Source organism: Telmatherina bonti (assembly GCF_933228915.1).
Source record: "Telmatherina bonti genome assembly, chromosome: 19".
NCBI classification, from domain to species: domain Eukaryota; kingdom Metazoa; phylum Chordata; class Actinopteri; order Atheriniformes; family Telmatherinidae; genus Telmatherina; species Telmatherina bonti.
Genome location: NC_136617.1, coordinates 800993 through 873081, shown reverse-complemented (window position 1 = coordinate 873081; position 72089 = coordinate 800993). Strand labels below are relative to the sequence as shown.

Genomic DNA, 72089 nt, shown 5'->3' with positions numbered 1-72089 from the left:
TGAGTAACTGGAGACAGATTGGGAGTAACTGGAGACGGATTGGGAGTAACTGGAAGACAGATTGGGAGTAACTGGAGACAGATTGGGAGTAACTGGAAGACAGATTGGGAGTAACTGGAAGTCAGATTGGGAGTAAGTGGACGTCAGATTGGGAGTAACTGAAGACAGATTTGGAGTAACTGGAAGACAGATTGGGAGTAAGTGGAAGTCAGATTGGGAGTAACTGGAGACAGATTGGGAGTAACCGGAGACAGATTGGGAGTAACTGGAGAAAGACTGGGAGTAACTGGAAAAAAGATTGGGAGTAACTGAAGACAGATTGGGAGTAACTGGAGACAGTTTGGGAGTAACTGGAGACAGTTTGAGAGTAACTGGCAGACAGATTGGGAGTAACTGGATGACAGATTGGGAGTAACTGGATGACAGATTGGGAGTAACTGGAAGAAAGATTGGGAGTAACTGGAGACAGATTGGGAGTAACTGGAAGTCAGATAGGGAATAACTGGAAGTCAGATTGGAAGTAACTGGAGACAGATTAGGAGTAACTGGAAGACAGATTGGGAGTAAATGGAAGTCAGATTGAGAGTAACTTGAAGACAGATTCGGAGTAACCTAAAGTCAGATTGGGAATAACTGGAAGTCATATTGGGAGTAACTGGAGACAGATTGGGAGTAACTGGAGACGGATTGGGAGTAACTGGAAGACAGATTGGGAGTAACTGGAGACAGATTGGGAGTAACTGGAAGACAGATTGGGAGTAACTGGAAGACAGATTGGGAGTAACTGGAAGACAGGTTGGGAGTAACTGGAACTCAGATTGGGAGTAACTGGAACTCAGATTGGGAGTAACTGGAAGTCAGATTGGGAGTAAGTGGAAGTCAGATTGGAAGAAATATTGGGAGTAAGTGGACGTCAGATTGGGAGTAACTGAAGACAGATTGGGAGTAACTTGATGTCAGATTGGGAGCAACTGGAGACAGATAGGGTGTGACTGTAGACAGATTGGGAGTAACTGGAAGACAGATTGGGAGTAACTGGAAGACAGATTGGGAGTAACTGGAGACAGATTGGGAGTAAATGGAAGTCAGATTGAGAGTAACTTGAAGACAGATTCGGAGTAACCTAAAGTCAGATTGGGAATAACTGGAAGTCATATTGGCAGTAACTGGAGACAGATTGGGAGTAACTGGAAGTCAGATTGGGACTAAGTGGTAGTCAGATTGGAAGAAATATTGGGAGTAAGTGGAAGTCAGATTGGAAGACAGATTGGGAGTAACTGGATGAATGATTGGGAGTAACTGGAAGGCAGATTTTGAGTAACTGGAGACAGATTGGGAGTAACTGGAGACGGATTGGGAGTAACTGGAAGACAGATTGGGAGTAACTGGAAGACAGATTGGGAGTAATTGGAAGACAGATTGGGAGTAACTGGAGACAGATTGGGAGTAAATGGAAGTCAGATTGAGAGTAACTTGAAGACAGATTCGGAGTAACCTAAAGTCAGATTGGGAATAACTGGAAGTCATATTGGCAGTAACTGGAGACAGATTGGGAGTAACTGGAAGACAGATTGGGAGTAAGTGGACGTCAGATTGGGAGTAACTGGAACTCAGATTGGGAGTAACTGGAAGTCAGATTGGGAGTAACTGGAAGTCAGATTGGAAGAAATATTGGGAGTAAGTGGACGTCAGATTGGGAGTAACTGAAAACAGATTGGGAGTAACTTGATGTCAGATTGGGAGCAACTGGAGACAGATAGGGTGTGACTGTAGACAGATTGGGAGTAACTGGAAGACAGATTGGGAGTAACTGGAAGACAGATTGGGAGTAACTGGAAGTCAGATAGGGAATAACTGGAAGTCAGATTGGAAGTAACTGGAGACAGATTGGGAGTAACTGGAAGTCAGATTGGGAGTAAGTGGAAGTCAGATTGGAAGAAATATTGGGAGTAAGTGGACGTCAGATTGGGAGTAACTGAAGACAGATTGGGAGTAACTTGATGTCAGATTGGGAGCAACTGGAGACAGATAGGGTGTGAATGTAGACAGATTGGGAGTAAGTGGAAGTCAGATTGGGAGTAACCGGAGACAGATTGGGAGTAACTGGAGAAAGACTGGGAGTAACTGGAAAAAAGATTGGGAGTAACTGAAGACAGATTGGGAGTAACTGGAGACAGTTTGGGAGTAACTGGAGACAGTTTGGGAGTAACTGGAGACAGTTTGAGAGTAACTGGCAGACAGATTGGGAGTAACTGGATGACAGATTGGGAGTAACTGGAAGACAGATTGGGAGTAACTGGATGAATGATTGGGAGTAACTGGAAGGCAGATTTTGAGTAACTGGAGACAGATTGGGAGTAACTGGAGACGGATTGGGAGTAACTGGAAGACAGATTGGGAGTAACTGGAGACAGATTGGGAGTAACTGGAAGACCGATTGGGAGTAACTGGAAGACAGATTGGGAGTAACTGGATGAATGATTGGGAGTAACTGGAAGGCAGATTTTGAGTAACTGGAGACAGATTGGGAGTAACTGGAGACGGATTGGGAGTAACTGGAAGACAGATTGGGAGTAACTGGAGACAGATTGGGAGTAACTGGAAGACAGATTGGGAGTAACTGGAAGTCAGATTGGGAGTAAGTGGACGTCAGATTGGGAGTAACTGAAGACAGATTTGGAGTAACTGGAAGACAGATTGGGAGTAAGTGGAAGTCAGATTGGGAGTAACTGGAGACAGATTGGGAGTAACCGGAGACAGATTGGGAGTAACTGGAGAAAGACTGGGAGTAACTGGAAAAAAGATTGGGAGTAACTGAAGAAAGATTGGGAGTAACTGGAGACAGTTTGGGAGTAACTGGAGACAGTTTGAGAGTAACTGGCAGACAGATTGGGAGTAACTGGATGACAGATTGGGAGTAACTGGAGACAGATTGGGAGTAACTGGAAGAAAGATTGGGAGTAACTGGAAGTCAGATAGGGAATAACTGGGAGTCAGATTGGAAGTAACTGGAGACAGATTAGGAGTAACTGGAAGACAGATTGGGAGTAAATGGAAGTCAGATTGAGAGTAACTTGAAGACAGATTCGGAGTAACCTAAAGTCAGATTGGGAATAACTGGAAGTCATATTGGGAGTAACTGGAGACAGATTGGGAGTAACTGGAGACGGATTGGGAGTAACTGGAAGACAGATTGGGAGTAACTGGAGACAGATTGGGAGTAACTGGAAGTAACTGGAAGACAGATTGGGAGTAACTGGATGAATGATTGGGAGTAACTGGAAGGCAGATTTTGAGTAACTGGAGACAGATTGGGAGTAACTGGAGACGGATTGGGAGTAACTGGAAGACAGATTGGGAGTAACTGGAGACAGATTGGGAGTAACTGGAAGACAGATTGGGAGTAACTGGAAGTCAGATTGGGAGTAAGTGGACGTCAGATTGGGAGTAACTGAAGACAGATTTGGAGTAACTGGAAGACAGATTGGGAGTAAGTGGAAGTCAGATTGGGAGTAACTGGAGACAGATTGGGAGTAACCGGAGACAGATTGGGAGTAACTGGAGAAAGACTGGGAGTAACTGGAAAAAAGATTGGGAGTAACTGAAGACAGATTGGGAGTAACTGGAGACAGTTTGGGAGTAACTGGAGACAGTTTGAGAGTAACTGGCAGACAGATTGGGAGTAACTGGATGACAGATTGGGAGTAACTGGAAGACAGATTGGGAGTAACTGGATGAATGATTGGGAGTAACTGGAAGGCAGATTTTGAGTAACTGGAGACAGATTGGGAGTAACTGGAGACGGATTGGGAGTAACTGGAAGACAGATTGGGAGTAACTGGAGACAGATTGGGAGTAACTGGAGACAGATTGAGAGTAACTGGAAGAAAGATTGGGTGTAACTGGAGACAGATTGGGAGTAACTGGAAGTCAGATAGGGAATAACTGGAAGTCAGATTGGAAGTAACTGGAGACAGATTAGGAGTAACTGGAAGACAGATTGGGAGTAAATGGAAGTCAGATTGAGAGTAACTTGAAGACAGATTCGGAGTAACCTAAAGTCAGATTGGGAATAACTGGAAGTCATATTGGGAGTAACTGGAGACAGATTGGGAGTAACTGGAAGACAGATTGGGAGTAACTGGAACTCAGATTGGGAGTAACTGGAACTCAGATTGGGAGTAACTGGAAGTCAGATTGGGAGTAAGTGGAAGTCAGATTGGAAGAAATATTGGGAGTAAGTGGACGTCAGATTGGGAGTAACTGAAGACAGATTGGGAGTAACTTGATGTCAGATTGGGAGCAACTGGAGACAGATAGGGTGTGACTGTAGACAGATTGGGAGTAACTGGAAGACAGATTGGGAGTAACTGGAGACAGATTGGGAGTAAATGGAAGTCAGATTGAGAGTAACTTGAAGACAGATTCGGAGTAACCTAAAGTCAGATTGGGAATAACTGGAAGTCATATTGGCAGTAACTGGAGACAGATTGGGAGTAACTGGAAGACAGATTGGGAGTAACTTGATGTCAGATTGGGAGCAACTGGAGACAGATAGGGTGTGACTGTAGACAGATTGGGAGTAACTGGAAGACAGATTGGGAGTAACTGGAAGACAAATTGGGAGTAATTGGAAGACAGATTGGGAGTAACTGGAGACAGATTGGGAGTAAATGGAAGTCAGATTGAGAGTAACTTGAAGACAGATTCGGAGTAACCTAAAGTCAGATTGGGAATAACTGGAAGTCATATTGGCAGTAACTGGAGACAGATTGGGAGTAACTGGAAGTCAGATTGGGAGTAACTGGAAGTCAGATTGGAAGAAATATTGGGAGTAAGTGGAAGTCAGATTGGAAGAAATATTGGGAGTAAGTGGACGTCAGATTGGGAGTAACTGAAGACAGATTAGGAGTAACTTGATGTCAGATTGGGAGCAACTGGAGACAGATAGGGAGTAACTGGAGACAGATTGGGAGTAACTGGAAGACAGATTGGGAGTAACTGGAAGTCAGATTGGGAGTAAGTGGACGTCAGATTGGGAGTAACTGAAGACAGATTTGGAGTAACTGGAAGACAGATTGGGAGTAAGTGGAAGTCAGATTGGGAGTAACTGGAGACAGATTGGGAGTAACCGGAGACAGATTGGGAGTAACTGGAGAAAGACTGGGAGTAACTGGAAAAAAGATTGGGAGTAACTGAAGACAGATTGGGAGTAACTGGAGACAGTTTGGGAGTAACTGGAGACAGTTTGAGAGTAACTGGCAGACAGATTGGGAGTAACTGGATGACAGATTGGGAGTAACTGGAAGACAGATTGGGAGTAACTGGATGAATGATTGGGAGTAACTGGAAGGCAGATTTTGAGTAACTGGAGACAGATTGGGAGTAACTGGAGACGGATTGGGAGTAACTGGAAGACAGATTGGGAGTAACTGGAGACAGATTGGGAGTAACTGGAGACAGATTGGGAGTAACTGGAAGAAAGATTGGGTGTAACTGGAGACAGATTGGGAGTAACTGGAAGTCAGATAGGGAATAACTGGAAGTCAGATTGGAAGTAACTGGAGACAGATTAGGAGTAACTGGAAGACAGATTGGGAGTAAATGGAAGTCAGATTGAGAGTAACTTGAAGACAGATTCGGAGTAACCTAAAGTCAGATTGGGAATAACTGGAAGTCATATTGGGAGTAACTGGAGACAGATTGGGAGTAACTGGAAGACAGATTGGGAGTAACTGGAACTCAGATTGGGAGTAACTGGAACTCAGATTGGGAGTAACTGGAAGTCAGATTGGGAGTAAGTGGAAGTCAGATTGGAAGAAATATTGGGAGTAAGTGGACGTCAGATTGGGAGTAACTGAAGACAGATTGGGAGTAACTTGATGTCAGATTGGGAGCAACTGGAGACAGATAGGGTGTGACTGTAGACAGATTGGGAGTAACTGGAAGACAGATTGGGAGTAACTGGAGACAGATTGGGAGTAAATGGAAGTCAGATTGAGAGTAACTTGAAGACAGATTCGGAGTAACCTAAAGTCAGATTGGGAATAACTGGAAGTCATATTGGCAGTAACTGGAGACAGATTGGGAGTAACTGGAAGACAGATTGGGAGTAACTTGATGTCAGATTGGGAGCAACTGGAGACAGATAGGGTGTGACTGTAGACAGATTGGGAGTAACTGGAAGACAGATTGGGAGTAACTGGAAGACAAATTGGGAGTAATTGGAAGACAGATTGGGAGTAACTGGAGACAGATTGGGAGTAAATGGAAGTCAGATTGAGAGTAACTTGAAGACAGATTCGGAGTAACCTAAAGTCAGATTGGGAATAACTGGAAGTCATATTGCCAGTAACTGGAGACAGATTGGGAGTAACTGGAAGTCAGATTGGGAGTAACTGGAAGTCAGATTGGAAGAAATATTGGGAGTAAGTGGAAGTCAGATTGGAAGAAATATTGGGAGTAAGTGGACGTCAGATTGGGAGTAACTGAAGACAGATTAGGAGTAACTTGATGTCAGATTGGGAGCAACTGGAGACAGATAGGGTGTGACTGTAGACAGATTGGGAGTAACTGGAAGACAGATTGGGAGTAATTGGAAGACAGATTGGGAGTAACTGGAGACAGATTGGGAGTAAATGGAAGTCAGATTGAGAGTAACTTGAAGACAGATTCGGAGTAACCTAAAGTCAGATTGGGAATAACTGGAAGTCATATTGGCAGTAACTGGAGACAGATTGGGAGTAAGTGGACGTCAGATTGGGAGTAACTGGAACTCAGATTGGGAGTAACTGGAAGTCAGATTGGGAGTAACTGGAAGTCAGATTGGAAGAAATATTGGGAGTAAGTGGACGTCAGATTGGGAGTAACTGAAAACAGATTGGGAGTAACTTGATGTCAGATTGGGAGCAACTGGAGACAGATAGGGTGTGACTGTAGACAGATTGGGAGTAACTGGAAGACAGATTGGGAGTAACTGGAAGACAGATTGGGAGTAACTGGAAGTCAGATAGGGAATAACTGGAAGTCAGATTGGAAGTAACTGGAGACAGATTGGGAGTAACTGGAAGTCAGATTGGGAGTAAGTGGAAGTCAGTTTGGAAGAAATATTGGGAGTAAGTGGACGTCAGATTGGGAGTAACTGAAGACAGATTGGGAGTAACTTGATGTCAGATTGGGAGCAACTGGAGACAGATAGGGTGTGAATGTAGACAGATTGGGAGTAAGTGGAAGTCAGATTGGGAGTAACCGGAGACAGATTGGGAGTAACTGGAGAAAGACTGGGAGTAACTGGAAAAAAGATTGGGAGTAACTGAAGACAGATTGGGAGTAACTGGAGACAGTTTGGGAGTAACTGGAGACAGTTTGAGAGTAACTGGCAGACAGATTGGGAGTAACTGGATGACAGATTGGGAGTAACTGGAAGACAGATTGGGAGTAACTGGATGAATGATTGGGAGTAACTGGAAGGCAGATTTTGAGTAACTGGAGACAGATTGGGAGTAACTGGAGACGGATTGGGAGTAACTGGAAGACAGATTGGGAGTAACTGGAGACAGATTGGGAGTAACTGGAAGACAGATTGGGAGTAACTGGAGACAGATTGGGAGTAACTGGAACACAGATTGGGAGTAACTGGAAGTCAGATTGGGAGTAAGTGGACGTCAGATTGGGAGTAACTGAAGACAGATTTGGAGTAACTGGAAGACAGATTGGGAGTAAGTGGAAGTCAGATTGGGAGTAACTGGAGACAGATTGGGAGTAACCGGAGACAGATTGGGAGTAACTGGAGAAAGACTGGGAGTAACTGGAAAAAAGATTGGGAGTAACTGAAGACAGATTGGGAGTAACTGGAGACAGTTTGGGAGTAACTGGAGACAGTTTGAGAGTAACTGGCAGACAGATTGGGTGTAACTGGATGACAGATTGGGAGTAACTGGAAGACAGATTGGGAGTAACTGGATGAATGATTGGGAGTAACTGGAAGGCAGATTTTGAGTAACTGGAGACATATTGGGAGTAACTGGAGACGGATTGGGAGTAACTGGAAGACAGATTGGGAGTAACTGGAGACAGATTGGGAGTAACTGGAGACAGATTGGGAGTAACTGGAAGAAAGATTGGGAGTAACTGGAGACAGATTGGGAGTAACTGGAAGTCAGATAGGGAATAACTGGAAGTCAGATTGGAAGTAACTGGAGACAGATTAGGAGTAACTGGAAGACAGATTGGGAGTAAATGGAAGTCAGATTGAGAGTAACTTGAAGACAGATTCGGAGTAACCTAAAGTCAGATTGGGAATAACTGGAAGTCATATTGGGAGTAACTGGAGACAGATTGGGAGTAACTGGAAGACAGATTGGGAGTAACTGGAACTCAGATTGGGAGTAACTGGAACTCAGATTGGGAGTAACTGGAAGTCAGATTGGGAGTAAGTGGAAGTCAGATTGGAAGAAATATTGGGAGTAAGTGGACGTCAGATTGGGAGTAACTGAAGACAGATTGGGAGTAACTTGATGTCAGATTGGGAGCAACTGGAGACAGATAGGGTGTGACTGTAGACAGATTGGGAGTAACTGGAAGACAGATTGGGAGTAACTGGAAGACAGATTGGGAGTAACTGGAGACAGATTGGGAGTAAATGGAAGTCAGATTGAGAGTAACTTGAAGACAGATTCGGAGTAACCTAAAGTCAGATTGGGAATAACTGGAAGTCATATTGGCAGTAACTGGAGACAGATTGGGAGTAACTGGAAGTCAGATTGGGAGTAACTGGAAGTCAGATTGGAAGAAATATTGGGAGTAAGTGGAAGTCAGATTGGAAGAAATATTGGGAGTAAGTGGACGTCAGATTGGGAATAACTGAAGACAGATTAGTAGTAACTTGATGTCAGATTGGGAGCAACTGGAGACAGATAGGGTGTGACTGTAGACAGATTGGGAGTAACTGGAAGACAGATTGGGAGTAATTGGAAGACAGATTGGGAGTAACTGGAGACAGATTGGGAGTAAATGGAAGTCAGATTGAGAGTAACTTGAAGACAGATTCGGAGTAACCTAAAGTCAGATTGGGAATAACTGGAAGTCATATTGGCAGTAACTGGAGACAGATTGGGAGTAACTGGAAGACAGATTGGGAGTAAGTGGACGTCAGATTGGGAGTAACTGGAACTCAGATTGGGAGTAACTGGAAGTCAGATTGGGAGTAACTGGAAGTCAGATTGGAAGAAATATTGGGAGTAAGTGGACGTCAGATTGGGAGTAACTGAAAACAGATTGGGAGTAACTTGATGTCAGATTGGGAGCAACTGGAGACAGATAGGGTGTGACTGTAGACAGATTGGGAGTAACTGGAAGACAGATTGGGAGTAACTGGAAGACAGATTGGGAGTAACTGGAGACAGATTGGGAGTAAATGGAAGTCAGATTGAGAGTAACTTGAAGACAGATTCGGAGTAACCTAAAGTCAGATTGGGAATAACTGGAAGTCATATTGGGAGTAACTGGAGACAGATTGGGAGTAAGTGGACGTCAGATTGGGAGTAACTGGAACTCAGATTGGGAGTAACTGGAAGTCAGATTGGGAGTAACTGGAAGTCAGATTGGAAGAAATATTGGGAGTAAGTGGACGTCAGATTGGGAGTAACTGAAAACAGATTGGGAGTAACTTGATGTCAGATTGGGAGCAACTGGAGACAGATAGGGTGTGACTGTAGACAGATTGGGAGTAACTGGAAGACAGATTGGGAGTAACTGGAAGACAGATTGGGAGTAACTGGAAGTCAGATAGGGAATAACTGGAAGTCAGATTGGAAGTAACTGGAGACAGATTGGGAGTAACTGGAAGTCAGATTGGGAGTAAGTGGAAGTCAGTTTGGAAGAAATATTGGGAGTAAGTGGACGTCAGATTGGGAGTAACTGAAGACAGATTGGGAGTAACTTGATGTCAGATTGGGAGCAACTGGAGACAGATAGGGTGTGAATGTAGACAGATTGGGAGTAAGTGGAAGTCAGATTGGGAGTAACCGGAGACAGATTGGGAGTAACTGGAGAAAGACTGGGAGTAACTGGAAAAAAGATTGGGAGTAACTGAAGACAGATTGGGAGTAACTGGAGACAGTTTGGGAGTAACTGGAGACAGTTTGAGAGTAACTGGCAGACAGATTGGGAGTAACTGGATGACAGATTGGGAGTAACTGGAAGACAGATTGGGAGTAACTGGATGAATGATTGGGAGTAACTGGAAGGCAGATTTTGAGTAACTGGAGACAGATTGGGAGTAACTGGAGACGGATTGGGAGTAACTGGAAGACAGATTGGGAGTAACTGGAGACAGATTGGGAGTAACTGGAAGACAGATTGGGAGTAACTGGAGACAGATTGGGAGTAACTGGAACACAGATTGGGAGTAACTGGAAGTCAGATTGAGAGTAAGTGGACGTCAGATTGGGAGTAACTGAAGACAGATTTGGAGTAACTGGAAGACAGATTGGGAGTAAGTGGAAGTAAGATTGGGAGTAACTGGAGACAGATTGGGAGTAACCGGAGACAGATTGGGAGTAACTGGAGAAAGACTGGGAGTAACTGGAAAAAAGATTGGGAGTAACTGAAGACAGATTGGGAGTAACTGGAGACAGTTTGGGAGTAACTGGAGACAGTTTGAGAGTAACTGGCAGACAGATTGCGTGTAACTGGATGACAGATTGGGAGTAACTGGAAGACAGATTGGGAGTAACTGGATGAATGATTGGGAGTAACTGGAAGGCAGATTTTGAGTAACTGGAGACATATTGGGAGTAACTGGAGACGGATTGGGAGTAACTGGAAGACAGATTGGGAGTAACTGGAGACAGATTGGGAGTAACTGGAGACAGATTGGGAGTAACTGGAAGAAAGATTGGGAGTAACTGGAGACAGATTGGGAGTAACTGGAAGTCAGATAGGGAATAACTGGAAGTCAGATTGGAAGTAACTGGAGACAGATTAGGAGTAACTGGAAGACAGATTGGGAGTAAATGGAAGTCAGATTGAGAGTAACTTGAAGACAGATTCGGAGTAACCTAAAGTCAGATTGGGAATAACTGGAAGTCATATTGGGAGTAACTGGAGACAGATTGGGAGTAACTGGAAGACAGATTGGGAGTAACTGGAACTCAGATTGGGAGTAACTGGAACTCAGATTGGGAGTAACTGGAAGTCAGATTGGGAGTAAGTGGAAGTCAGATTGGAAGAAATATTGGGAGTAAGTGGACGTCAGATTGGGAGTAACTGAAGACAGATTGGGAGTAACTTGATGTCAGATTGGGAGCAACTGGAGACAGATAGGGTGTGACTGTAGACAGATTGGGAGTAACTGGAAGACAGATTGGGAGTAACTGGAAGACAGATTGGGAGTAACTGGAGACAGATTGGGAGTAAATGGAAGTCAGATTGAGAGTAACTTGAAGACAGATTCGGAGTAACCTAAAGTCAGATTGGGAATAACTGGAAGTCATATTGGCAGTAACTGGAGACAGATTGGGAGTAACTGGAAGTCAGATTGGGAGTAACTGGAAGTCAGATTGGAAGAAATATTGGGAGTAAGTGGAAGTCAGATTGGAAGAAATATTGGGAGTAAGTGGACGTCAGATTGGGAATAACTGAAGACAGATTAGTAGTAACTTGATGTCAGATTGGGAGCAACTGGAGACAGATAGGGTGTGACTGTAGACAGATTGGGAGTAACTGGAAGACAGATTGGGAGTAATTGGAAGACAGATTGGGAGTAACTGGAGACAGATTGGGAGTAAATGGAAGTCAGATTGAGAGTAACTTGAAGACAGATTCGGAGTAACCTAAAGTCAGATTGGGAATAACTGGAAGTCATATTGGCAGTAACTGGAGACAGATTGGGAGTAACTGGAAGACAGATTGGGAGTAAGTGGACGTCAGATTGGGAGTAACTGGAACTCAGATTGGGAGTAACTGGAAGTCAGATTGGGAGTAACTGGAAGTCAGATTGGAAGAAATATTGGGAGTAAGTGGACGTCAGATTGGGAGTAACTGAAAACAGATTGGGAGTAACTTGATGTCAGATTGGGAGCAACTGGAGACAGATAGGGTGTGACTGTAGACAGATTGGGAGTAACTGGAAGACAGATTGGGAGTAACTGGAAGACAGATTGGGAGTAACTGGAAGTCAGATAGGGAATAACTGGAAGTCAGATTGGAAGTAACTGGAGACAGATTGGGAGTAACTGGAAGTCAGATTGGGAGTAAGTGGAAGTCAGATTGGAAGAAATATTGGGAGTAAGTGGACGTCAGATTGGGAGTAACTGAAGACAGATTGGGAGTAACTTGATGTCAGATTGGGAGCAACTGGAGACAGATAGGGTGTGAATGTAGACAGATTGGGAGTAAGTGGAAGTCAGATTGGGAGTAACCGGAGACAGATTGGGAGTAACTGGAGAAAGACTGGGAGTAACTGGAAAAAAGATTGGGAGTAACTGGAAGACAGATTGGGAGTAACTGGAGACAGTTTGGGAGTAACTGGAGACAGTTTGGGAGTAACTGGAGACAGTTTGAGAGTAACTGGCAGACAGATTGGGAGTAACTGGATGACAGATTGGGAGTAACTGGAAGACAGATTGGGAGTAACTGGATGAATGATTGGGAGTAACTGGAAGGCAGATTTTGAGTAACTGAAAACAGATTGGGAGTAACTTGATGTCAGATTGGGAGCAACTGGAGACAGATAGGGTGTGACTGTAGACAGATTGGGAGTAACTGGAAGACAGATTGGGAGTAACTGGAAGACAGATTGGGAGTAACTGGAAGTCAGATAGGGAATAACTGGAAGTCAGATTGGAAGTAACTGGAGACAGATTGGGAGTAACTGGAAGTCAGATTGGGAGTAAGTGGAAGTCAGATTGGAAGAAATATTGGGAGTAAGTGGACGTCAGATTGGGAGTAACTGAAGACAGATTGGGAGTAACTTGATGTCAGATTGGGAGCAACTGGAGACAGATAGGGTGTGAATGTAGACAGATTGGGAGTAAGTGGAAGTCAGATTGGGAGTAACCGGAGACAGATTGGGAGTAACTGGAGAAAGACTGGCAGTAACTGGAAAAAAGATTGGGAGTAACTGAAGACAGATTGGGAGTAACTGGAGACAGTTTGGGAGTAACTGGAGACAGTTTGAGAGTAACTGGCAGACAGATTGGGAGTAACTGGATGACAGATTGGGAGTAACTGGATGAATGATTGGGAGTAACTGGAAGGCAGATTTTGAGTAACTGGAGACAGATTGGGAGTAACTGGAGACGGATTGGGAGTAACTGGAGAAAGACTGGGAGTAACTGGAAAAAAGATTGGGAGTAACTGAAGACAGATTGGGAGTAACTGGAGACAGTTTGGGAGTAACTGGAGACAGTTTGAGAGTAACTGGCAGACAGATTGGGTGTAACTGGATGACAGATTGGGAGTAACTGGAAGACAGATTGGGAGTAACTGGATGAATGATTGGGAGTAACTGGAAGGCAGATTTTGAGTAACTGGAGACATATTGGGAGTAACTGGAGACGGATTGGGAGTAACTGGAAGACAGATTGGGAGTAACTGGAGACAGATTGGGAGTAACTGGAGACAGATTGGGAGTAACTGGAAGAAAGATTGGGAGTAACTGGAGACAGATTGGGAGTAACTGGAAGTCAGATAGGGAATAACTGGAAGTCAGATTGGAAGTAACTGGAGACAGATTAGGAGTAACTGGAAGACAGATTGGGAGTAAATGGAAGTCAGATTGAGAGTAACTTGAAGACAGATTCGGAGTAACCTAAAGTCAGATTGGGAATAACTGGAAGTCATATTGGGAGTAACTGGAGACAGATTGGGAGTAACTGGAAGACAGATTGGGAGTAACTGGAACTCAGATTGGGAGTAACTGGAACTCAGATTGGGAGTAACTGGAAGTCAGATTGGGAGTAAGTGGAAGTCAGATTGGAAGAAATATTGGGAGTAAGTGGACGTCAGATTGGGAGTAACTGAAGACAGATTGGGAGTAACTTGATGTCAGATTGGGAGCAACTGGAGACAGATAGGGTGTGACTGTAGACAGATTGGGAGTAACTGGAAGACAGATTGGGAGTAACTGGAAGACAGATTGGGAGTAACTGGAGACAGATTGGGAGTAAATGGAAGTCAGATTGAGAGTAACTTGAAGACAGATTCGGAGTAACCTAAAGTCAGATTGGGAATAACTGGAAGTCATATTGGCAGTAACTGGAGACAGATTGGGAGTAACTGGAAGACAGATTGGGAGTAACTTGATGTCAGATTGGGAGCAACTGGAGACAGATAGGGTGTGACTGTAGACAGATTGGGAGTAACTGGAAGACAGATTGGGAGTAACTGGAAGACAGATTGGGAGTAACTGGAGACAGATTGGGAGTAAATGGAAGTCAGATTGAGAGTAACTTGAAGACAGATTCGGAGTAACCTAAAGTCAGATTGGGAATAACTGGAAGTCATATTGGCAGTAACTGGAGACAGATTGGGAGTAACTGGAAGTCAGATTGGGAGTAACTGGAAGTCAGATTGGAAGAAATATTGGGAGTAAGTGGACGTCAGATTGGGAGTAACTGAAAACAGATTGGGAGTAACTTGATGTCAGATTGGGAGCAACTGGAGACAGATAGGGTGTGACTGTAGACAGATTGGGAGTAACTGGAAGACAGATTGGGAGTAAATGGAAGACAGATTGGGAGTAACTGGAAGTCAGATTGGGAGTAAGTGGACGTCAGATTGGGAGTAACTGGAAGACAGATTGGGAGTAACTGGATGGATGATTGGGAGTAACTGGAAGGCAGATTTTGAGTAACTGGAGACAGATTGGGAGTAACTGGAGACAGATTGGGAGTAACTGGAAGACAGATTGGGAGTAACTGGAGACAGATTGGGAGTAACTGGAGACAGATTGGGAGTAACTGGATGACAGATTGGGAGTAACTGGAGACAGATTAGGAGTAACTGGAAGACAGATTGGGAGTAAATGGAAGTCAGATTGAGAGTAACTTGAAGACAGATTCGGAGTAACCTAAAGTCAGATTGGGAATAACTGGAAGTCATATTGGCAGTAACTGGAGACAGATTGGGAGTAACTGGAAGACAGATTGGGAGTAAGTGGACGTCAGATTGGGAGTAACTGGAACTCAGATTGGGAGTAACTGGAAGTCAGATTGGGAGTAACTGGAAGTCAGATTGGAAGAAATATTGGGAGTAAGTGGACGTCAGATTGGGAGTAACTGAAAACAGATTGGGAGTAACTTGATGTCAGATTGGGAGCAACTGGAGACAGATAGGGTGTGACTGTAGACAGATTGGGAGTAACTGGAAGACAGATTGGGAGTAACTGGAAGACAGATTGGGAGTAACTGGAAGTCAGATAGGGAATAACTGGAAGTCAGATTGGAAGTAACTGGAGACAGATTGGGAGTAACTGGAAGTCAGATTGGGAGTAAGTGGAAGTCAGATTGGGAGTAACTGGATGAATGATTGGGAGTAACTGGAAGGCAGATTTTGAGTAACTGGAGACAGATTGGGAGTAACTGGAGACGGATTGGGAGTAACTGGAAGACAGATTGGGAGTAACTGGAGACAGATTGGGAGTAACTGGAAGACAGATTGGGAGTAACTGGAGACAGATTGGGAGTAACTGGAACACAGATTGGGAGTAACTGGAAGTCAGATTGGGAGTAAGTGGACGTCAGATTGGGAGTAACTGAAGACAGATTTGGAGTAACTGGAAGACAGATTGGGAGTAAGTGGAAGTCAGATTGGGAGTAACTGGAGACAGATTGGGAGTAACCGGAGACAGATTGGGAGTAACTGGAGAAAGACTGGGAGTAACTGGAAAAAAGATTGGGAGTAACTGAAGACAGATTGGGAGTAACTGGAGACAGTTTGGGAGTAACTGGAGACAGTTTGAGAGTAACTGGCAGACAGATTGGGAGTAACTGGATGACAGATTGGGAGTAACTGGAAGACAGATTGGGAGTAACTGGAAGTCAGATAGGGAATAACTGGAAGTCAGATTGGAAGTAACTGGAGACAGATTGGGAGTAACTGGAAGTCAGATTGGGAGTAAGTGGAAGTCAGATTGGAAGAAATATTGGGAGTAAGTGGACGTCAGATTGGGAGTAACTGAAGACAGATTGGGAGTAACTTGATGTCAGATTGGGAGCAACTGGAGACAGATAGGGTGTGAATGTAGACAGATTGGGAGTAAGTGGAAGTCAGATTGGGAGTAACCGGAGACAGATTGGGAGTAACTGGAGAAAGACTGGCAGTAACTGGAAAAAAGATTGGGAGTAACTGAAGACAGATTGGGAGTAACTGGAGACAGTTTGGGAGTAACTGGAGACAGTTTGAGAGTAACTGGCAGACAGATTGGGAGTAACTGGATGACAGATTGGGAGTAACTGGATGAATGATTGGGAGTAACTGGAAGGCAGATTTTGAGTAACTGGAGACAGATTGGGAGTAACTGGAGACGGATTGGGAGTAACTGGAGAAAGACTGGGAGTAACTGGAAAAAAGATTGGGAGTAACTGAAGACAGATTGGGAGTAACTGGAGACAGTTTGGGAGTAACTGGAGACAGTTTGAGAGTAACTGGCAGACAGATTGGGTGTAACTGGATGACAGATTGGGAGTAACTGGAAGACAGATTGGGAGTAACTGGATGAATGATTGGGAGTAACTGGAAGGCAGATTTTGAGTAACTGGAGACATATTGGGAGTAACTGGAGACGGATTGGGAGTAACTGGAAGACAGATTGGGAGTAACTGGAGACAGATTGGGAGTAACTGGAGACAGATTGGGAGTAACTGGAAGAAAGATTGGGAGTAACTGGAGACAGATTGGGAGTAACTGGAAGTCAGATAGGGAATAACTGGAAGTCAGATTGGAAGTAACTGGAGACAGATTAGGAGTAACTGGAAGACAGATTGGGAGTAAATGGAAGTCAGATTGAGAGTAACTTGAAGACAGATTCGGAGTAACCTAAAGTCAGATTGGGAATAACTGGAAGTCATATTGGGAGTAACTGGAGACAGATTGGGAGTAACTGGAAGACAGATTGGGAGTAACTGGAACTCAGATTGGGAGTAACTGGAACTCAGATTGGGAGTAACTGGAAGTCAGATTGGGAGTAAGTGGAAGTCAGATTGGAAGAAATATTGGGAGTAAGTGGACGTCAGATTGGGAGTAACTGAAGACAGATTGGGAGTAACTTGATGTCAGATTGGGAGCAACTGGAGACAGATAGGGTGTGACTGTAGACAGATTGGGAGTAACTGGAAGACAGATTGGGAGTAACTGGAAGACAGATTGGGAGTAACTGGAGACAGATTGGGAGTAAATGGAAGTCAGATTGAGAGTAACTTGAAGAAAGATTCGGAGTAACCTAAAGTCAGATTGGGAATAACTGGAAGTCATATTGGCAGTAACTGGAGACAGATTGGGAGTAACTGGAAGACAGATTGGGAGTAACTTGATGTCAGATTGGGAGCAACTGGAGACAGATAGGGTGTGACTGTAGACAGATTGGGAGTAACTGGAAGACAGATTGGGAGTAACTGGAAGACAGATTGGGAGTAACTGGAGACAGATTGGGAGTAAATGGAAGTCAGATTGAGAGTAACTTGAAGACAGATTCGGAGTAACCTAAAGTCAGATTGGGAATAACTGGAAGTCATATTGGCAGTAACTGGAGACAATTGGGAGTAACTGGAAGACAGATTGGGAGTAACTGGAAGTCAGATTGGGAGTAACTGGAAGTCAGATTGGAAGAAATATTGGGAGTAAGTGGACGTCAGATTGGGAGTAACTGAAAACAGATTGGGAGTAACTTGATGTCAGATTGGGAGCAACTGGAGACAGATAGGGTGTGACTGTAGACAGATTGGGAGTAACTGGAAGACAGATTGGGAGTAAATGGAAGACAGATTGGGAGTAACTGGAAGTCAGATTGGGAGTAAGTGGACGTCAGATTGGGAGTAACTGGAAGACAGATTGGGAGTAACTGGATGGATGATTGGGAGTAACTGGAAGGCAGATTTTGAGTAACTGGAGACAGATTGGGAGTAACTGGAGACAGATTGGGAGTAACTGGAAGACAGATTGGGAGTAACTGGAGACAGATTGGGAGTAACTGGAGACAGATTGGGAGTAACTGGATGACAGATTGGGAGTAACTGGAGACAGATTAGGAGTAACTGGAAGACAGATTGGGAGTAAATGGAAGTCAGATTGAGAGTAACTTGAAGACAGATTCGGAGTAACCTAAAGTCAGATTGGGAATAACTGGAAGTCATATTGGCAGTAACTGGAGACAGATTGGGAGTAACTGGAAGACAGATTGGGAGTAAGTGGACGTCAGATTGGGAGTAACTGGAACTCAGATTGGGAGTAACTGGAAGTCAGATTGGGAGTAACTGGAAGTCAGATTGGAAGAAATATTGGGAGTAAGTGGACGTCAGATTGGGAGTAACTGAAAACAGATTGGGAGTAACTTGATGTCAGATTGGGAGCAACTGGAGACAGATAGGGTGTGACTGTAGACAGATTGGGAGTAACTGGAAGACAGATTGGGAGTAACTGGAAGACAGATTGGGAGTAACTGGAAGTCAGATAGGGAATAACTGGAAGTCAGATTGGAAGTAACTGGAGACAGATTGGGAGTAACTGGAAGTCAGATTGGGAGTAAGTGGAAGTCAGATTGGGAGTAACTGGATGAATGATTGGGAGTAACTGGAAGGCAGATTTTGAGTAACTGGAGACAGATTGGGAGTAACTGGAGACGGATTGGGAGTAACTGGAAGACAGATTGGGAGTAACTGGAGACAGATTGGGAGTAACTGGAAGACAGATTGGGAGTAACTGGAGACAGATTGGGAGTAACTGGAACACAGATTGGGAGTAACTGGAAGTCAGATTGGGAGTAAGTGGACGTCAGATTGGGAGTAACTGAAGACAGATTTGGAGTAACTGGAAGACAGATTGGGAGTAAGTGGAAGTCAGATTGGGAGTAACTGGAGACAGATTGGGAGTAACCGGAGACAGATTGGGAGTAACTGGAGAAAGACTGGGAGTAACTGGAAAAAAGATTGGGAGTAACTGAAGACAGATTGGGAGTAACTGGAGACAGTTTGGGAGTAACTGGAGACAGTTTGAGAGTAACTGGCAGACAGATTGGGTGTAACTGGATGACAGATTGGGAGTAACTGGAAGACAGATTGGGAGTAACTGGATGAATGATTGGGAGTAACTGGAAGGCAGATTTTGAGTAACTGGAGACATATTGGGAGTAACAGGAGACGGATTGGGAGTAACTGGAAGACAGATTGGGAGTAACTGGAGACAGATTGGGAGTAACTGGAGACAGATTGGGAGTAACTGGAAGAAAGATTGGGAGTAACTGGAGACAGATTGGGAGTAACTGGAAGTCAGATAGGGAATAACTGGAAGTCAGATTGGAAGTAACTGGAGACAGATTAGGAGTAACTGGAAGACAGATTGGGAGTAAATGGAAGTCAGATTGAGAGTAACTTGAAGACAGATTCGGAGTAACCTAAAGTCAGATTGGGAATAACTGGAAGTCATATTGGGAGTAACTGGAGACAGATTGGGAGTAACTGGAAGACAGATTGGGAGTAACTGGAACTCAGATTGGGAGTAACTGGAACTCAGATTGGGAGTAACTGGAAGTCAGATTGGGAGTAAGTGGAAGTCAGATTGGAAGAAATATTGGGAGTAAGTGGACGTCAGATTGGGAGTAACTGAAGACAGATTGGGAGTAACTTGATGTCAGATTGGGAGCAACTGGAGACAGATAGGGTGTGACTGTAGACAGATTGGGAGTAACTGGAAGACAGATTGGGAGTAACTGGAAGACAGATTGGGAGTAACTGGAGACAGATTGGGAGTAAATGGAAGTCAGATTGAGAGTAACTTGAAGACAGATTCGGAGTAACCTAAAGTCAGATTGGGAATAACTGGAAGTCATATTGGCAGTAACTGGAGACAGATTGGGAGTAACTGGAAGACAGATTGGGAGTAACTTGATGTCAGATTGGGAGCAACTGGAGACAGATAGGGTGTGACTGTAGACAGATTGGGAGTAACTGGAAGACAGATTGGGAGTAACTGGAAGACAGATTGGGAGTAACTGGAGACAGATTGGGAGTAAATGGAAGTCAGATTGAGAGTAACTTGAAGACAGATTCGGAGTAACCTAAAGTCAGATTGGGAATAACTGGAAGTCATATTGGCAGTAACTGGAGACAGATTGGGAGTAACTGGAAGACAGATTGGGAGTAACTGGAAGTCAGATTGGGAGTAACTGGAAGTCAGATTGGAAGAAATATTGGGAGTAAGTGGACGTCAGATTGGGAGTAACTGAAAACAGATTGGGAGTAACTTGATGTCAGATTGGGAGCAACTGGAGACAGATAGGGTGTGACTGTAGACAGATTGGGAGTAACTGGAAGACAGATTGGGAGTAAATGGAAGACAGATTGGGAGTAACTGGAAGTCAGATTGGGAGTAAGTGGACGTCAGATTGGGAGTAACTGGAAGACAGATTGGGAGTAACTGGATGGATGATTGGGAGTAACTTGAAGGCAGATTTTGAGTAACTGGAGACAGATTGGGAGTAACTGGAGACAGATTGGGAGTAACTGGAAGACAGATTGGGAGTAACTGGAGACAGATTGGGAGTAACTGGAGACAGATTGGGAGTAACTGGATGACAGATTGGGAGTAACTGGAGACAGATTAGGAGTAACTGGAAGACAGATTGGGAGTAAATGGAAGTCAGATTGAGAGTAACTTGAAGACAGATTCGGAGTAACCTAAAGTCAGATTGGGAATAACTGGAAGTCATATTGGCAGTAACTGGAGACAGATTGGGAGTAACTGGAAGACAGATTGGGAGTAAGTGGACGTCAGATTGGGAGTAACTGGAACTCAGATTGGGAGTAACTGGAAGTCAGATTGGGAGTAACTGGAAGTCAGATTGGAAGAAATATTGGGAGTAAGTGGACGTCAGATTGGGAGTAACTGAAAACAGATTGGGAGTAACTTGATGTCAGATTGGGAGCAACTGGAGACAGATAGGGTGTGACTGTAGACAGATTGGGAGTAACTGGAAGACAGATTGGGAGTAACTGGAAGACAGATTGGGAGTAACTGGAAGTCAGATAGGGAATAACTGGAAGTCAGATTGGAAGTAACTGGAGACAGATTGGGAGTAACTGGAAGTCAGATTGGGAGTAAGTGGAAGTCAGATTGGGAGTAACTGGATGAATGATTGGGAGTAACTGGAAGGCAGATTTTGAGTAACTGGAGACAGATTGGGAGTAACTGGAGACGGATTGGGAGTAACTGGAAGACAGATTGGGAGTAACTGGAGACAGATTGGGAGTAACTGGAAGACAGATTGGGAGTAACTGGAGACAGATTGGGAGTAACTGGAACACAGATTGGGAGTAACTGGAAGTCAGATTGGGAGTAAGTGGACGTCAGATTGGGAGTAACTGAAGACAGATTTGGAGTAACTGGAAGACAGATTGGGAGTAAGTGGAAGTCAGATTGGGAGTAACTGGAGACAGATTGGGAGTAACCGGAGACAGATTGGGAGTAACTGGAGAAAGACTGGGAGTAACTGGAAAAAAGATTGGGAGTAACTGAAGACAGATTGGGAGTAACTGGAGACAGTTTGGGAGTAACTGGAGACAGTTTGAGAGTAACTGGCAGACAGATTGGGTGTAACTGGATGACAGATTGGGAGTAACTGGAAGACAGATTGGGAGTAACTGGATGAATGATTGGGAGTAACTGGAAGGCAGATTTTGAGTAACTGGAGACATATTGGGAGTAACAGGAGACGGATTGGGAGTAACTGGAAGACAGATTGGGAGTAACTGGAGACAGATTGGGAGTAACTGGAGACAGATTGGGAGTAACTGGAAGAAAGATTGGGAGTAACTGGAGACAGATTGGGAGTAACTGGAAGTCAGATAGGGAATAACTGGAAGTCAGATTGGAAGTAACTGGAGACAGATTAGGAGTAACTGGAAGACAGATTGGGAGTAAATGGAAGTCAGATTGAGAGTAACTTGAAGACAGATTCGGAGTAACCTAAAGTCAGATTGGGAATAACTGGAAGTCATATTGGGAGTAACTGGAGACAGATTGGGAGTAACTGGAAGACAGATTGGGAGTAACTGGAACTCAGATTGGGAGTAACTGGAACTCAGATTGGGAGTAACTGGAAGTCAGATTGGGAGTAAGTGGAAGTCAGATTGGAAGAAATATTGGGAGTAAGTGGACGTCAGATTGGGAGTAACTGAAGACAGATTGGGAGTAACTTGATGTCAGATTGGGAGCAACTGGAGACAGATAGGGTGTGACTGTAGACAGATTGGGAGTAACTGGAAGACAGATTGGGAGTAACTGGAAGACAGATTGGGAGTAACTGGAGACAGATTGGGAGTAAATGGAAGTCAGATTGAGAGTAACTTGAAGACAGATTCGGAGTAACCTAAAGTCAGATTGGGAATAACTGGAAGTCATATGGGCAGTAACTGGAGACAGATTGGGAGTAACTGGAAGACAGATTGGGAGTAACTTGATGTCAGATTGGGAGCAACTGGAGACAGATAGGGTGTGACTGTAGACAGATTGGGAGTAACTGGAAGACAGATTGGGAGTAACTGGAAGACAGATTGGGAGTAACTGGAGACAGATTGGGAGTAAATGGAAGTCAGATTGAGAGTAACTTGAAGACAGATTCGGAGTAACCTAAAGTCAGATTGGGAATAACTGGAAGTCATATTGGCAGTAACTGGAGACAGATTGGGAGTAACTGGAAGACAGATTGGGAGTAACTGGAAGTCAGATTGGGAGTAACTGGAAGTCAGATTGGAAGAAATATTGGGAGTAAGTGGACGTCAGATTGGGAGTAACTGAAAACAGATTGGGAGTAACTTGATGTCAGATTGGGAGAGACTGGAGACAGATAGGGTGTGACTGTAGACAGATTGGGAGTAACTGGAAGACAGATTGGGAGTAAATGGAAGACAGATTGGGAGTAACTGGAAGTCAGATTGGGAGTAAGTGGACGTCAGATTGGGAGTAACTGGAAGACAGATTGGGAGTAACTGGATGGATGATTGGGAGTAACTGGAAGGCAGATTTTGAGTAACTGGAGACAGATTGGGAGTAACTGGAGACAGATTGGGAGTAACTGGAAGACAGATTGGGAGTAACTGGAGACAGATTGGGAGTAACTGGAGACAGATTGGGAGTAACTGGATGACAGATTGGGAGTAACTGGAGACAGATTAGGAGTAACTGGAAGACAGATTGGGAGTAAATGGAAGTCAGATTGAGAGTAACTTGAAGACAGATTCGGAGTAACCTAAAGTCAGATTGGGAATAACTGGAAGTCATATTGGGAGTAACTGGAGACAGATTGGGAGTAACTGGAAGACAGATTGGGAGTAACTGGAACTCAGATTAAGAGTAACTGGAAGTCAGATTGGGAGTAACTGGAAGTCAGATTGGGAGTAAGTGGAAGTCAGATTGGAAGAAATATTGGGAGTAAGTGGAAGTCAGATTGGGAGTAACTGGAGACAGATTGGGAGTAACCGGAGACAGATTGGGAGTAACTGGAGAAAGACTGGGAGTAACTGGAAAAAAGATTGGGAGTAACTGAAGACAGATTGGGAGTAACTGGAGACAGTTTGGGAGTAACTGGAGACAGTTTGAGAGTAACTGGCAGACAGATTGGGAGTAACTGGATGACAGATTGGGAGTAACTGGAAGACAGATTGGGAGTAACTGGATGGATGATTGGGAGTAACTGGAAGGCAGATTTTGAGTAACTGGAGACAGATTGGGAGTAACTGGAGACGGGTTGGGAGTAACTGGAAGACAGATTGGGAGTAACTGGAGACGGATTGGGAGTAACTGGAGACAGATTGGGAGTAACTGGAAGACAGATTGGGAGTAACTGGAGACAGATTGGGAGTAACTGGAAGTCAGATAGGGAATAACTGGAAGTCAGATTGGAAGTAACTGGAGACAGATTAGGAGTAACTGGAAGACAGATTGGGAGTAAATGGAAGTCAGATTGAGAGTAACTTGAAGACAGATTCGGAGTAACCTAAAGTCAGATTGGGAATAACTGGAAGTCATATTGGGAGTAACTGGAGACAGATTGGGAGTAACTGGAAGACAGATTGGGAGTAACTGGAACTCAGATTGGGAGTAACTGGAACTCAGATTGGGAGTAACTGGAAGTCAGATTGGGAGTAAGTGGAAGTCAGATTGGAAGAAATATTGGGAGTAAGTGGACATCAGATTGGGAGTAACTGAAGACAGATTGGGAGTAACTTGATGTCAGATTGGGAGCAACTGGAGACAGATAGGGTGTGACTGTAGACAGATTGGGAGTAACTGGAAGACAGATTGGGAGTAACTTGAAGACAGATTCGGAGTAACCTAAAGTCAGATTGGGAATAACTGGAAGTCATATTGGCAGTAACTGGAGACAGATTGGGAGTAACTGGAAGACAGATTGGGAGTAAGTGGACGTCAGATTGGGAGTAACTGGAACTCAGATTGGGAGTAACTGGAAGTCAGATTGGGAGTAACTGGAAGTCAGATTGGAAGAAATATTGGGAGTAAGTGGACGTCAGATTGGGAGTAACTGAAAACAGATTGGGAGTAACTTGATGTCAGATTGGGAGCAACTGGAGACAGATAGGGTGTGACTGTAGACAGATTGGGAGTAACTGGCAGACAGATTGGGAGTAACTGGAAGACAGATTGGGAGTAACTGGAAGTCAGATAGGGAATAACTGGAAGTCAGATTGGAAGTAACTGGAGACAGATTGGGAGTAACTGGAAGTCAGATTGGGAGTAAGTGGAAGTCAGATTGGAAAAAATATTGGGAGTAAGTGGACGTCAGATTGGGAGTAACTGAAGACAGATTGGGAGTAACTTGATGTCAGATTGGGAGCAACTGGAGACAGATAGGGTGTGAATGTAGACAGATTGGGAGTAAGTGGAAGTCAGATTGGGAGTAACCGGAGACAGATTGGGAGTAACTGGAGAAAGACTGGGAGTAACTGGAAAAAAGATTGGGAGTAACTGAAGACAGATTGGGAGTAACTGGAGACAGTTTGGGAGTAACTGGAGACAGTTTGGGAGTAACTGGAGACAGTTTGAGAGTAACTGGCAGACAGATTGGGAGTAACTGGATGACAGATTGGGAGTAACTGGAAGACAGATTGGGAGTAACTGGATGAATGACTGGGAGTAACTGGAAGGCAGATTTTGAGTAACTGAAAACAGATTGGGAGTAACTTGATGTCAGATTGGGAGCAACTGGAGACAGATAGGGTGTGACTGTAGACAGATTGGGAGTAACTGGAAGACAGATTGGGAGTAACTGGAAGACAGATTGGGAGTAACTGGAAGTCAGATAGGGAATAACTGGAAGTCAGATTGGAAGTAACTGGAGACAGATTGGGAGTAACTGGAAGTCAGATTGGGAGTAAGTGGAAGTCAGATTGGAAGAAATATTGGGAGTAAGTGGACGTCAGATTGGGAGTAACTGAAGACAGATTGGGAGTAACTTGATGTCAGATTGGGAGCAACTGGAGACAGATAGGGTGTGAATGTAGACAGATTGGGAGTAAGTGGAAGTCAGATTGGGAGAAACCGGAGACAGATTGGGAGTAACTGGAGAAAGACTGGCAGTAACTGGAAAAAAGATTGGGAGTAACTGAAGACAGATTGGGAGTAACTGGAGACAGTTTGGGAGTAACTGGAGACAGTTTGAGAGTAACTGGCAGACAGATTGGGAGTAACTGGATGACAGATTGGGAGTAACTGGATGAATGATTGGGAGTAACTGGAAGGCAGATTTTGAGTAACTGGAGACAGATTGGGAGTAACTGGAGACGGATTGGGAGTAACTGGAAGACAGATTGGGAGTAACTGGAGACAGATTGGGAGTAACTGGAAGACAGATTGGGAGTAACTGGAGACAGATTGGGAGTAACTGGAACACAGATTGGGAGTAACTGGAAGTCAGATTGGGAGTAAGTGGACGTCAGATTGGGAGTAACTGAAGACAGATTTGGAGTAACTGGAAGACAGATTGGGAGTAAGTGGAAGTCAGATTGGGAGTAACTGGAGACAGATTGGGAGTAACCGGAGACAGATTGGGAGTAACTGGAGAAAGACTGGGAGTAACTGGAAAAAAGATTGGGAGTAACTGAAGACAGATTGGGAGTAACTGGAGACAGTTTGGGAGTAACTGGAGACAGTTTGAGAGTAACTGGCAGACAGATTGGGTGTAACTGGATGACAGATTGGGAGTAACTGGAAGACAGATTGGGAGTAACTGGATGAATGATTGGGAGTAACTGGAAGGCAGATTTTGAGTAACTGGAGACATATTGGGAGTAACTGGAGACGGATTGGGAGTAACTGGAAGACAGATTGGGAGTAACTGGAGACAGATTGGGAGTAACTGGAGACAGATTGGGAGTAACTGGAAGAAAGATTGGGAGTAACTGGAGACAGATTGGGAGTAACTGGAAGTCAGATAGGGAATAACTGGAAGTCAGATTGGAAGTAACTGGAGACAGATTAGGAGTAACTGGAAGACAGATTGGGAGTAAATGGAAGTCAGATTGAGAGTAACTTGAAGACAGATTCGGAGTAACCTAAAGTCAGATTGGGAATAACTGGAAGTCATATTGGGAGTAACTGGAGACAGATTGGGAGTAACTGGAAGACAGATTGGGAGTAACTGGAACTCAGATTGGGAGTAACTGGAACTCAGATTGGGAGTAACTGGAAGTCAGATTGGGAGTAAGTGGAAGTCAGATTGGAAGAAATATTGGGAGTAAGTGGACGTCAGATTGGGAGTAACTGAAGACAGATTGGGAGTAACTTGATGTCAGATTGGGAGCAACTGGAGACGATAGGGTGTGACTGTAGACAGATTGGGAGTAACTGGAAGACAGATTGGGAGTAACTGGAAGACAGATTGGGAGTAACTGGAGACAGATTGGGAGTAAATGGAAGTCAGATTGAGAGTAACTTGAAGACAGATTCGGAGTAACCTAAAGTCAGATTGGGAATAACTGGAAGTCATATTGGCAGTAACTGGAGACAGATTGGGAGTAACTGGAAGACAGATTGGGAGTAACTTGATGTCAGATTGGGAGCAACTGGAGACAGATAGGGTGTGACTGTAGACAGATTGGGAGTAACTGGAAGACAGATTGGGAGTAACTGGAAGACAGATTGGGAGTAACTGGAGACAGATTGGGAGTAAATGGAAGTCAGATTGAGAGTAACTTGAAGACAGATTCGGAGTAACCTAAAGTCAGATTGGGAATAACTGGAAGTCATATTGGCAGTAACTGGAGACAGATTGGGAGTAACTGGAAGACAGATTGGGAGTAACTGGAAGTCAGATTGGGAGTAACTGGAAGTCAGATTGGAAGAAATATTGGGAGTAAGTGGACGTCAGATTGGGAGTAACTGAAAACAGATTGGGAGTAACTTGATGTCAGATTGGGAGCAACTGGAGACAGATAGGGTGTGACTGTAGACAGATTGGGAGTAACTGGAAGACAGATTGGGAGTAAATGGAAGACAGATTGGGAGTAACTGGAAGTCAGATTGGGAGTAAGTGGACGTCAGATTGGGAGTAACTGGAAGACAGATTGGGAGTAACTGGATGGATGATTGGGAGTAACTGGAAGGCAGATTTTGAGTAACTGGAGACAGATTGGGAGTAACTGGAGACAGATTGGGAGTAACTGGAAGACAGATTGGGAGTAACTGGAGACAGATTGGGAGTAACTGGAGACAGATTGGGAGTAACTGGATGACAGATTGGGAGTAACTGGAGACAGATTAGGAGTAACTGGAAGACAGATTGGGAGTAAATGGAAGTCAGATTGAGAGTAACTTGAAGACAGATTCGGAGTAACCTAAAGTCAGATTGGGAATAACTGGAAGTCATATTGGGAGTAACTGGAGACAGATTGGGAGTAACTGGAAGACAGATTGGGAGTAACTGGAACTCAGATTAAGAGTAACTGGAAGTCAGATTGGGAGTAACTGGAAGTCAGATTGGGAGTAAGTGGAAGTCAGATTGGAAGAAATATTGGGAGTAAGTGGAAGTCAGATTGGGAGTAACTGGAGACAGATTGGGAGTAACCAGAGACAGATTGGGAGTAACTGGAGAAAGACTGGGAGTAACTGGAAAAAAGATTGGGAGTAACTGAAGACAGATTGGGAGTAACTGGAGACAGTTTGGGAGTAACTGGAGACAGTTTGAGAGTAACTGGCAGACAGATTGGGAGTAACTGGATGAATGATTGGGAGTAACTGGAAGACAGATTGGGAGTAACTGGATGGATGATTGGGAGTAACTGGAAGGCAGATTTTGAGTAACTGGAGACAGATTGGGAGTAACTGGAGACGGGTTGGGAGTAACTGGAAGACAGATTGGGAGTAACTGGAGACGGATTGGGAGTAACTGGAGACAGATTGGGAGTAACTGGAAGACAGATTGGGAGTAACTGGAGACAGATTGGGAGTAACTGGAAGTCAGATAGGGAATAACTGGAAGTCAGATTGGAAGTAACTGGAGACAGATTAGGAGTAACTGGAAGAAAGATTGGGAGTAAATGGAAGTCAGATTAAGAGTAACTTGAAGACAGATTCGGAGTAACCTAAAGTCAGATTGGGAATAACTGGAAGTCATATTGGGAGTAACTGGAGACAGATTGGGAGTAACTGGAAGACAGATGGGGAGTAACTGGAACTCAGATTGGGAGTAACTGGAAGTCAGATTGGGAGTAACTGGAAGTCAGATTGGGAGTAACTGGAAGTCAGATTGGAAGAAATATTGGGAGTAAGTGGACGTCAGATTGGGAGTAACTGAAGACAGATTGGGAGTAACTTTATGTCAGATTGGGAGCAACTGGAGACAGATAGGGTTTGACTGTAGACAGATTGGGAGTAACTGGAAGACAGATTGGGAGTAACTGGAAGACAGATTGGGAGTAACTGGAAGTCAAATTGGGAGTAAGTGGACGTCAGATTGGGAGTAACTGAAGACAGATTGGGAGTAACTGGAAGACAAATTGGGAGTAACTGGAGAAGGATTGTGAGTAACTGGAGTCAGATTGGGAATAACTGGAGAAAGACTGGGAGTAACTGGAAAAAATATTGGGAGTAACTGAAGACAGATTGGGAGTAACTGGAGACAGTTTGGGAGTAACTGGAGACAGCTTGAGAGTAACTGGCAGACAGATTGGGAGTAACTGGATGACAGATTGGAAGTAACTGGAAGACAGATTGGGAGTAACTGGATGACAGATTGGGAGTAACTGGAAGACAGATTTTGAGTAACTGGAGACAGATTGGGAGTAACTGGAGACGGATTGGGAGTAACTGGACGTCAGATTGGGAGTAAATGGAAGTCAGATTGAGAGTAACTGGAGACAGATTGGGAGTAACTGGATGACAGATTGGCAGTAACTGGAAGACAGATTGGGAGTAACTGGATGACAGATTGGGAGTAACTGGAAGACAGATTTTGAGTAACTGGAGACAGATTGGGAGTAACTGGAGACGGATTGGGAGTAACTGGAAGACAGATTGGGAGTAACTGGAGACAGATTGGGAGTAACTGGAGACAGATTGGGAGTAACTGGAAGTCAGATAGGGAATAACGAAGTCAGATTGGAAGTAACTGGAGACAGATTAGGAGTAACTGGAAGACAGATTGGGAGTAAATGGAAGTCAGATTGAGATTAACTTGAAGACAGATTCGGAGTAACCTAAAGTCAGATTGGGAATAACTGGAATTCATATTGGGAGTAACTGTAGACAGATTGGGAGTAAGTGGACGTCAGATTGGGAGTAACTGAAGACAGATTTGGAGTAACTGGAAGACAGATTGGGAGTAAGTGGAAGTCAGATTGGGAGTAACTGGAGACAGATTGGGAGAAACCGGAGACAGATTGGGAGTAAGTGGAGAAAGACTGGGAGTAACTGGAAAAAAGATTGGGAGTAACTGAAGACAGATTGGGAGTAACTGGAGACAGTTTGGGAGTAACTGGAGACAGTTTGAGAGTAACTGGCAGACAGATTGGGAGTAACTGGATGACAGATTGGGAGTAACTGGAAGACAGATTGGGAGTAACTGGATGACAGATTGGGAGTAACTGGAAGACAGATTTTGAGTAACTGGAGACAGATTGGGAGTAACTGGAGACGGATTGGGAGTAACTGGAAGACAGATTGGGAGTAACTGGAGACAGATTGGGAGTAACTGGAGACAGATTGGGAGTAACTGGAAGACAGATTGGGAGTAACTGGAGACAGATTGGGAGTAACTGGAAGTCAGATAGGGAATAACTGGAAGTCAGATTGGAAGTAACTGGAGACAGATTAGGAGTAACTGGAAGACAGATTGGGAGTAAATGGAAGTCAGATTGAGAGTAACTTGAAGACAGATTCGGAGTAACCTAAAGTCAGATTGGGAATAACTGGAAGTCATATTGGGAGTAACTGGAGACAGATTGGGAGTAACTGGAAGACAGATTGGGAGTAACTGGAACTCAGATTGGGAGTAACTGGAAGTCAGATTGGGAGTAACTGGAAGTCAGATTGGGAGTAAGTGGAAGTCAGATTGGAAGAAATATTGGGAGTAAGTGGACGTCAGATTGGGAGTAACTGAAGACAGATTAGGAGTAACTTGATGTCAGATTGGGAGCAACTGGAGACAGATAGGGTGTGACTGTAGACAGATTGGGAGTAACTGGAAGACAGATTGGGAGTAACTAGAGACAGATTGGGAGTAACTGGAAGACAGATTGGGAGTAAGTGGACGTCAGATTGGGAGTAACTGGAACTCAGATTGGGAGTAACTGGAAGTCAGATTGGGAGTAACTGGAAGTCAGATTGGAAGAAATATTGGGAGTAAGTGGACGTCAGATTGGGAGTAACTGAAAACAGATTGGGAGTAACTTGATGTCAGTTTGGGAGCAACTGGAGACAGATAGGGTGTGACTGTAGACAGATTGGGAGTAACTGGAAGACAGATTGGGAGTAACTGGAAGACAGATTGGGAGTAACTGGAAGTCAGATTGGGAGTAAGTGGACGTCAGATTGGGAGTAACTGAAGACAGATTTGGAGTAACTGGAAGACAGATTGGGAGTAAGTGGAAGTCAGATTGGGAGTAACTGGAGACAGATTGGGAGTAACCGGAGACAGATTGGGAGTAACTGGAGAAAGACTGGGAGTAACTGGAAAAAAGATTGGGAGTAACTGGAGACAGTTTGGGAGTAACTGGAGACAGTTTGAGAGTAACTGGAACTCAGATTGGGAGTAACTGGAAGTCAGATTGGGAGTAAGTGGAAGTCAGATTGGAAGAAATATTGGGAGTAAGTGGAAGACAGATTGGGAGTAACTGGATGACAGATTGGGAGTAACTGGATGACAGATTGGGAGTAACTGGAAGACAGATTGGGAGTAACTGGATGAATGATTGGGAGTAACTGGAAGGCAGATTTTGAGTAACTGGAGACAGATTGGGAGTAACTGGAGACGGATTGGGAGTAACTGGAAGACAGATTGGGAGTAACTGGAGACAGATTGGGAGTAACTGGAGACAGATTGGGAGTAACTGGAAGACAGATTGGGAGTAACTGGAGACAGATTGGGAGTAACTGGAAGTCAGATAGGGAATAACTGGAAGTCAGATTGGAAGTAACTGGAGACAGATTAGGAGTAACTGGAAGACAGATTGGGAGTAAATGGAAGTCAGATTGAGAGTAACTTGAAGACAGATTCGGAGTAACCTAAAGTCAGATTGGGAATAACTGGAAGTCATATTGGGAGTAACTGGAGACAGATTGGGAGTAACTGGAAGACAGATTGGGAGTAACTGGAACTCAGATTGGGAGTAACTGGAAGTCAGATTGGGAGTAAGTGGAAGTCAGATTGGAAGAAATATTGGGAGTAAGTGGACGTCAGATTGGGAGTAATTGAAGACAGATTGGGAGTAACTTGATGTCAGATTGGGAGCAACTGGAGACAGATAGGGTGTGACTGTAGACAGACTGGGAGTAACTGGAAGACAGATTGGGAGTAACTGGAAGACAGATTGGGAGTAACTGGAAGTCAGATTGGGAGTAAGTGGACGTCAGATTGGGAGTAACTGAAGACAGATTGGGAGTAACTGGAAGACAAATTGGGAGTAAATGGAAGTCAAATTGGGAGTAACTGGAGACAGATTGGGAGTAACCGGAGACAGATTGGGAGTAACCGGAGAAAGATTGGCAGTAACTGGAGAAGGATTGTGAGTAACTGGAGTCAGATTGGGAATAACTGGAGAAAGACTGGGAGTAACTGGAAAAAATATTGGGAGTAACTGAAGACAGATTGGGAGTAACTGGAGACAGTTTGGGAGTAACTGGAGACAGCTTGAGAGTAACTGGCAGACAGATTGGGAGTAACTGGATGACAGATTGGAAGTAACTGGAAGACAGATTGGGATTAACTGGATGACAGATTGGGAGTAACTGGAAGACAGATTTTGAGTAACTGGAGACAGATTGGGAGTAACTGGAGACGGATTGTGAGTAACTGGAAGACAGATTGGGAGTAAATGGAAGTCAGATTGAGAGTAACTGGAGACAGATTGGGAGTAACTGGATGACAGATTGGGAGTAACTGGAAGACAGATTTTGAGTAACTGGAGACAGATTGGGAGTAACTGGAGACGGATTGGGAGTAACTGGAAGACAGATTGGGAGTAACTGGAGACAGATTGGGAGTAACTGGAAGTCAGATTGGGAGTAACTGGAAGACAGATTGGGAGTAACTGGAGACAGATTGGGAGTAACTGGAAGTCAGATAGGGAATAACTGGAAGTCAGATTGGAAGTAACTGGAGACAGATCAGGAGTAACTGGAAGACAGATTGGGAGTAAATGGAAGTCAGATTGAGATTAACTTGAAGACAGATTCGGAGTAACCTAAAGTCAGATTGGGAATAACTGGAAGTCATATTGGGAATAACTGGAGACAGATTGGGAGTAAGTGGACGTCAGATTGGGAGTAACTGAAGACAGATTTGGAGTAACTGGAAGACAGATTGGGAGTAAGTGGAAGTCAGATTGGGAGTAACTGGAGACAGATTGGGAGTAACCGGAGACAGATTGGGAGTAACTGGAGAAAGACTGGGAGTAACTGGAAAAAAGATTGGGAGTAACTGAAGACAGATTGGGAGTAACTGGAGACAGTTTGGGAGTAACTGGAGACAGTTTGAGAGTAACTGGCAGACAGATTGGGAGTAACTGGATGACAGATTGGGAGTAACTGGAAGACAGATTGGGAGTAACTGGATGACAGATTGGGAGTAACTGGAAGACAGATTGGGAGTAACTGGAGACAGATTGGGAGTAACTGGAGACGGATTGGGAGTAACTGGAAGACAGATTGGGAGTAACTGGAGACAGATTGGGAGTAACTGGAGACAGATTGGGAGTAACTGGAAGACAGATTGGGAGTAACTGGAGACAGATTGGGAGTAACTGGAAGTCAGATAGGGAATAACTGGAAGTCAGATTGGAAGTAACTGGAGACAGTTTAGGAGTAACTGGAAGACAGATTGGGAGTAAATGGAAGTCAGATTGAGAGTAACTTGAAGACAGATTCGGAGTAACCTAAAGTCAGATTGGGAATAACTGGAAGTCATATTGGGAGTAACTGGAGACAGATTGGGAGCAACTGGAAGACAGATTGGGAGTAACTGGAACTCAGATTGGGAGTAACTGGAAGTCAGATTGGGAGTAACTGGAAGTCAGATTGGGAGTAAGTGGAAGTCAGATTGGAAGAAATATTGGGAGTAAGTGGACGTCAGATTGGGAGTAACTGAAGACAGATTGGGAGTAACTTGATGTGAGATTGGGAGCAACTGGAGACAGATTGGGAGTAAGTGGACGTCAGATTGGGAGTAACTGGAAGTCAGATTGTTAATAACTGGAAGTCAGATTGGAAGTAACTGGAGACAGATTGGGAGTAACTGGAAGACAGAGTGGGAGTAAGTGGAAGATAGATTGGGAACAGATTGAAATACAGTAATAAAAAAACAACCTCGCAGTCCGCCATCTTGCTGTTAAAACACGATTCCCCGCCCACTGCGCTGTCCATGCTGTTTCGTCACGATGGGCGGATACATCAGTCCTAAGCGGACCAATGGCAGAGCGAGAAGTCGCGGATTGACACGTCTGTGGTGAAATCCACGGGCTCCGCTGTCACGGCGCGCGAACTCTCAAAGTTTGTATTGTGGCCGTGAAGAAGCGGGAGGTGCGTAGCGACTTAAATTCGCCTCAAATCCGCCTTAAATCTGCCTTAAATCAGTCTTAAATCTGCCTTAAAGGGCTAAAATACGGTCACTTCGCGGGTACGTCCTCTTCCACCTCCGGTGCGGCTGCGGCGGGTCTGCGGAGCAGTGGCGGAGCTTCATTCCGCCCAGGAGCGGATTCATCCCGCGGACTGAGATGCTCGTGGCTGTGGCCCTGCAGCAGGTGAGGAGGTGATTCCAGGTCAACAGCTTGTGTCAGTGGACATGGTCCAACTGGTTCCCATTAGCTCTGAAGTTATTTATCAGGTTCAGAGGACGCTCCAGCTGGGTGTTAGCTTTAGCCGCTGAGCTAACTAGCTTGGTATAAACCTGCTGCAGTCCGATAAACTCAACCTAATGACATTTAATTCATTTAAATTACTTTAATTTCACATGAAAGCAGACTGAAATCTGGTTAAATAAGAACACATATGATAGTAGTTTCTGTAGCATTTAGGATTAGGATAGGATTAGGATAGAAAGCATTTTGGGAAGAGTCCACCAGGCAGGAGGAAGCCATGTTGGGAAGGTTCCACCAGGCAGGAGGAAGCCATGTTGGGAGGGTTCCACCAGGCAGGTGGAAGCCATGTTGGGAAGGTTCCACCAGGCAGGTGGAAGCCATGTTGGGAGGGTTCCACCAGGCAGGTGGAAGCCATGTTGGGAGGGTTCCACCAGGCAGGAGGAAGCCATGTTGGGAGGGTTCCACCAGGCAGGAGGAAGCCATGTTGGGAGGGTTCCACCAGGCAGGTGGAAGCCATGTTGGGAAGGTTCCACCAGGCAGGTGGAAGCCATGTTGGGAAGGTTCCACCAGGCAGGAGGAAGCCATGTTGGGAGGGTTCCACCAGGCAGGTGGAAGCCATGTTGGGAAGGTTCCACCAGGCAGGTGGAAGCCATGTTGGGAAGGTTCCACCAGGCAGGTGGAAGCCATGTTGGGAGGGTTCCACCAGGCAGGTGGAAGCCATGTTGGGAGGGTTCCACCAGGCAGGTGGAAGCCATGTTGGGAAGGTTCCACCGTGTTGGGAAGGTTCCACCAGGCAGGAGGAAGCCATGTTGGGAAGGTTCCGCCATGTTGGGAAGGTTCCACCAGGCAGTTTATCTGCAGCTCCATGGACACCGTCCACGTGTCAGACGCTATAAACCCTGCCTCCATGGACTGTGTGCTAGATCTGTGGTACTGTAGTCCAGTATGATCGTTTCTCATCAGGACATGGTCGGACATAAAACGGAGAAACTGATTTTTCCGCGTTCTAATAAAGGTGTTGGACATGAAAAGGAGTTTTTATGGCAGTCATGTCCCTCTACCTGTGGCTGTTTTTCACCCGAGCCTGCTGGAAGGTGCTGCAGAAGTACCTCCAAATGAAATCTTTGGTTTTTATGAGCTGTTTGGTTGCTTGAAGTTACTTAATAACCTGACGTGTGTCCATCCCAGCATGCACCATTGTCCCAGAGGAGGCAGACGAAGGTTCATCTGATCAGCTGTAAACTGGAGCGTCTGCTAGTTTACCATTAATCTGCTGCTACCATGCCATGCTGACAGAAATGTGTCCCCTGATCAGACCGATTGATCCTCGGTGTGTTTCATGTACTGTTCGCAGGCCGAGGCGCTGCCAGACGTGGCGCCGGAGGGCGACTCGGACAGCGGCGTGGGGTCTCCAGCTGAGGAGATCAACACAGAAATGGCTGAAAAAGGAGACCACCTTCCAGGTACGCAGCTGATGGTGTGGAGATGTGTTGAAGCTTCGTGCAAAGCAGCATTCAGGTGATCTTTAGATGTCTGGAAGAAGCTGGTTGGACCTGCAGGCTCAGAAAACATGTTTGGGATAAATGGAGACACTGAAAGTTTCTGTTTGTTTCCTGATTCAACCTTTGTTTTCCATCAGATCATCCTCAGCAGTTGGTCAGATCAGGTGTCGGCAGCAGGTTTCCTGATGTTTTACAGGACATCAGCAGATCAGACTGTCTAGCCCGGTTTTCTCATGAAGCAAAGAGCCAAAAGTTTAATCATTAAATACAGAAGAAATCCAGTCAGAAAACCAGAACTCTCCGGGAACAGATGGTGTCCCAGTTGGATGCAGGAACAACTCGTTCCAACATTATTAAGCACGTCTAATTAGATCCTACAAAACAAGAACAGGGTTATGGAACCCATCCGCCAGTTGTTTAGACAAAGACCAGATAGAAAGGTGGTAACGGTGACACCTGGGGAGCAGAAGGTGGCGCTCTTTGCTGTCGACTTATTGATAGACAACCTGCACACACTCCCAAAACTGATGAGACTGCGAGAGGAATGTGGTTTTATCTCTGGAAACAAAACTAGTGTTGAAAAAACTTTGGTTTTAACGTTTAGCTGCGAACCTCCTGACTTAATCAGGTCCATGTAGAACTGGAAGCCGAGATATCTAGGTGTCTTGTTACCTACGGACCTATTGGAACTTCATCACATAAATTATGGCCCATTAAACTCACAGTTAGTCTGACATGCACATAATCCATTTTTAGGTCTAAGCTCTCAGTCAATAAGGAAGAAAATCCTTCCCCAGAGCAGTTTCTTTTCCAATCCAGTCAAACCGCCCCTGAACAGTTCCCAGGATGGGATAGATCCATAGCGAGGTGAAAACAGCCAGGATTAAATTTAAGACGTTGCATTTAGGAACGGAAAAGGGAGGAATGTTCCATGTTTATCATGCAGCCAGCTGGGACCTGCAGTCTGGTCATCGTCATACACAGCAGCATGGAGCGAAACAGAAGGAACAACGATAGTGGCTCTACGAAGTGACGACATGTTAGAAAAGAGTTGCAGATAATACGCAGCTTTTTAAACTCTGGTAGAAATAGTTTAACTACCTGCAGGCAAAGCATCACCAACAGAAATGATCAAGGAGTCGTTAGAGAAGGACGACACACAGTGCAGGGAGGTTTATTTATCAACGAAGCTTAAATCTAGAATCGTTTCCAACTTGTAATAATCCACAGTTGTCTCAACAAAAGGACTCAAACTGGATGATCTGACAGAACGGGTCGGCCACACGGGTTCTCCACCAGGTCAGGCACATGGCGAGGAGACCGGAGATGCCTGCTGGAACCTTTGGGGGTTCAGTGGAGATAATCAATAACAAGACCACACTGGAGACTGATCCATAAACATGGATTTAATATAGATTTTCTATTTAATGTGAAGCTTCATAGTTGGGCGACCTGCGGTCGGAACCGTGGAGCATGAAGGACAAAAAGCTGCTGGCAGCCAGTCAGAGCCTGTCCCAGGACCTGGCCGCTGGAGGTGGACCCGGCCAGAGGTGAAACCAGTTGAGGTGGACCCGGCCGGAAGTGAAACCAGTTGGAGGTGGACCCGGCCGGAGGTGAAACCAGTTGGAGGTGGACCCGGCCGGAGGTGGACCGGGCCGGAGGTGAAACCAGTTGGAGGTGGACCCGGCCGGAGGTGAAACCAGTTGGAGGTGGACCCGGCCGGAGGTGAAACCAGTTGGAGGTGGACCCGGCCGGAAGTGAAACCAGTTGGAGGTGGACCCGGCCGGAAGTGAAACCAGTTGGAGGTGGACCCGGCCGGAGGTGAAACCAGTTGGAGGTGGACCCGGCCGGAGGTGAAGCCAGTTGGAGGTGGACCCGGCCGGAGGTGAAACCAGTTGGAGGTGGACCCGGCCGGAGGTGAAACCAGTTGGAGGTGGACCCGGCCGGAAGTGAAACCAGTTGGAGGTGGACCCGGCCGGAAGTGAAACCAGTTGGAGGTGGACCCGGCCGGAGGTGAAACCAGTTGGAGGTGGACCCGGCCGGAGGTGAAACCAGTTGGAGGTGGACCCGGCCGGAGGTGAAACCAGTTGGAGGTGGACCCGGCCGGAGGTGAAACCAGTTGGAGGTGGACCCGGCCGGAGGTGGACCGGGCCGGAGGTGAAACCAGTTTGAGGTGGACCCGGCCGGAAGTGAAACCAGTTGGAGGTGGTCCCGGCCGGAGGTGAAACCAGTTGGAGGTGGACCCGGCCGGAGGTGAAACCAGTTGGAGGTGGACCCGGCCGGAGGTGAAACCAGTTGGAGGTGGACCCGGCCGGAGGTGGACCGGGCCGGAGGTGAAACCAGTTGGAGGTGGACCCGGCCGGAGGTGAAACCAGTTGGAGGTGGACCCGGCCGGAGGTGAAACCAGTTGGAGGTGGACCCGGCCGGAGGTGAAACCAGTTGCAGGTGGACCCGGCCGGAGGTGAAACCAGTTGGAGGTGGACCCGGCCGGAAGTGAAACCAGTTGCAGGTGGACCCGGCCGGAGGTGAAACCAGTTGGAGGTGGACCCGGCCGGAGGTGAAACCAGTTGGAGGTGGACCCGGCCGGAGGTGAAACCAGTTGGAGGTGGACCCGGCCGGAGGTGAAACCAGTTGGAGAAGATAACATCCTCCCCTGGAGGAACAGATGTGGTCCAGCCGGATCCGATTTCATTTGATTCCACTCACATTTTTTTCCTTCTTTCTTCCGATGGAGCCGTGCGCTAATCCATGTTCCGTTCCGTTTCCCAACTGGAACTAGAAGAGGTCGGAGGAAGACGGCGAGGACTGAACCATTAACCCTCCTAGATCCTCCTACAGCTGAAGGACAGAGACTCGTCTTTCTAAACGACGCCGTGACGTAACGGGCCTAGAGACGTCGTTCTGAACGCCGCCGTGACGTAACGGGCCTAGAGACGTCTTTCTGAACGCCGCCGTGACGTAACGGGCCTAGAGACGTCTTTCTGAACGCCGCCGTGACGTAACGGGCCCAGAGACGTCGTTCTGAACGCCGCCGTGACGCAACGGGCCCAGAGACGTCGTTCTGAACGCCGCCGTGACGCAACGGGCCCAGAGACGTCGTTCTGAACGCCGCCGTGACGCAACGGGCCCAGAGACGTCGTTCTGAACGCCGCCGTGACGCAACGGGCCCAGAGACGTCGTTCTGAACGCCGCCGTGACGCAACGGGCCCAGAGACGTCGTTCTGAACGCCGCCGTGACGCAACGGGCCCAGAGACGTCGTTCTGAACGCCGCCGTGACGCAACGGGCCCAGAGACGTCGTTCTGAACGCCGCCGTGACGCAACGGGCCCAGAGACGTCGTTCTGAACGCCGCCGTGACGCAACGGGCCCAGAGACGTCGTTCTGAACGCCGCCGTGACGCAACGGGCCCAGAGACGTCGTTCTGAACGCCGCCGTGACGCAACGGGCCCAGAGACGTCGTTCTGAACGCCGCCGTGACGCAACGGGCCCAGAGACGTCGTTCTGAACGCCGCCGTGACGCAACGGGCCCAGAGACGTCGTTCTGAACGCCGCCGTGACGCAACGGGCCCAGAGACGTCGTTCTGAACGCCGCCGTGACGCAACGGGCCCAGAGACGTCGTTCTGAACGCCGCCGTGACGCAACGGGCCCAGAGACGTCGTTCTGAACGCCGCCGTGACGCAACGGGCCCAGAGACGTCGTTCTGAACGCCGCCGTGACGCAACGGGCCTAGAGACGTTACAGACCTAAAGCAGATGCTGAGGTGGAGGCGTGTTTCTGATTAACTGTTCTGGTTTCTAGATTCTGATGAGGAGGAAAACATCGCCGTTCGGAGAAAGCCTCGCTGCAACACCATCACAGACAGCGACGGCGAGGAGGAGGAGCTGGCTTCGCCCCTGCGACGGACGGGCGGATTGGTGGGTGGATGAACGGGTGGGAAGGCATCAGGATTGCAGGTCTTTAGTGGTTCAAGTCATGCTGGTTAATGCGGTCCTCGTGGCGTCCCACCTGATTCTGTACTTCCCTTTCATCATCCACCCTGCCGGGTCGTCCTCCGTCACGCCCCCCCCACCCCCACCCTGCCGGGTCGTCCTCCGTCACGCCCCCCCCCCCACCCTGCCGGGTCGTCCTCCGTCACGCCCCCCCCCCCCCACCCCCACCCTGCCGGGTCGTCCTCCGTCACGCCCCCCCCACCCCCACCCTGCCGGGTCGTCCTCCGTCACGCCCCACCCCCACCCTGCCGGGTCGTCCTCCGTCACGCCCCCCCACCCCCACCCTGCCGGGTCGTCCTCCGTCACGCCCCCCCACCCCCACCCCCACCCTGCCGGGTCGTCCTCCGTCACGCCCCCCCCACCCCCACCCTGCCGGGTCGTCCTCCGTCACGCCCCACCCCCACCCTGCCGGGTCGTCCTCCGTCACGCCCCCGCCCCACTCTTGTTAAAGGCGTTTACTCTGCTTGTTTTCAGACATAAAGCTGTGTGGACTAAACATGTACATCTGCCGTCCCCCCCCCCAGGCCCTTCCTCTACCATGGTCTGTAAACGACAGCGGATGTCCTCAGGCCGACCTGTTCGACACAGGTGTGGGGGTGGAGGAGGAGGAGCAGGAGGAGGAGTCTCTGGAAGCCATCAGAGCTGCAGTCCAGCAGAAGCTGAAGAAACACCAGGTATGAATGAGGTCCACATCCTTCAGGTGATGGACACCATGGAGCTGAGGGTGTGTTTCATGTGCAGAATGCTGCCTTGAATGAGGAAGAGGAGGATGAAGAAGCTGTGGAGAAGCCCCAGCGAGCTGTAAGTAGAACCAAAGTTCTTCCTGGAACGCAGAGCGTGGGAAAGATGGCGGCTCTGAAACCACGTGACTGTCTGCAGGAGAGGAAAGCTGCCCGGGCCAGCAGAGACGCCATGAAGCAGCTCCACAGCGAGTCCCAGAGGTTGCTGAGAGGTCAGTCCCCCGCCCAGCGGCCCTCAGCCAGGAACCCAAAACCTGGACCGTAATCTGGACCTGTCTCTGCAGAATCCATGCTGGGCCTGCCGTACCACGTCCCCGAGTCCAAGACCATCCACCAGTTCTTTAAGAGGAGAGTCCGGCCAGACGGTCCCGCCATGGCCCTGTTGAAGTAAGACCAACCTGGTTATCAGCCTAGAATGGATCCATCTGAAGATCCATGTCCCTTTCCTCATCCCGCCTGCTGTCACATGTGGTCCTACATCAGGTCCGGGTCCTGCTCAGCGGTAGCTGCTAACGACCAGCTGTTGTAGCCTCAGCGGTAGCTGCTAACGCCCAGCTGTTGTAGCCTCAGCGGTAGCTGCTAACGCCCAGCTGTTGTAGCCTCAGCGGTAGCTGCTAACGCCCAGCTGTTGTAGCCTCAGCGGTAGCCGCTAATGACCAGCTGTTGTAGCCTCAGCGGTAGCCGCTAATGACCAGCTGTTGTAGCCTCAGCGGTAGCCGCTAACGCCCAGCTGTTGTAGCCTCAGCGGTAGCCGCTAACGCCCAGCTGTTGTAGCCTCAGCGGTAGCCGCTAACGCCCAGCTGTTGTAGCCTCAGCGGTAGCCGCTAACGCCCAGCTGTTGTAGCCTCAGCGGTAGCCGCTAACGCCCAGCTGTTGTAGCCTCAGCGGTAGCCGCTAACGCCCAGCTGTTGTAGCCTCAGCGGTAGCCGCTAACGCCCAGCTGTTGTAGCCTCAGCGGTAGCCGCTAACGCCCAGCTGTTGTAGCCTCAGCGGTAGCCGCTAACGCCCAGCTGTTGTAGCCTCAGCGGTAGCCGCTAACGCCCAGCTGTTGTAGCCTCAGCGGTAGCCGCTAACGCCCAGCTGTTGTAGCCTCAGCGTTAACCGCTAACGCCCAGCTGTTGTAGCCTCAGCGGTAGCCGCTAACGCCCAGCTGTTGTAGCCTCAGCGGTAGCCGCTAACGCCCAGCTGTTGTAGCCTCAGCGGTAGCCGCTAACGCCCAGCTGTTGTAGCCTCAGCGGTAGCCGCTAACGCCCAGCTGTTGTAGCCTCAGCGGTAGCCGCTAACGCCCAGCTGTTGTAGCCTCAGCGGTAGCCGCTAACGCCCAGCTGTTGTAGCCTCAGCGTTAACCGCTAACGCCCAGCTGTTGTAGCCTCAGCGTTAACCGCTAACGCCCAGCTGTTGTAGCCTCAGCGTTAACCGCTAACGCCCAGCTGTTGTAGCCTCAGCGTTAACCGCTAACGCCCAGCTGTTGTAGCCTCAGCGTTAACCGCTAACGCCCAGCTGTTGTAGCCTCAGCGTTAACCGCTAACGCCCAGCTGTTGTAGCCTCAGCGTTAACCGCTAACGCCCAGCTGTTGTAGCCTCAGCGTTAACCGCTAACGCCCAGCTGTTGTAGCCTCAGCGTTAACCGCTAACGCCCAGCTGTTGTAGCCTCAGCGTTAACCGCTAACGCCCAGCTGTTGTAGCCTCAGCGTTAACCGCTAACGCCCAGCTGTTGTAGCCTCAGCGTTAACCGCTAACGCCCAGCTGTTGTAGCCTCAGCGTTAACCGCTAACGCCCAGCTGTTGTAGCCTCAGCGGTAGCTGCTAACGACCAGCTGTTGTAGCCTCAGCGGTAGCTGCTAGCGACCAGCCGTTGTAGCCTCAGCGGTAGCTGCTAACGACCAGCCGTTGTAGCCTCAGCGGTAGCTGCTAACGCCCAGCCGTTGTAGCCTCAGCGGTAGCTGCTAACGCCCAGCCGTTGTAGCCTCAGCGGTAGCTGCTAACGCCCAGCCGTTGTAGCCTCAGCGGTAGCTGCTAACGCCCAGCCGTTGTAGCCTCAGCGGTAGCTGCTAACGCCCAGCCGTTGTAGCCTCAGCGGTAGCTGCTAACGCCCAGCCGTTGTAGCCTCAGCGGTAGCCGCTAACGCCCAGCCGTTGTAGCCTCAGCGGTAGCCGCTAACGCCCAGCCGTTGTAGCCTCAGCGGTAGCCGCTAACGCCCAGCCGTTGTAGCCTCAGCGTTAACCGCTAACGCCCAGCCGTTGTAGCCTCAGCGTTAACCGCTAACGCCCAGCCGTTGTAGCCTCAGCGTTAACCGCTAACGCCCAGCTGTTGTAGCCTCAGCGTTAACCGCTAACGCCCAGCTGTTGTAGCCTCAGCGTTAACCGCTAACGCCCAGCTGTTGTAGCCTCAGCGTTATCCGCTAACGCCCAGCTGTTGTAGCCTCAGCGTTATCCGCTAACGCCCAGCTGTTGTAGCCTCAGCGTTAACCGCTAACGCCCAGCTGTTGTAGCCTCAGCGTTAACCGCTAACGCCCAGCTGTTGTAGCCTCAGCGGTAGCTGCTATGACCAGCTGTTGTAGCCTCAGCGGTAGCTGCTAGCGACCAGCTGTTGTAGCCTCAGCGGTAGCTGCTAACGCCCAGCCGTTGTAGCCTCAGCGGTAGCTGCTAACGCCCAGCCGTTGTAGCCTCAGCGGTAGCTGCTAACGCCCAGCCGTTGTAGCCTCAGCGGTAGCTGCTAACGCCCAGCCGTTGTAGCCTCAGCGGTAGCCGCTAACGCCCAGCCGTTGTAGCCTCAGCGGTAGCCGCTAACGCCCAGCCGTTGTAGCCTCAGCGGTAGCCGCTAACGCCCAGCCGTTGTAGCCTCAGCGGTAGCCGCTAACGCCCAGCCGTTGTAGCCTCAGCGGTAGCCGCTAACGCCCAGCCGTTGTAGCCTCAGCGTTAACAGCTAACGCCCAGCCGTTGTAGCCTTAGCGTTAACCGCTAACGCCCAGCCGTTGTAGCCTTAGCGGTAGCCGGTAGTGGAGTTTGTTACTTCTGACGTCTGGCAGAAGACGCTGACGAGATGAATAGTAATGTTTAAAGAAATGTATGAATTAATGTGGTTTTATGGGACATGCCCGCTGACTCCAGACATGTGATGAATATCAGACAGCCCCCCAGGACTTTCGGCCACATCTGGTTTCTGATTGGCGGCTTTGGTGCTCCAGAGGAAGCCCAGATGGTTGGAGGAGTTCTCCTCCTCCAGGTTCCTCACCTCACAGCTGATGTTCTCCTCCTTTCAGATCTTCTAAATACTCAGAAATTCTGCTGGAGACGCCGCCGGTGCCACCCGTCCCGCCTTCCTCAGACCAGGAGGCTCCTCCCTCTTTTGACCTGGCTTCCGCTCCCAGCCAGCCGTTACCTGAACCTGCAGCCACTTGGTCCCCACAGCAGGACAACCCCAGGGAGGGCTGTGGGAGTCCAGAACCCAGGCTCTTTCTCTCGCAGAGTCTGCAGGATGCTGTCCCTGCAGGCGACGAAGATGATGATGAAGGAAAACCCGCCTCAGGGTGTGGAGCTGATCCAGAACCAGGAGACGCTGCAGTCCAGCATCGTCAGTCAGAGCCTGCAGGACCCTCAGACCACCGGCCTGCCAGGCTGAAGGACAGACTGGCCCGACTGAAGGAGCTGGGTCTGGACCCCCCCCCTGTGGCCAAGCTGTGTCCAGACGACGGGGTGTTTGTTCAGCTGGAGCCCCCCCTCCTGAACCCGGGTGAGTCTTGCTTTGTTCAGACCTCTTCTGTTTGCGGTGGACCCGCCGTCACACGTCGTCTTCATCCAGGTGTGGAGGCTCTGAAGCAGCGGTACCTCCGTCACGTCCACGCGCCCCCCCGTCCACATGGCGAGCGCAGCGTCCAGCTCAGCATCATCCGGAAAGACAGCGCTCCCTCTGGCCAGGAGGAGCTGCACACCGACTCGGTGATCGTCGCCGTAAAAGACGGAGCAGAGGAGCCGACAAAGCCAGGTGCGTCCCCGGTCCTGGATGGGGGGTTCCAGGGACGCAGCCGGAGCTCTGACCTGTCGTCTGTTCAGGAGAGAAGCTGCTGACCCTGAAGCAGCGGCTGCAGCTCGCCATGGCCCGGCGCAGGGAGGAGGAGAGGCGGCGGAGGGCCGAGATGCATCGCCTCGACAACGAAGACTGTGAGGAGGAGGAAGAGGAGGAGGAGGAAGATATGACGGATGAGTCGGAGGAAGAGGAGGTGACGGAAATGACGTTTATTCCTCGTGTTGAAACTGTTTTACAGGAAAAACAATTTCCAAGTCACATGACCAGTATGAACCAGTATAACCAGTATGAACCAGTATGAACCAATGACGTTGTCTGAAATCATGGAGATGATCAATGATGGAGGAAGAACACCTTCTGCATGTAGCGGGGGGAGGGGGGGGCAGCGTCTGAAAGAGGGAAAACTGACGTCCTTCCACATTGTCCTCCTGTGGAGCAGGGTGTGGACGAGCTGCTGGGTGCGGATGATGATGATGATGGCGAGGAGAAGGATGAAGATGAGGGGCATGCGGCCGGCCCAGCACCTGCGGCGGACCTGCTGATGGCAGATGGGACTCTGATGCTGTTCCCCGGCAGCTCCTGCTCCCGGACCGGGTTGGTATGAGACTCAGACCTGCAGCTGCTGGTTGTTCTCTGAAGCTGACTCTCTGGTTCTGATCCAGGGACGGAGTCCAACAGGCCGGACCTGCTGGCGGCGACGGCGGTAAGACAGGTAGGTGGAGTCCTGAGAGGAGTCGTTTCCTGCTGGAACAGCCGCTAAACCTCCTGTCTTCCAGAGGACGACTGTCTGTCCCTGAAGGAGAGCAGCTTCGAGCTGGCGCCGTCCATGATCACGTCGTACCAACCCGTCAACCAGAAGCGCTCGGCGGGCCGCACCGGCTCCTCCACCCTGCGCTCCCCATCTCCGTGTCTCTTCAGGTCCAGCTTCCTCGGCTCCGCCTCCAAGGTGAGACGTACACCTGCGGAGGCGTTTGACCACAGGCACAGAAACTAAACGTTCCATCTTCTCCTCAGAGTTCAGGAAAACTGTCCGAGCCATCCCTCTGCCTCCCAGTGGAGGATTCTCAGGACCTGTACGCCCCCCCGTCCCCCGGCGCTGACTCGGGGCCGCTGGGGCCGGCAGCTTCCGGTCCCGGTCTGGGAGGAGACTCGCAGGGTCGCTTCTCCCTGGAGGACGACGCCCAGTCGCAGCTGCTGGACGCCGACGGCTTCTTGAACGTGGGGCCGAGGCCCGGAGCCCCCCCCTCCCGCCAGAGACGGCTGATCCTGGACAGCCTGGACGAGAACGCCATGGACGCCAACATGGGGGAGCTGCTGGGGCTCTGCTCCGGCGTGTTCGGGGCAGGTGGGGCGAGCTCCGGGCGGGACGGCGAGCTGCTCGGGTTGTGTTCCGGAGAGTTCCCACCGAGCCATCCCGGCGAGACGAGAGGAGGACGGCGGGAAGAAGAGTCCGGCAGCAGCATCAACCAGCTGCTCCGACTCTGCTCCGGGAAGTTTACTAGTCCAGGTGGGACCCCAACACGCCCCCCATCCAACACGCCCCCCGTCCCACACAACACCCGTCCAACACGCCCCCCCGTCCCACACAACACCCGTCCAACACGCCCCCCGTCCCACACGCCCCCCGTCCCACACGCCCCCCGTCCCACACGCCCCCCGTCCCACACAACACCCATCCAACACGCCCCCCGTCCCACACAACACCCGTCCAACACGCCCCCCGTCCAACACGCCCCCCCCCCCCCCCCCCCTCCAACGCACCCCCCCCTCCAACACGCCCCCCGTCCAACACACCACCCATCCAACAGGGCCCTCGGCAAACAGCCCCCCCCCCACCCCAACCCGTCCAACACACCACCCCGTTTCAAACGCAACCTTTCAGCATTACTTATGAACTTATTTATCAGATTATCAGTTATTAATTTTATGTTTAAAATAAATAATTTAGATTTAATTTTATTTCCTGGGAAGTTTTTATATAAAATATTCTATAGATATAAACTCTTCTATATTTTAACAGAAAATCACCTAAAGAGAAATTATTGATCACGTTTCAGTTTATATTAAAATGAATAAAAAATTAATAATCAAACTTTTTGAAAAATCAGATTTTCTGTCATTTTGATGGAAAATCAGAAATATTTTTACTTTAGATCAATAAACTCTTATAAAACCTGAATAAAACTCTTAACAGATGAAATGATATTTTTATTAATTAGAATAAAGATGCTTTTGATTATTGATCAGGAAGTTCTTCTTCTGCAGGTCCGGCTTGCCGCGCCCCGTTCACACCAGAACCCAGCAGGTACCGTAGAATTTCTGCTCGCCGGCCGCTTCCCGTTCATCGCCGCTTAACACCCCCCCCCCCCGCTCTCTGCAGGAAGCAGCAGTCTGACGAAGAGGAGGAGGAGGAAGAGGACTGCGAGTTCCGCCTCCTGTCGGACGTGGACGGCGAGCTGGTAAGTCTGATGGACCGCGTTGCGTCTCGACTCCCGACGTTTGGACGTCTCTAACCGTCTGTGTGCAGGACGGCGATGATGATGATGCTGGTGGCGAGGAGGACGGTGATGATGATGATGGCGAGGAGGACGGTGATGATGATGATGGCGGCGAGGAGGAAGAGGCTGTGGAGGAAGAGCTGCAGGGGGTTTTCTCGACGCATCAGAAGAAGAAGAAAATGTAGGTTTAGAAATGGATGAAGTAAAACTTTATTGACACTGAACTGTCATCATCTTCATCATGTTGTCACGTGATCTGCAACCTGGCGGCGGGCGGGTGACTTCCTGTGACCTGTTGGCAGGACCCTGACGGACTACGTGGACTCTGAGGCGGAGCTTTCGGGCAGCGACGTCGGGAGCGATGATGAGGATGGTAACGGGGGGAGCGAGTATGAGGAAGAGGAGCTGCTGGAGGAGCTTCCGTCTGACGAAGAGCTGCAGGACCAAGTCAACAAGATCCACATGTGAGTGTTCCTCCGGCGGTGGCGGCGAGGAGGCGTGGCTTCACCGTGACGCTGTGAACCCTGCTTTCAGGAAGCAGCTGCTGGACGACGACAAGCGGCGGCTGCGGCTTTACCAGGAGCGTTACCTGGCCGACGGCGACCTGCACTCGGACGGGCCGGGACGCGCTCGCCGCTTCCGCTGGAAGCACGTCGGTGAGTCTGTCGCCGCCAGCGTGTGGAAATTATACTGGTTCTGTTGGTTATACTGGTTCTGCCGGTTCTGTTGGTTATACTGGTTCTGCCGGTTCTGTTGGTTCTACTGGTTATACTGGTTCTGCCGGTTCCACTGGTTCTACTGGTTCTGCCGGTTCTACTGGTTCTACTGGTTCTGCTAGTTATACTGGTTATACTGGTTCTGCTGGTTATACTGGTTCTGTTGGTTATACTGGTTATACTGGTTCTGTCGGTTCCACTGGTTATACTGGTACTGCCGGTTCCACTGGTTATACTGGTTCTGCTAGTTATACTGGTTATGCCAGTTATACTGGTTCTGTTGGTTATACTGGTTCTGCCTGTTCTGTTGGTTCTACTGGTTCTTCCGGTTCTACTGGTTATACTGGTACTGCCGGTTCCACTGGTTATACTGGTACTACCGGTTCCACTGGTTATACTGGTTCTGCTGGTTCTACTGGTTCTACTAGTTATACTGGTTATACTGGTTCTGCCAGTTATACTGGGTCTGTTGGTTATACTGGTTCTGCCGGTTCTGTTGGTTCTACTGGTTCTTCCGGTTCTACTGGTTATACTGGTTCTGCTGGTTCCACTGGTTATACTGGTACTGCCGGTTCCACTGGTTATACTGGTTCTTCCGGTTCTACTGGTTATACTGGTTCTGCCGGTTCCACTGGTTCTACTGGTTCTGCCGGTTCTACTGGTTCTACTGGTTCTGCTGGTTATACTGGTTATACTGGTTCTACTGGTTCTGTTGGTTATACTGGTTATACTGGTTCTGCCGGTTCCACTGGTTATGCTGGTTCTGCCGGTTCTACTGGTTCTGCTGGTTATACTGGTTATACTGGTTCTGTCGGTTCCACTGGTTATACTGGTACTGCCGGTTCCACTGGTTATACTGGTTCTGCTAGTTATACTGGTTATGCCAGTTATACTGGTTCTGTTGGTTATACTGGTTCTGCCTGTTCTGTTGGTTCTACTGGTTCTTCCGGTTCTACTGGTTCTACTGGTTCTTCCGGTTCTACTGGTTATACTGGTACTACCGGTTCCACTGGTTAGACTGGTTCTGCTGGTTCTACTAGTTATACTGGTTATACTGGTTCTGTTGGTTATACTGGTTCTGTTGGTTCTACTGGTTCTTCCGGTTCTACTGGTTCTGCTAGTTATACTGGTTCTGCTAGTTATACTGGTTCTGCCAGTTATACTGGTTCTGTTGGTTATACTGGTTCTGCCAGTTCTGTTGGTTCTACTGGTTCTTCCGGTTCCACTGGTTATACTGGTACTGCCGGTTCCACTGGTTATACTGGTTCTACTAGTTATACTGGTTCTGCCAGTTATACTGGTTCTGTTGGTTATACTGGTTCTGCCGGTTCTGTTGGTTCTACTGGTTCTTCCGGTTCTACTGGTTATACTGGTTCTGCCGGTTCCACTGGTTATACTGGTTCTGCTGGTTCTACTGGTTCTACTAGTTATACTGGTTATACTGGTTCTGCCAGTTATACTGGGTCTGTTGGTTATACTGGTTCTGTTGGTTCTACTGGTTCTTCCGGTTCTACTGGTTCTACTGGTTCTGCCGGTTCTGTTGGTTCTACTGGTTCTTCCGGTTATACTGGTTATACTGGTTCTACTAGTTATACTGGTTCTGCCAGTTATACTGGTTCTGTTGGTTATACTGGTTCTGCCAGTTCTGTTGGTTCTACTGGTTCTTCCGGTTCCACTGGTTATACTGGTACTGCCGGTTCCACTGGTTATACTGGTTCTACTAGTTATACTGGTTCTGCCAGTTATACTGGTTCTGTTGGTTATACTGGTTCTGCCGGTTCTGTTGGTTCTACTGGTTCTTCCGGTTCTACTGGTTATACTGGTTCTGCCGGTTCCACTGGTTATACTGGTTCTGCTGGTTCTACTGGTTCTACTAGTTATACTGGTTATACTGGTTCTGCCAGTTATACTGGGTCTGTTGGTTATACTGGTTCTGTTGGTTCTACTGGTTCTTCCGGTTCTACTGGTTCTACTGGTTCTGCCGGTTCTGTTGGTTCTACTGGTTCTTCCGGTTCTACTGGTTCTACTGGTTCTGCCGGTTCTGTTGGTTCTACTGGTTCTTCCGGTTCTACTGGTTCTACTGGTTCTGCCGGTTCCACTGGTTATACTGGTTCCGCTGGTTCTACTAGTTATACTGGTTATACTGGTTCTGCCAGTTATACTGGGTCTGTTGGTTATACTGGTTCTGCCGGTTCTGTTGGTTCTACTGGTTATACTGGTTCTGCCGGTTCCACTGGTTCTACTGGTTCTGCCGGTTCCACTGGTTATACTGGTTCTGCTAGTTATACTGGTTATGCCAGTTATACTGGTTCTGTTGGTTATACTGGTTCTGCCTGTTCTGTTGGTTCTACTGGTTCTTCCGGTTCTGTTGGTTATACTGGTTCTGTCGGTTCCACTGGTTATACTGGTACTACCGGTTCCACTGGTTATACTGGTACTACCGGTTCCACTGGTTATACTGGTACTACCGGTTCCACTGGTTATACTGGTTCTGCTGGTTATACTGGTTCTACTAGTTATACTGGTTATACTGGTTCTGCCGGTTATACTGGTTCTGCCGGTTATACTGGTTCTGTTGGTTATACTGGTTCTGTTGGTTCTACTGGTTCTGCCGGTTCTACTGGTTATACTGGTTCTGCCGGTTCCACTGGTTATACTGGTCCTGCTGGTTCTACTGGTTCTACTAGTTATACTGGTTCTGCCAGTTATACTGGGTCTGTTGGTTATACTGGTTCTGCCGGTTCTGTTGGTTCTACTGGTTCTTCCGGTTCTACTGGTTATACTGGTTCTGCTGGTTCCACTGGTTATACTGGTACTGCCGGTTCCACTGGTTATACTGGTTCTTCCGGTTATACTGGTTATACTGGTTCTGCCGGTTCTACTGGTTCTGCCGGTTCTGCCGGTTCTACTGGTTCTGCCGGTTCTACTGGTTCTACCGGTTCTGCTAGTTATACTGGTTATACTGGTTCTGCTGGTTCTACTGGTTCTGTTGGTTATACTGGTTCTGCCGGTTCCACTGGTTATGCTGGTTATACTGGTTATACTGGTTCTGCCGGTTCTGCTGGTTATACTGGTTATACTGGTTCTGTCGGTTCCACTGGTTATACTGGTACTGCCGGTTCCACTGGTTATACTGGTTCTGCTAGTTATACTGGTTATGCCAGTTATACTGGTTCTGTTGGTTGTACTGGTTCTGCCTGTTCTGTTGGTTCTACTGGTTCTTCCGGTTCTACTGGTTATACTGGTACTACCGGTTCCACTGGTTATACTGGTTCTGCCAGTTATACTGGTTCTGTTGGTTATACTGGTTCTGCCAGTTCTGTTGGTTCTACTGGTTCTTCCGGTTCTACTGGTTCTACTGGTTCTGCTAGTTATACTGGTTCTGCTAGTTATACTGGTTATACTGGTTCTGCCAGTTCTGTTGGTTCTACTGGTTCTTCCGGTTCTACTGGTTATACTGGTTCTGCCGGTTCCACTGGTTATACTGGTACTGCCGGTTCCACTGGTTATACTGGTTCTACTAGTTATACTGGTTCTGCCGGTTATACTGGTTCTGCCGGTTCTGTTGGTTCTACTGGTTCTTCCGGTTCTACTGGTTCTTCCGGTTCTACTGGTTCTTCCGGTTCTACTGGTTCTGCTAGTTATACTGGTTATACTGGTTCTGCCAGTTATACTGGTTCTGTTGGTTATACTGGTTCTGCCAGTTCTGTTGGTTCTACTGGTTCTTCCGGTTCTACTGGTTATACTGGTTCTGCCGGTTCCACTGGTTATACTGGTACTGCCGGTTCCACTGGTTATACTGGTTATACTGGTTCTACTAGTTATACTGGTTCTGCCAGTTATACTGGTTCTGTTGGTTATACTGGTTCTGCCGGTTCTGTTGGTTCTACTGGTTCTTCCGGTTCTACTGGTTATACTGGTTCTGCCGGTTCCACTGGTTATACTGGTTCTGCTGGTTCTACTAGTTATACTGGTTATACTGGTTCTGCCAGTTATACTGGGTCTGTTGGTTATACTGGTTCTGCCGGTTCTGTTGGTTCTACTGGTTCTTCCGGTTCTACTGGTTATGCTGGTTCTACTGGTACTGCTGGTTATACTGGTACTGCCGGTTCCACTGGTTATACTGGTACTAATGGTTATACTGGTACTGCCGGTTTCACTGGTTATGCTGGTTCTACTGGTTATACTGGTTATACTGGTTCTGCCGGTTCTGCTGGTTATACTGGTTATACTGGTTCTGTCGGTTCCACTGGTTATACTGGTACTGCCGGTTCCACTGGTTATACTGGTTCTGCTAGTTATACTGGTTATGCCAGTTATACTGGTTCTGCTGGTTATACTGGTTCTGCTGGTTATACTGGTACTGCTGTTACTACTGGTTATACTGGTTCTGCTGGTTATACTGGTTCTGTTTATACTGGTTATACTGGTTCTGCTGGTTATATTGGTTCTGTTTATACTGGTTATACTGGTTCTGCTGGTTATACTGGTTATACTGGTACTGCTGGTTTCATCTAGACGTAAAGCAGGTCTACAGAGGAACCGGTACTGCTCCTCGGTGGAAGGAAGATGTTACTGCCGATCTACTTTTGTGGAGTAGATATGGTCCGGTGACGTGGGATTTATCACCGTGACGGCGCTCGGCGCCGCTTCCCTCTGGTCTGCATGACACGACCTAGACTGAGATGAGGATGGTGGTGAAGATGCATTCAGAGCAAGCGGCAACCTCCGGTGGTTAAAAGTGGAGCCTGTGCGGAAGTTCATAAAACTGCAGTTCCCCCTTCATCCACTAGGGGCTGCAGACCAAATCCCCATAGACTCCCATGTTAAAAAGACCAACTTCACAGCAGGAATAAACATGTTTACAGCAGGAATAAACATGTTTACAGCAGAGATAAACATGTTTACAGCAGAAATAAACATGTTTACAGCAGAGATAAACATGTTTACAGCCTGGAACAAAAACCCATTTTAGGTTTAATAGGTCAGGTTTACCTTCATGACAACTGTGGGGGGAGTGAATTTTTTTCTAACTCGCCCGTTTAAAAGTAATTTAATCTCAAAGTTCAGCATATTTAGGGGCGTGTCCTTTTGATTGACAGGTACCAGATCTCCCGCTTCAAGTCAGAAGAATGTAGAACCGCGGTTTTTAGCCGGTTAACAACATGACTTAGCTTTAGCCCGCTTACCTCCGTTAGCTGGTTAGCTCCTGTTAGCTCCGGGTTAGCTCGGTTAGCTCTTAGCTACAGAAAGCTCGGAGTTTGCTCGATGTCAATCATCCACCATGACGCTCACAGCCCCCCTCTCAGCTCCGCCTCTTTGCCCATATTTGTATTTTCTGGGTGAGACGACACGCATTCCCCTGCCAAGATGGTGATGGTAGGAACCGCCCACCGAGCTTCAATTCAGCTCTTCAGAAACCTACCGGTGATGTCATGGAGGCTCCGCCCATCTTTATATACAGTCTATGGTTCAGAGTGTCGTTGCCATGGTAACGGTTTAGGTGATGAATCTGGTCTCTACCACAGACAGCGGGTTCAGTCCAGACCGGACGGCGGTGGGGGGCGAGGAAGACGGAGACGAGGACGACCCCGATGCAGCGGAGATCCAGAGGAGGAAGGAGAGGCTGGAGAGGGAGGAGTGGCTCCGACAGCAGGTACCACGCTGGTCCCGGCCGGGACCTGGTCGGCCGGGACCTGGTCGGCCGGGACCTGGTCGGCCGGGACCTGGTCTAGCAGCAGCTTCACCTCCTGTCTGTCTTGTCCCCGTTGCAGCAGAACGCCGGCTCCACCCAGGACCAGGACCAGGACGGCGAGGATGAAAGCCACTTCATGAAGCTGGCCAAGAAGCTGACGGCCAGAACCCTGCAGAGGAAAGGTCAGTCTGGTCCCTGATCTGGTCCTGGACCCGGTCCCTGATCTGGTCCTGGACCCGGTCCCTGATCTGGTCCTGGACCCGGTCCCTGATCTGGTCCTGGACCCGGTCTGCATGTTCTTCCAGCACTAACCTGTAGACCTGTCCCACCAGAAGCTCCTGCAGGACCACATCCAGACAGGAAGACGTCCCTCCAGAAGCCCCCCCAAACCCTGCAGGTGGGTGGCGGATCAGAGTCTCTCTGCCGGATCTGATCCCGGATCAGAGTCTCTCTGCCGGATCTGATCCCGGATCAGAGTCTCTCTGCCGGATCTGATCCCGGATCAGAGTCTCTCTGCCGGATCAGTCGCTGCTGGGTGTGGGGATCAGGTGAGGTGACCTCTAGGTGTGTCCCTCCAGGTGAGGAGGGGGTCTCTCCTGGACCGGCCCCGGTCCGTGCTCCAGAAGCTGGCCTCCGTCTCCGAGGGAAACCCGCTGGCCCCCCGTAACGGCCGGGGGTTCCTGTTCCAGACGCTGTCTCCGGACAAGGTGGACGGGGCGTCCAGCGCTGCTCAGAGACAGGTGAGTTCCAAAACCGCCATGCCCACTCACCTGGACCTCCACGGTCTGGAGCTGCTGGTTCTGACGAGCTCCATCCGGGTCCGACATCAGAAGTTCTCCGTTCAGCTTCCTGTCAGTCTGTCTCCCCGCCAGCAGATGGAGCCAGAGTCCACCTGAGACGGCAGCTGTGTGCTGCAAGTCGACCTGGTCCTGCCGGTCCTGCTGGTCCTGCTGGGTCTACCGGTCCTGTTGGGTCTACCGGTCCTGCTGGTCCTGTTGGGTCTACCGGTCCTGCTGGTCCTGTTTAATCTGTTCACTCTGATCCTCAGATGAAGAGGAGGAGGAGTCCGGTGGAGGCAGACGACTCGAACCCGGCAGCCAAGAGGTCCTGCAGAGAGTCCAGATCCCAAAGGAGCATCTTCTGCTTCCTGGACCACTGAGGAAGATGAAGACCACCTGGCTCCAGTCAGACCGGGTCCTGGTCCTGAACTGGGCCTCTGATCCGGTTCAGATGTTTTATCCTGTAAATAAACTTTACTTCTCTGGTTCTGATTGTTTACTTAGTAAATAAAATCATTTTAAGACGTTGAGACTCGTCGCTTCCCAGCATGCATTTCACCTGCAGCAGGTCTGACCCGGTACAGTTCCTCAGTCCAGGTCTGGTTCCAGAGAATGGGAAGGAAAACCATCAGCAATCTGGTTCAGATCTTGTTTCAGTAGAAACTGCAGCTTAGAGACCAAAAACAGATCCGTCCTCTACGAGGCTTTGGCTGGAGAGGGGGTCCTGCGGTGGGAACCGGTCCTGGAGACCCCGTTTTGCATCATTAGGGTCAAATGGGCCCGGCTGCTGCGTCTTGGTTTTTCAGAAGGAAGCATGATAGAGGAGCACACCTCCCTGACCTCCTCCTGGGAGGAGGTTTAGTTGAGGCATGGAGGCCCAGCAGGTCTGAAGAGGAACGTTGGCTGGCGCAGCCAGACCTGGATGGTGGACTAGGGACTCCCTTCTGCAGGTTTTGGCTGCTGGAGCTGAAGGACCCCCCTGGCTGGGAGAGCAGCCGGGTCTGGATCTGAGGGAAGTGGGTCACGGTGCTGCAGGCTGGTAGCGCCCCAACCCCCCGGGACGCCTTTTCTGACTTCTCATCGGCAGGAAGAGATCTGTGTGTGATGAGGCCGCAGGCAGACATTCCTGTTTGATGTATTTTTTATGTGTGGAGGAGGAGGAGGAGGAACGCCTGCAGCCAATACAGCTGAATGAAGATGGTGTTGAAGGAGAAGAAGAAGGGGTTAGATTTCCTGCCAACAGCATTTACATGTCAGGGTGAATGAAAGACACACAGAACTCCCCCCCACACACACACACTTCTGCTCCAACACAAACATCTCTGACAGTGATGCATTATGGGTAACGTAGCATGATTTTTGTCATATTGATGACACTGCTGGTGATAAACTTTAGCATTCTTTAGCATGTTTAGTTTTAGCACATGCTGATGAGGAGGAACGGGAGATTCTCATGGTGATGTGGTGAAACGGGAGATTCTCATGGTGATGTGGTGAAACGGGAGATTCTCATGGTGATGAGGTGGAACGGAGATTCTCATGGTGATGTGGTGGAACGGGAGATTCTCATGGTGATGAGGTGGAACGGGAGATTCTTATGGTGATGTGGTGGAACGGGAGATTCTCATGGTGATGAGGTGGAACGGGAGATTCTTATGGTGATGTGGTGGAACGGGAGATTCTCATGGTGATGTGGTGGAACGGGAGATTCTCATGGTGATGAGGTGGAACGGGAGATTCTCATGGTGATGTGGAACGGGAGATTCTCATGGTGATGAGGTGGAACAGGAGATTCTCATGGTGATGTGGAACGGAGATTCTCATGGTGATGAGGTGGAACGGGAGATTCTCATGGTGATGAGGTGAAACGGGAGATTCTCGTGGTGATGAGGTGGAACAGGAGATTCTCATGGTGATGTGGTGGAACGGAGATTCTCATGGTGATGAGGTGGAACGGAGATTCTCATGGTGATGTGGTGGAACGGAGATTCTCATGGTGATGTGGTGGAACGGTAGATTCTCATCATGATGAGGTGGAACGGAGATTCTCATGGTGATGTGGTGGAACGGGAGATTCTCATGGTGATGAGGTGGAACAGGAGATTCTCATGGTGATGTGGAACAGGAGATTCTCATGGTGATGTGGTGGAACGGAGATTCTCATGGTGATGTGGTGGAACGGAGATTCTCATGGTGATGTGGTGGAACAGGAGATTCTCATGGTGATGTGGTGAAACGGGAGATTCTCATGGTGATGAGGTGGAACGGAGATCCTTATTGTGATGAGGTGGAACGGGAGATTCTCATCATGATGTGGTGGAACGGAGATTCTCATGGTGATGAGGTGGAACGGGAGTGTCTCATGGTGATGTGGTGGAACGGGAGATTCTCATGGTGATGAGGTGGAACGGAGATCCTCATGGTGATTAGGTGGAACGGGAGATTCTCATCATGATGTGGTGGAACGGGAGATTCTCATCATGATGTGGTGGAACGGATATTCTCATGGTGATGAGGTGGAACGGAGATTCTCATGGTGATGTGGTGGAACAGGAGATTCTCATGGTGATGAGGTGGAACGGAGATTCTCATGGTGATGAGGTGGAACGGAGATTCTCATGGTGATGTGGTGAAACGGGAGATTCTCATCATGATGTGGTGGAACGGAGATTCTCATGGTGATGAGGTGGAACGGGAGAGTCTCATGGTGATGAGGTGGAACGGAGATTCTCATGGTGATGAGGTGGAACGGGAGAGTCTCATGGTGATGTGGTGGAACGGGAGATTCTCATCATGATGAGGTGGAACGGAGATTCTCATGGTGATGTGGTGGAACGGGAGATTCTCATGGTGATGAGGTGGAACGGAGATTCTCGTGGTGATGTGGTGGAACGGGAAATTCTCATGGTGATGAGGTGGAACGGAGATTCTCGTGGTGATGTGGTGAAACGGGAGATTCTCATGGTGATGTGGTGGAACGGAGATTCTCATGGTGATGAGGTGGAACGGGAGATTCTCATCATGATGAGGTGGAACGGAGATTCTCATGGTGATGTGGTGGAACGGGAGATTCTCATGGTGATGAGGTGGAACAGGAGATTCTCATGGTGATGTGGTGGAACAGGAGATTCTCATGGTGATGAGGTGGAACGGAGATTCTCATGGTGATGTGGTGGAACGGAGATTCTCGTGGTGATGTGGTGGAACGGGAAATTCTCATGGTGATGAGGTGGAACGGAGATTCTCATGGTGATGTGGTGGAACGGAGATTCTCATGGTGATGAGGTGGAACGGAGATTCTCATGGTGATGTGGTGAAACGGGAGATTCTCATGGTGATGTGGTGAAACGGGAGATTCTCATGGTGATGTGGTGGAACAGGAGATTCTCGTGGTGATGAGGTGGAACAGGAGATTCTCATGGTGATGAGGTGAAACGGGAGATTCTCATGGTGATGTGGTGGAACGGAGATTCTCATGGTGATGAGGTGGAACGGAGATTCTCATGGTGATGTGGTGAAACAGGAGATTCTCATGGTGATGTGGTGGAACGGAGATTCTCATGGTGATGAGGTGGAACGGAGATTCTCATGGTGATGTGGTGAAACAGGAGATTCTCATGGTGATGTGGTGGAACGGAGATTCTCATGGTGATGAGGTGAAACGGGAGATTCTCATGGTGATGTGGTGGAACGGAGATTCTCATGGTGATGTGGTGGAACAGGAGATTCTCATGGTGATGTGGAACGGGAAATTCTCATGCTGATGTGGTGGAACGGGAGATTCTCATCATGATGAGGTGGAACGGAGATTCTCATGGTGATGTGGTGGAACGGAGATTCTCATCATGATGAGGTGGAACGGAGATTCTCATGGTGATGTGGTGGAACGGAGATTCTCATGGTGATGTGGTGGAACGGGAGATTCTCATCATGATGAGGTGGAACGGAGATTCTCATGGTGATGTGGTGGAACGGGAGATTCTCATCATGATGTGGTGGAACGGAGATTCTCATGGTGATGAGGTGGAACGGGAGATTCTCATCATGATGTGGTGGAACGGAGATTCTCATGGTGATGAGGTGGAACGGGAGTGTCTCATGGTGATGTGGTGGAACGGGAGATTCTCATGGTGATGAGGTGGAACGGAGATCCTCATGGTGATTAGGTGGAACGGGAGATTCTCATCATGATGTGGTGGAACGGGAGATTCTCATCATGATGTGGTGGAACGGAGATTCTCATGGTGATGAGGTGGAACGGAGATTCTCATGGTGATGTGGTGGAACAGGAGATTCTCATGGTGATGAGGTGGAACGGAGATTCTCATGGTGATGAGGTGGAACGGAGATTCTCATGGTGATGTGGTGAAACGGGAGATTCTCATCATGATGTGGTGGAACGGAGATACTCATGGTGATGAGGTGGAACGGGAGAGTCTCATGGTGATGAGGTGGAACGGAGATTCTCATGGTGATGAGGTGGAACGGGAGAGTCTCATGGTGATGAGGTGGAACGGGAGTGTCTCATGGTGATGTGGTGGAACGGGAGATTCTCATGGTGATGAGGTGGAACGGAGATCCTCATGGTGATTAGGTGGAACGGGAGATTCTCATCATGATGTGGTGGAACGGGAGATTCTCATCATGATGTGGTGGAACGGAGATTCTCATGGTGATGAGGTGGAACGGAGATTCTCATGGTGATGTGGTGGAACAGGAGATTCTCATGGTGATGAGGTGGAACGGAGATTCTCATGGTGATGAGGTGGAACGGAGATTCTCATGGTGATGTGGTGAAACGGGAGATTCTCATCATGATGTGGTGGAACGGAGATTCTCATGGTGATGAGGTGGAACGGGAGAGTCTCATGGTGATGAGGTGGAACGGAGATTCTCATGGTGATGAGGTGGAACGGGAGAGTCTCATGGTGATGTGGTGGAACGGGAGATTCTCATCATGATGAGGTGGAACGGAGATTCTCATGGTGATGTGGTGGAACGGGAGATTCTCATGGTGATGAGGTGGAACGGAGATTCTCGTGGTGATGTGGTGGAACGGGAAATTCTCATGGTGATGAGGTGGAACGGAGATTCTCATGGTGATGTGGTGAAACGGGAGATTCTCATGGTGATGTGGTGGAACGGAGATTCTCATGGTGATGAGGTGGAACGGGAGATTCTCATCATGATGAGGTGGAACGGAGATTCTCATGGTGATGTGGTGGAACGGGAGATTCTCATGGTGATGAGGTGGAACAGGAGATTCTCATGGTGATGTGGTGGAACAGGAGATTCTCATGGTGATGAGGTGGAACGGAGATTCTCATGGTGATGTGGTGGAACGGAGATTCTCATGGTGATGTGGTGGAACGGGAGATTCTCATCATGATGAGGTGGAACGGAGATTCTCATGGTGATGTGGTGGAACGGGAGATTCTCATGGTGATGAGGTGGAACAGGAGATTCTCATGGTGATGTGGTGGAACAGGAGATTCTCATGGTGATGAGGTGGAACGGAGATTCTCATGGTGATGTGGTGGAACGGAGATTCTCATGGTGATGAGGTGGAACGGGAGATTCTTATGGTGATGAGGTGGAACGGAGATTCTCATGGTGATGTGGTGGAACAGGAGATTCTCATGGTGATGAGGTGAAACGGGAGATTCTCATGGTGATGTGGTGGAACCCAGATTCTCATGGTGATGTGGTGGAACAGGAGATTCTCATGGTGATGTGGAACGGGAAATTCTCATGGTGATGTGGTGGAACGGGAGATTCTCATCATGATGAGGTGGAACGGAGATTCTCATGGTGATGTGGTGGAACGGTAGATTCTCATCATGATGAGGTGGAACGGAGATTCTCATGGTGATGTGGTGGAACGGAGATTCTCATGGTGATGTGGTGGAACGGGAGATTCTCATCATGATGAGGTGGAACGGAGATTCTCATGGTGATGTGGTGGAACGGGAGATTCTCATGGTGATGAGGTGGAACAGGAGAATCTCATGGTGATGTGGAAAAGGAGATTCTCATGGTGATGAGGTGGAATGGAGATTCTCATGGTGATGTGGTGGAACGGAGATTCTCATGGTGATGTGGTGAAACGGGAGATTCTCATGGTGATGTGGTGGAACAGGAGATTCTCATGGTGATGTGGTGAAACGGGAGATTCTCATGGTGATGAGGTGGAACGGAGATCCTTATTGTGATGAGGTGGAACGGGAGATTCTCATCATGATGTGGTGGAACGGAGATTCTCATGGTGATGAGGTGGAACGGGAGAGTCTCATGGTGATGTGGTGGAACGGGAGATTCTCATGGTGATGAGGTGGAACGAAGATCCTCATGGTGATGAGGTGGAACGGGAGATTCTCATCATGATGTGGTGGAACGTGAGATTCTCATCATGATGTGGTGGAACGGAGATTCTCATGGTGATGAGGTGGAACGGAGATTCTCATGGTGATGTGGTGGAACAGGAGATTCTCATGGTGATGAGGTGGAACGGGAGATTCTCATCATGATGAGGTGGAACGGAGATTCTCATGGTGATGTGGTGGAACGGGAGATTCTCATGGTGATGAGGTGGAACAGGAGATTCTCATGGTGATGTGGTGGAACAGGAGATTCTCATGGTGATGAGGTGGAACGGAGATTCTCATTGTGATGTGGTGGAACGGAGATTCTCATGGTGATGAGGTGGAACGGGAGATTCTTATGGTGATGTGGTGGAACGGGAGATTCTCATGGTGATGTGGTGAAACGGGAGATTCTCATGGTGATGAGGTGGAACGGAGATCCTTATTGTGATGAGGTGGAACTGGAGATTCTCATCATGATGTGGTGGAACGGAGATTCTAATGGTGATGAGGTGGAACGGGAGAGTCTCATGGTGATGTGGAACGGGAGATTCTCATGGTGATGAGGTGGAACGGAGATCCTCATGGTGATGAGGTGGAACGGGAGATTCTCATCATGATGTGGTGGAACGGGAGATTCTCATCATGATGTGGTGGAACGGAGATTCTCATGGTGATGAGGTGGAACGGAGATTCTCATGGTGATGAGGTGGAACGGAGATTCTCATGGTGATGTGGTGGAACGGGAGATTCTTATGGTGATGAGGTGGAACGGGAGATTCTCATGGTGATATGGTGGAACGGAGATTCTCATGGTGAGGTGGAACGGAGATTCTCATGGTGATGAGGTGGAACGGAGATTCTCATGGTGATGTGGTGGAACGGGAGATTCTTATGGTGATGAGGTGGAACGGGAGATTCTCATGGTGATATGGTGGAACGGAGATTCTCATGGTGAGGTGGAACGGAGATTCTCATGGTGATGTGGTGGAACGGGAGATTCTCATGGTGATGAGGTGGAACGGAGATTCTCATGGTGATGTGGTGGAACGGAGATTCTCATGGTGATGAGGTGGAACGGGAGATTCTTATGGTGATGTGGTGGAACGGGAGATTCTCATGGTGATGTGGTGAAACGGGAGATTCTCATGGTGATGAGGTGGAACGGAGATCCTTATTGTGATGAGGTGGAACGGGAGATTCTCATCATGATGTGGTGGAACGGAGATTCTCATGGTGATGAGGTGGAACGGGAGAGTCTCATGGTGATGTGGTGGAACGGGAGATTCTCATGGTGATGAGGTGGAACGGAGATCCTCATGGTGATGAGGTGGAACGGGAGATTCTCATCATGATGTGGTGGAACGGGAGATTCTCATCATGATGTGGTGGAACGGAGATTCTCATGGTGATGAGGTGGAACGGAGATTCTCATGGTGATGAGGTGGAACGGAGATTCTCATGGTGATGTGGTGGAACGGGAGATTCTCATGGTGATGTGGTGAAACGGGAGATTCTCATGGTGATGAGGTGGAACGGAGATTCTCATGGTGATGTGGTGGAACGGGAGATTCTCATGGTGATGAGGTGGAACGGGAGATTCTTATGGTGATGTGGTGGAACGGGAGATTCTCATGGTGATGAGGTGGAACGGGAGATTCTCATGGTGATGTGGAACGGGAGATTCTTATGGTGATGAGGTGGAACAGGAGATTCTCATGGTGATGTGGTGGAACGGAGATTCTCATGGTGATGAGGTGGACCGGAGATTCTCATGGTGATGTGGTGAAACGGGAGATTCTCATGGTGATGAGGTGGAAGGGGAGATTCTCATGGTGATGAGGTGGAACGGAGATTCTCATGGTGATGTGGTGAAACGGGAGATTCTCATGGTGATGTGGTGGAACGGGAGATTCTCGTGGTGATGAGGTGGAACAGGAGATTCTCATGGTGATGTGGTGGAACGGAGATTCTCATGGTGATGAGGTGGAACGGAGATTCTCATGGTGATGTGGTGAAACGGGAGATTCTCATGGTGATGTGGTGGAACGGGAGATTCTCATGGTGATGAGGTGGAACGGGAGATTATCATGGTGATGTGGTGGAAAAGGAGATTCTCATGGTGATGAGGTGAAACGGGAGATTCTCATGGTGAAGTGGAACGGGAAATTCTGATGCTGATGTGGTGGAACGGGAGATTCTCATCATGATGAGGTGGAACGGAGATTCTCATGGTGATGTGGTGGAACGGAGATTCTCATGGTGATGTGGTGGAACGGGAGATTCTCATCATGATGAGGTGGAACGGAGATTCTCATGGTGATGTGGTGGAACGGGAGAGTCTCATGGTGATGAGGTGGAACAGGAGATTCTCATGGTGATGTGGAACAGGAGATTCTCATGGTGATGAGGTGGAACGGAGATTCTCATGGTGATGTGGTGGAACGGAGATTCTCATGGTGATGTGGTGGAACGGGAGATTCTCATGGTGATGTGGTGGAACGGAGATTCTCATGGTGATGTGGTGGAACCGGAGATTCTCATGGTGATGAGGTTAAACGGGAGATTCTCATGGTGATGTGGTGGAACGGAGATTCTCATGGTGATGTGGTGGAACAGGAGATTCTCATGGTGATGTGGAACGGGAAATTCTCATGCTGATGTGGTGGAACGGGAGAGTCTCATGGTGATGAGGTGGAACGGGAGAGTCTCATGGTGATGAGGTGGAACGGGAGATTCTCATCATGATGAGGTGGAACGGAGATTCTGATGGTGATGTGGTGGAACGGGAGATTCTCGTGGTGATGTGGTGGAACGGGAAATTCTCATGGTGATGAGGTGGAACGGAGATTGTCATGGTGATGTGGTGAAACGGGAGATTCTCATGGTGATGTGGTGGAACGGAGATTCTCATGGTGATGTGGTGGAACCGGAGATTCTCATGGTGATGTGGTGGAACGGAGATTCTCATGGTGATGAGGTGGAACGAAGATTCTCATCATGATGAGGTGGAACGGCGATTCTCATGGTGATGTGGTGGAAAGGAGATTCTCATGGTGATGTGGTGGAACGGAGATCCTCATGGTGATGAGGTGGAACGGGAGATTCTCATCATGATGTGGTGGAACGTGAGATTCTCATCATGATGTGGTGGAACGGAGATTCTCATGGTGATGAGGTGGAACGGACATTCTCATGGTGATGTGGTGGAACAGGAGATTCTCATGGTGATGAGGTGGAACGGAGATTCTCATGGTGATGAGGTGGAACGGAGATTCTCATGGTGATGTGGTGAAACGGGAGATTCTCATCATGATGTGGTGGAACGGAGATTCTCATGGTGATGAGGTGGAACGGGAGAGTCTCATGGTGATGTGGTGGAACGGGAGATTCTCATGGTGATGTCGTGGAACGGGAGATTCTCATCATGATGAGGTGGAACGGAGATTCTCATGGTGAAGTGGTGGAACGGGAGATTCTCATGGTGATGAGGTGGAACGGAGATTCTCGTGGTGATGTGGTGGAACGGAGATTCTCATGGTGATGTGGTGAAACGGGAGATTCTCATGGTGATGTGGTGGAACGGAGATTCTCATGGTGATGTGGTGGAACAGGAGATTCTAATGGTGATGTGGTGGAACGGAGATTCTCATGGTGATGAGGTGGAACGGAGATTCTCATCATGATGAGGTGGAACGGAGATTCTCATGGTGATGTGGTGGAACGGAGATTCTCATGGTGATGTGGTGGAACGGGAGATTCTCATGATGAGGTGGAACGGAGATTCTCATGGTGATGTGGTGGAACGGGAGATTCTCATGGTGATGAGGTGGAACAGGAGATTCTCATGGTGATGTGGTGGAACGGGAGATTCTCATGGTGATGAGGTGGAACGGACATTCTCATGGTGATGTGGTGGAACGGAGATTCTCATGGTGATGAGGTGGAACGGGAGATTCTTATGGTGATGTGGTGGAACGGGAGATTCTCATGGTGATGTGGTGAAACGGGAGATTCTCGTGGTGATGAGGTGGAACAGGAGATTCTCATGGTGATGTGGTGGAACGGAGATTCTCATGGTGATTAGGTGGAACGGAGATTCTCATGGTGATGTGGTGGATCGGGAGATTCCCATGGTGATGTGGTGGAACGGGAGATTCTCATGGTGATGAGGTGGAACGGGAGATTCTTATGGTGATGTGGTGGAACAGGAGATTCTCATGGTGATGAGGTGAAACGGGAGATTCTCATGGTGATGTGGTGGAACGGAGATTCTCATGGTGATGTGGTGGAACAGGAGATTCTCATGGTGATGTGGAACGGGAAATTCTCATGCTGATGTGGTGGAACGGGAGATTCTCATCATGATGAGGTGGAACGGAGATTCTCATGGTGATGTGGTGGAACGGTAGATTCTCATCATGATGAGGTGGAAAAGGAGATTCTCATGGTGATGTGGTGGAACGGAGATTCTCATGGTGATGTGGTGGAACGGGAGATTCTCATCATGATGAGGTGGAACGGAGATTCTCATGGTGATGTGGTGGAACGGGAGATTCTCATGGTGATGAGGTGGAACAGGAGATTCTCATGGTGATGTGGTGGAACAGGAGATTCTCATGGTGATGAGGTGGAACGGAGATTCTTATGGTGATGTGGTGGAACGGAGATTCTCATGGTGATGTGGTGGAACGGGAGATTCTCATGGTGATGTGGTGGAACGGAGATTCTCATGGTGATGTGGTGGAACAGGAGATTCTCATGGTGATGAGGTGAAACGGGAGATTCTCATGGTGATGTGGTGGAACGGAGATTCTCATGGTGATGAGGTGGAACAGGAGATTCTCATGGTGATGTGGAACGGGAAATTCTCATGCTGATGTGGTGGAACGGGAGAGTCTCATGGTGATGTGGTGGAACGGGAGAGTCTCATGGTGATGTGGTGGAACGGGAGATTCTCATCATGATGAGGTGGAACGGAGATTCTCATGGTGATGTGGTGGAACGGGAGATTCTCATGGTGATGAGGTGGAACGGAGATTCTCGTGGTGATGTGGTGGAACGGGAAATTCTCATGGTGATGAGGTGGAACGGGAGAGTTTCATGGTGATGTGGTGGAACGGGAGAGTCTCATGGTGATGTGGTGGAACGGGAGATTCTCATCATGATGAGGTGGAACGGAGATTCTCATGGTGATGTGGTGGAACGGGAGATTCTCATGGTGATGAGGTGTAACGGAGATTCTCGTGGTGATGTGGTGGAACGGGAAATTCTCATGGTGATGAGGTGGAACGGAGATTCTCATGGTGATGTGGTGAAACGGGAGATTCTCATGGTGATGTGGTGGAACGGAGATTCTCATGGTGATGTGGTGGAACAGGAGATTCTCATGGTGATGTGGTGGAACGGAGATTCTCATGGTGATGAGGTGGAACGGAGATTGTCATCATGATGAGGTGGAACGGAGTTTCTCATGGTGATGTGGTGGAACGGAGATTCTCATGGTGATGTGGTGGAACGGAGATTCTCATCATGATGAGGTGGAACGGAGATTCTCATGGTGATGTGGTGGAATGGGAGATTCTCATGGTGATGAGGTGGAACAGGAGATTCTCATGGTGATGTGGTGGAACAGGAGATTCTCATGGTGATGAGGTGGAACGGAGATTCTCATGGTGATGTGGTGGAACGGAGATTCTCATGGTGATGAGGTGGAACGGGAGATTCTTATGGTGATGTGGTGGAACGGGAGATTCTCATGGTGATGTGGTGAAACGGGAGATTCTCATGGTGATGAGGTGGAACGGAGATCCTTATTGTGATGAGGTGAAACGGGAGATTCTCATCATGATGTGGTGGAATGGAGATTCTCATGGTGATGAGGTGGAACGGGAGAGTCTCATGGTGATGTGGTGGAACGGGAGATTCTCATGGTGATGAGGTGGAACGGAGATCCTCATGGTGATGAGGTGGAACGGGAGATTCTCATCATGATGTGGTGGAACGGGAGATTCTCATCATGATGTGGTGGAACGGAGATTCTCATGGTGATGAGGTGGAACGGGAGATTCTCATGGTGATGAGGTGGAACGGAGATTCTCATGGTGATGTGGTGGAACGGGAGATTCTTATGGTGATGAGGTGGAACGGGAGATTCTCATGGTGATGTGGTGGAACGGAGATTCTCATGGTGAGGTGGAACGGAGATTCTCATGGTGATGTGGTGAAACGGGAGATTCTCATGGTGATGAGGTGGAACGGAGATTCTCATGGTGATGTGGTGGAACGGGAGATTCTCATGGTGATGAGGTGGAACGGGAGATTCTTATGGTGATGTGGTGGAACGGGAGATTCTCATGGTGATGAGGTGGAACGGGAGATTCTCATGATGATGTGGAACGGGAGATTCTTATGGTGATGAGGTGGAACAGGAGATTCTCATGGTGATGTGGTGGAACGGAGATTCTCATGGTGATGAGGTGGAACGGAGATTCTCATGGTGATGTGGTGAAACGGGAGATTCTCATGGTGATGAGGTGGAAGGGGAGATTCTCATGGTGATGAGGTGGAACGGAGATTCTCATGGTGATGTGGTGAAACGGGAGATTCTCATGGTGATGTGGTGGAACGGGAGATTCTCGTGGTGATGAGGTGGAACAGGAGATTCTCATGGTGATGTGGTGGAACGGAGATTCTCATGGTGATGAGGTGGAACGGAGATTCTCATGGTGATGTGGTGGAACGGGAGATTCTCATGGTGATGAGGTGGAACGGGAGATTATCATGGTGATGTGGTGGAAAAGGAGATTCTCATGGTGATGAGGTGAAACGGGAGATTCTCATGGTGAAGTGGAACGGGAAATTCTCATGCTGATGTGGTGGAACGGGAGATTCTCATCATGATGAGGTGGAACGGAGATTCTCATGGTGATGTGGTGGAACGGTAGATTCTCATCATGATGAGGTGGAACGGAGATTCTCATGGTGATGTGGTGGAACGGAGATTCTCATGGTGATGTGGTGGAACGGGAGATTCTCATCATGATGAGGTGGAACGGAGATTCTCATGGTGATGTGGTGGAACGGGAGATTCTCATGGTGATGAGGTGGAACAGGAGATTCTCATGGTGATGTGGAACAGGAGATTCTCATGGTGATGAGGTGGAACGGAGATTCTCATGGTGATGTGGTGGAACGGAGATTCTCATGGTGATGTGGTGGAACGGGAGATTCTCATGGTGATGTGGTGGAACGGAGATTCTCATGGTGATGTGGTGGAACCGGAGATTCTCATGGTGATGAGGTTAAACGGGAGATTCTCATGGTGATGTGGTGGAACGGAGATTCTCATGGTGATGTGGTGGAACAGGAGATTCTCATGGTGATGTGGAACGGGAAATTCTCATGCTGATGTGGTGGAACGGGAGAGTCTCATGGTGATGAGGTGGAACGGGAGAGTCTCATGGTGATGTGGTGGAACGGGAGATTCTCATCATGATGAGGTGGAACGGAGATCTCATGGTGATGTGGTGGAACGGGAGATTCTCGTGGTGATGTGGTGGAACGGGAAATTCTCATGGTGATGAGGTGGAACGGAGATTGTCATGGTGATGTGGTGGAACCGGAGATTCTCATGGTGATGTGGTGGAACGGAGATTCTCATGGTGATGAGGTGGAACGGAGATTCTCATCATGATGAGGTGGAACGGAGATTCTCATGGTGATGTGGTGGAACGGAGATTCTCATGGTGATGTGGTGGAACGGGAGATTCTCATGATGAGGTGGAACGGAGATTCTCATGGTGATGTGGTGGAACGGGAGATTCTCATGGTGATGAGGTGGAACAGGAGATTCTCATGGTGATGTGGTGGAACGGGAGATTCTCATGGTGATGAGGTGGAACGGACATTCTCATGGTGATGTGGTGGAACGGAGATTCTCATGGTGATGAGGTGGAACGGGAGATTCTTATGGTGATGTGGTGGAACGGGAGATTCTCATGGTGATGTGGTGAAACGGGAGATTCTCGTGGTGATGAGGTGGAACAGGAGATTCTCATGGTGATGTGGTGGAACGGAGATTCTCATGGTGATTAGGTGGAACGGAGATTCTCATGGTGATGTGGTGGATCGGGAGATTCCCATGGTGATGTGGTGGAACGGGAGATTCTCATGGTGATGAGGTGGAACGGGAGATTCTTATGGTGATGTGGTGGAACAGGAGATTCTCATGGTGATGAGGTGAAACGGGAGATTCTCATGGTGATGTGGTGGAACGGAGATTCTCATGGTGATGTGGTGGAACAGGAGATTCTCATGGTGATGTGGAACGGGAAATTCTCATGCTGATGTGGTGGAACGGGAGATTCTCATCATGATGAGGTGGAACGGAGATTCTCATGGTGATGTGGTGGAACGGTAGATTCTCATCATGATGAGGTGGAAAAGGAGATTCTCATGGTGATGTGGTGGAACGGAGATTCTCATGGTGATGTGGTGGAACGGGAGATTCTCATCATGATGAGGTGGAACGGAGATTCTCATGGTGATGTGGTGGAACGGGAGATTCTCATGGTGATGAGGTGGAACAGGAGATTCTCATGGTGATGTGGTGGAACAGGAGATTCTCATGGTGATGAGGTGGAACGGAGATTCTTATGGTGATGTGGTGGAACGGAGATTCTCATGGTGATGTGGTGGAACGGGAGATTCTCATGGTGATGTGGTGGAACGGAGATTCTCATGGTGATGTGGTGGAACAGGAGATTCTCATGGTGATGAGGTGAAACGGGAGATTCTCATGGTGATGTGGTGGAACGGAGATTCTCATGGTGATGAGGTGGAACAGGAGATTCTCATGGTGATGTGGAACGGGAAATTCTCATGCTGATGTGGTGGAACGGGAGAGTCTCATGGTGATGTGGTGGAACGGGAGAGTCTCATGGTGATGTGGTGGAACGGGAGATTCTCATCATGATGAGGTGGAACGGAGATTCTCATGGTGATGTGGTGGAACGGGAGATTCTCATGGTGATGAGGTGGAACGGAGATTCTCGTGGTGATGTGGTGGAACGGGAAATTCTCATGGTGATGAGGTGGAACGGGAGAGTTTCATGGTGATGTGGTGGAACGGGAGAGTCTCATGGTGATGTGGTGGAACGGGAGATTCTCATCATGATGAGGTGGAACGGAGATTCTCATGGTGATGTGGTGGAACGGGAGATTCTCATGGTGATGAGGTGTAACGGAGATTCTCGTGGTGATGTGGTGGAACGGGAAATTCTCATGGTGATGAGGTGGAACGGAGATTCTCATGGTGATGTGGTGAAACGGGAGATTCTCATGGTGATGTGGTGGAACGGAGATTCTCATGGTGATGTGGTGGAACAGGAGATTCTCATGGTGATGTGGTGGAACGGAGATTCTCATGGTGATGAGGTGGAACGGAGATTCTCATCATGATGAGGTGGAACGGAGTTTCTCATGGTGATGTGGTGGAACGGAGATTCTCATGGTGATGTGGTGGAACGGAGATTCTCATCATGATGAGGTGGAACGGAGATTCTCATGGTGATGTGGTGGAATGGGAGATTCTCATGGTGATGAGGTGGAACAGGAGATTCTCATGGTGATGTGGTGGAACAGGAGATTCTCATGGTGATGAGGTGGAACGGAGATTCTCATGGTGATGTGGTGGAACGGAGATTCTCATGGTGATGAGGTGGAACGGGAGATTCTTATGGTGATGTGGTGGAACGGGAGATTCTCATGGTGATGTGGTGAAACGGGAGATTCTCATGGTGATGAGGTGGAACGGAGATCCTTATTGTGATGAGGTGAAACGGGAGATTCTCATCATGATGTGGTGGAACGGAGATTCTCATGGTGATGAGGTGGAACGGGAGAGTCTCATGGTGATGTGGTGGAACGGGAGATTCTCATGGTGATGAGGTGGAACGGAGATCCTCATGGTGATGAGGTGGAACGGGAGATTCTCATCATGATGTGGTGGAACGGGAGATTCTCATCATGATGTGGTGGAACGGAGATTCTCATGGTGATGAGGTGGAACGGGAGATTCTCATGGTGATGAGGTGGAACGGAGATTCTCATGGTGATGTGGTGGAACGGGAGATTCTTATGGTGATGAGGTGGAACGGGAGATTCTCATGGTGATGTGGTGGAACGGAGATTCTCATGGTGAGGTGGAACGGAGATTCTCATGGTGATGTGGTGAAACGGGAGATTCTCATGGTGATGAGGTGGAACGGAGATTCTCATGGTGATGTGGTGGAACGGGAGATTCTCATGGTGATGAGGTGGAACGGGAGATTCTTATGGTGATGTGGTGGAACGGGAGATTCTCATGGTGATGAGGTGGAACGGGAGATTCTCATGATGATGTGGAACGGGAGATTCTTATGGTGATGAGGTGGAACAGGAGATTCTCATGGTGATGTGGTGGAACGGAGATTCTCATGGTGATGAGGTGGAACGGAGATTCTCATGGTGATGTGGTGAAACGGGAGATTCTCATGGTGATGAGGTGGAAGGGGAGATTCTCATGGTGATGAGGTGGAACGGAGATTCTCATGGTGATGTGGTGAAACGGGAGATTCTCATGGTGATGTGGTGGAACGGGAGATTCTCGTGGTGATGAGGTGGAACAGGAGATTCTCATGGTGATGTGGTGGAACGGAGATTCTCATGGTGATGAGGTGGAACGGAGATTCTCATGGTGATGTGGTGGAACGGGAGATTCTCATGGTGATGAGGTCGAACGGGAGATTATCATGGTGATGTGGTGGAAAAGGAGATTCTCATGGTGATGAGGTGAAACGGGAGATTCTCATGGTGAAGTGGAACGGGAAATTCTCATGCTGATGTGGTGGAACGGGAGATTCTCATCATGATGAGGTGGAACGGAGATTCTCATGGTGATGTGGTGGAACGGTAGATTCTCATCATGATGAGGTGGAACGGAGATTCTCATGGTGATGTGGTGGAACGGAGATTCTCATGGTGATGTGGTGGAACGGGAGAT

General features: G+C 48.6%; 1 protein-coding gene across 1 annotated transcript; it reads left to right on the top strand.

Annotated features, from left to right (window-relative positions):
* Positions 1–34319: 34319 nt before the first annotated feature.
* clspn (claspin) lies at positions 34320–55076 on the top strand (the record flags this gene model as incomplete). Its single annotated transcript, XM_079259218.1, has 25 exons — positions 34320–34387; positions 34535–34682; positions 36094–36202; positions 40041–40156; positions 40756–40905; positions 40973–41032; positions 41111–41183; positions 41256–41358; positions 44232–44701; positions 44771–44953; positions 45022–45188; positions 45435–45589; positions 45658–45707; positions 45772–45941; positions 46010–46502; positions 47261–47300; positions 47376–47454; positions 47523–47674; positions 47796–47957; positions 48028–48149; positions 53738–53865; positions 53984–54086; positions 54237–54301; positions 54483–54644; positions 54953–55076. 25 exons carry the CDS (start codon positions 34320–34322, stop codon positions 55061–55063), a joined length of 3639 nt encoding a protein of 1212 aa, XP_079115344.1. The 3' UTR covers positions 55064–55076.
* Between the last annotated feature and the right edge of the window lie 17013 nt (positions 55077–72089).